Source organism: Lolium perenne, chromosome 3 (genome assembly GCF_019359855.2).
Source record: "Lolium perenne isolate Kyuss_39 chromosome 3, Kyuss_2.0, whole genome shotgun sequence".
Classification (NCBI taxonomy): domain Eukaryota; kingdom Viridiplantae; phylum Streptophyta; class Magnoliopsida; order Poales; family Poaceae; genus Lolium; species Lolium perenne.
Genome location: NC_067246.2, coordinates 196,009,979 through 196,070,926, shown reverse-complemented (window position 1 = coordinate 196,070,926; position 60,948 = coordinate 196,009,979). Strand labels below are relative to the sequence as shown.

Here is a 60,948-nt window from a genome sequence, read left to right as displayed (position 1 = left end):
TCCTTGTACCCAAAAAGAACACTGAAATACTAAGAATGTGCATCGATTACTCAGGCTTGAACAAGCATTGTCCGAAGGATCCGTTCCCCTTGCCGCGCATTGACCAAGTCATTGATTCGACGGCGGGGGCGGAACTTCTGTGTTTTCTTGATGCGTATTCCGGGTATCATCAGATCCGGATGAAGGAGTCCGACCAAAAGGCGACTTCATTCATTACCCCGTTTGGTACTTACTGCTATGTTACTATGCCTTTTGGCTTGAAAAACGCAGGTGCCACCTACCAACGTACGATGCAGCGGTGCCTGAAGGACCAAATTGGCCGGAACGTGCACGCTTACGTCGACGACATCGCGGTCATGACCCGGAAAGGATCCGACTTGATCAGCGACCTCACAGAAACCTTCGACAACCTCCGCAGGTACAAGATGATGTTGAATCCGCTGAAGTGCGTCTTTGGCGTGCCAGTAGGAAAACTCCTTGGCTTCATAGTCTCTCACGGAGGCATTGAGGTTAACCCGGAAAAAATCAAGGCAATCCTGTGTATCAAACGGCCAACTTGTCTTAAAGATGTGCAACGACTAACCGGTTGCGTCGCGGCAATCGATAGGTTTGTTAGCCGTCTTGGCGAGAAAGCGCTACCTTTGTACAAGCTGCTGAAGAAAACAGACAAATTCGTCTGGGACGACGCAGCCGACGCAGCTCTTCGGGGGTTAAAGGAAATACTCACCTCCCCACCTATCTTGGCAGCCCCAGCAGAGTCAGAGCCAATGCTCCTTTATCTAGCAGCCACCAACAAAGTCATCAGCCTCGTCATCGTGGTGGAGCGAAAGGAAGAAGGTCATGAATATGACGTCCAAAGACCTGTCTATTACATTAGCGAGGTACTGACGGAGTCAAAGCAAATATACCCTCACTTTCAGAAGCTAGCTTATGGAGTGTTCCTAGGCAGCCGGAAGCTGAGACATTACTTCCAAGAGCACCCAGTAACAGTTGTGAGCAAGGCTCCGCTGTCAACAATTCTCAACAACGCTGACGCAACAGGGCGTACGGCTAAATGGGGCATCGAATTATCCGCCTTCGACATCGCTTACAAGCCTAGGACTGCGGTTAAATCCCAAGTCTTGGCAGATTTCGTCGCAGATTGGACAGAAGCTCCGGATGCAAGTCTGGAGCCGGAACCAGAAACATGGGTCATGCACTTCGATGGATCCAAGCAGCATCAAGGCTCAGGAGCCGGAGTCACCCTGAAGTCCCCTACCGGAGAAGAACTGCAGTATGTTCTGCAGATCCACTTCGAAGCTACAAATAATATGGCGGAATACGAGGCTCTACTACACGGTCTGCGCATCGCTAAGGAAATCGGGATCAAGCACATTATATGCTGTGGAGATTCCGACCTGGTGGCACAACAAGTAGCCGGAACCTGGAACGCCAGAAACTCCGTCATGGCGGCCTACAGAGACGAAGTTGACGAGATCGCCAAATGCTTCCTCGGATACGAAGTCAAGTACGTCAGGAGAGACGATAACACAGTGGCAGACATGCTATCCAAGCTCGGATCCGGCAGGAAGCCAATTCCGCCGGGAATTTTCCTGGAGCACCTGCGGATACCCTCAGTTAAGGGCGCTAACTCGGAAAACCCAGAGGTGGCAGTATCTCCGGCAAAGGAAGTGATGGTTATCATTCCAGCTTGGACCCAGCCTTTCCTGGACTACCTCATCGATCAGAAGTTGCCTGAGGACGAGGTCTTTGCGCGACAGATCGTCAGACGAGCAAGATCCTACATAATTGTTGATGGACAACTCTACAAACGAAGTGCAACAGGGGTATTTCTCAAATGCGTCTCCAATCAAGATGGCATTGAAATCCTCAGAGAGATCCATGCAGGGGACTGCGGGCATCATGCCGCCTCCAGGTCACTCGTTGCAAAAGCTTTTCGGCTAGGTTTTTACTGGCTCATAGCTAAAGAAGATGCTGACAAAACAGTCAAGACCTGCCGAGGTTGTCAGTACTACGCTACTCAACCAAACGCTCCAGCCCAAGAGCTGAAGACCATACCTATCACCTGGCCATTTGCGGTCTAAGGCTCGATATGGTTGGTAAGTTAAAAAGATCATCTCCTGGCGGTCTTGAATACCTTCTGGTCGCTGTTGACAAATTCAGCAAGTGGATCGAGGCAAAGCCAGTGAGGAAAGCCGATGGTGCTACGGCACTAAAATTTGTCTGCAGCCTCGTGATGCGATTCGGCATCCCACACAGCATAATCACAGACAATGGCACAAACTTCGCACAGGGAGAATTGAAGGATTACTGTGAGACAGTAGGGATTCGACTGGACCTTGCATCTGTGGCTCATCCACAGTCAAATGGTCAGGTTGAAAGGGCTAACGGCCTAATATTATCAGGAATTAAACCGCGCCTTGAAGAACCGCTGCGACGAGCAGCTGGAGCTTGGGCTGACGAGTTGGAAGCTGTTTTGTGGAGTTTATGAACTACCCCTAACAGATCAACAGGGTTTACCCCATTTTTCCTGGTATACGGATCCGAAGCCGTGCTTCCCTCCGACATCATCCACGATTCACCGCGAGTTTCCGCCTACAATGAAGAAACAGTTGACGAGGCCAGACAGCTATCTGTGTACCTGATCGAGGAAGCTCGGAACTTAGCTGACCAGCGCTCCGCCATCTACCAGCAGAAGCTCCGACGCTATCACAGTCGTCGAGTTCGGAATCGCTCCTTCATGGCAGGAGACCTGGTCCTCCGCCTTCGACAGGTGAAAGACCATAAGCTGCAATCTCCGTGGGAAGGACCCTTCGTCGTTAGCAAAGTGCTTCATAACGGGTCGTACTACCTTGTTGATTTCCGTGAGCTGAAGGATAGACCTGCTAATTGGCACCGGAAACGCAAGCGTGAGGATCCGGATGACATCTACGACGAGACAGATCGCCCTTGGAACATCGCACAACTACGTCCTTTCTACACTTAGCATATTTTTTCCGAGTTACAAACTCTGTAATAGTTACACATGATCAATGAAATAAAGCTTATGGTTCACTCTTTGAGTCTTTTACCTCCTTTACTTGTTCATTTTAGATCGTGTATGTTTTTCCGACTAAAACCGCAGAGCTGGATGTTTCCGCCTAGGCGTGTATGAAAGTTGTGATTTTCAAAATCGTCCTTTAGGACGTAAGCATAAGTTTTCTGGTGGAAATTTTTTTCGTTGCGAACTCGTGGATTCCTGGTAGCGACTTCCGGCACCTAGGCTGGGGGCTTGTTTCCGCGGTTATGGACGGACGCCATTGGGTTTCGTCACCACAGGCGAGTGTTTCCGGCCAAAGGTTTTCCGGCTCGTGGAAGGTCAAACGAGCAAGCCGGAAAATTAACAAACCAGCACTTGCTTTTAACAAACGAAACATGCAAATAATTCTAACGGATAGCAGGATAAGTTTTCCACCCACGCATAATTGTTTCGTCCCTAGATACTTAAGAATTAAAGTTATATTACAAACCCTCGCTGGGGCCAAAATGATGCATTGTTTTTTCCGCAGGACTAAGTTTTTACTTCTCCTTAACCGGAGAAGTTTCCACGTTGGCCTCAGCTCCCCCTGCGTCAGTCGGAGCTTCTTTCTCTGCGTCCTTGGCGGGTGAAGAGACATCTTCATCTTCTTCCTCTCCAGCTGCAGTCGGAGAAGCAGCGCCACCTTGGTTCTTGGAGCTTGTCCACGTATACTGGCTTCCGGATTGGGCGGGCCTGTTTTCCGCTTCGCGATCCTCCAAAAGCTCAGCTTCGAGAGGTTCGTCAGCAGGAAGAACCACCTTCTCATAAAATTCATCATGGCAGATCCTCCGAGCAATGCGTGTATCATAGCCGCTAACCGCGTCAAGCAGCGCTTTGACATCACATTCCCGAGGAACGCCAGAAGTCACCCGGTCCAGGTTTAAACTCGGATTATGCGCTAAGCACATAGCCAAGGACATGGCAGCTGCACCCCGTGCTGAAGAGGATTGCAGGTCCACAACCAGCTCCGGAAGCAAATCCATCCTCTTGATGAGCTTGCGCACATCGCAGGTTCGGCTTTTCTTCATGTTGAGGTTGTGACAGATTTTCCTGGAGGCGGAGATGAGATCCTTGCAGTCTTCTCCGGCCAGCTGAAGCAGGTCATCGCGCGGGAACTGGCTCCGACGTTCCTCATCATATCCGAGTGGATCTAGAAAATGCAAACTTTGTTAAATACAACAAGTTACACATATGTTGTCGTATAAGTTTCGAGGACGTACCCATGACGTCGGAGTTGAGCAGGTCCCAGCAGCTCTCTGTTGTTTCCATATACTTGCGAAGACCTCCAATTTCTCTTTGCTGCTTCTGGATGATGTCGCTGTCAGTTTGTCTTTTCAGCTCAAACTCACCAGTTTTTCGAGCAAACTCCGAGTTCTTCTCAGAAATTTTCTGTTCTGCCTCTGCGAGTTTTGCTTCAAGATTCTTCTGTGAAGCACGTAGAGTCTCGAACTTGGAGGAAGCTGCAGCGAGAGAAGTGGAGGCACCTGTTCATAGTTATATAAAGCATCAAGGTCGGAAAGTGCGGGACATAACCCAGAATCGTCAGATGATCGGAAACCAACCTTGAGCTTCTGAAAGTTGTTTCTTCAGATCCGCATTCTCCTCCTGAAAGTGCTGGATTTTCTCCGCCTGGCTGATGGTCACACTACGCTGCAGCGCAATGTTTTTGTGCAACTCGTAATGCAGGGCTTTTTGTTCCTGCAAACACAGTCAGAAATGGAGTGAGTTCCGCCATCATGGTTTAAGTCTTTCTAAAGCATTGTCGCTGGAAATTTTTTCCGCCATCATGCTTGGGGGCTACCACGACATTTCAAACTTTCCTTTCAGATTAAGTTCTCTAAAAGTATTCAGACGCTAACTGATAAAGTTTCCGCCTAAATACTTGGGGGCTACTGGGGAGTTACCTTTTGCTTGCAAACAAGCTTGTCGAAGAATTCGCCAATGTTTTTCTTGACGTCCTGGATCTCCGATGTTTCAACGTCCAGTTTGCCCCAGGCATTGTTTAGCATAGCATTGAGCAAATCTTGCTCCAGCTCCCACTTCTCTGCCTCCGTTAGTTTGTTAAAAAACTTCGTGGCATAGGCTTTCGGGGTAGAAGTAAGATCAGCCGGATCTCCAAAGTTTTTGGGGAAAACGACCATATCACCTGTGGTGGCTTCAGCTTTGCCAGAGGAATTAACTTCTGCCTCCCCCTGATTACGTCTTTCAGTTTCGTCGTTGATGGGACCCTTGCCGCCGGAACCATCTCCGCTCACTCTGTCGCTGCTAACCGGAATTACTTCCGGTGGAGTGGGTGCGGCAGGAGTTGGAGACTGGTCCGCGGGAGGAGGAGAAGGCTGCAGGGGGGCTTGTGGAGCGCTCGGCGGAGCTGGCGTCGAAGGACCAACGGCGGGAGATTTCTTCTGCATATACTTAGTGATATGCTCCTGAACATTGGTCCGCGCGGTGGTAGGGTTCGGATTCCTGTGAGCAAGTAAAAGGAAAGTATACATAACACAGCTTACCAAGATAAACAACGCATGTTACTCGGAAGCTTACGCTGCGCCCGGAATGTTGGGACGTGAGGGTCTCCCTGCTGTCGAAAGCATCTTCAGGCGCTGGCGCTCCGCCTTCCTGGAGTCAAGCGGAGGTGGTTTGACCACCCTGGGTTTCTTGGCGGAAGCCTCGCCGCTGCCTCCGGCGTCGGAGCCAGAGACTTTGGCGCGGGGACGCGTTGAAGGTCGAGGAGCAGCCTTTCGGGGCACTCGTTCTTCTTCCTCCTCAGGGTCTTCCGGATCCTCTTCCACCGAGTCATCGCTAACGGGAACTCGGAGTATGGTGCGTAGGTTTTCTTCCGCCAAAGAGTCAAGCTGCGAAAAGGGTGAGCAGAACAAGTTAAACACTTAGAAAATTGTGAAGGGATAAAGGAATGCGAAGGATTAAGTGCTTACCGGAGGACATTTGTCGTGTGTGCTAATATCCTTAATCAGTTCCGGGACCTGTTGGCCCCTAGGAATTTTCACCAACGTCTTGAACCTTCTCTTGAGGGAGTCGGCCGGAAGATCGTGGCGAGTGACTCGGAGGAGATCGTCCGCCCCAGTGTAAGCGCACATCAGGCGTGCGTTGTAGCGCAGGGGCTGGATCCTCCGGGTAAACCAGCTGAGGGTGAGCTGGGCCCCGGTCAGTCCATCATGAACTAACCAGGAAATCCTCCGCGCGGCCTTCTCCAGTATGGGTGTTTGGGCAAGCGTGGGGATGAAGCTCCAGCTCGCCAATTCTTCCGGAGGCGTGTTGCTGAAGGGCGGGAGTCCATCGTGGACGTTCGGAACTGACGCGTTCTTCACATAAAACCATCCGGCGTTCCAAGTCACGGACGGATTCGTGGGAGTCGTGAGGAGGATACATCCGACCAGAGCGGAGCATGAACGTCATACTTCCGCAGTTTAACATGGCCTTGTCCTTCGTCTCTTTCTTCACCCGGAAAAAGAATTGCCATAGTTTGATGTCGGGTCGGATTCCGAGATGCCCCTCGCAAAGAGTTGCGAAGTTCGAGAGCAGGAGGTAGGAGTTGGGGCAGATGTTGTGGGGCTGGAGCCCGTACGTGTCGAGGACGGAGAGGAAGAACTCCGAGCAAGGGAGTGATAATCCGCGCTCGACCCACGCCTTTGTCATGACGCGTTCGTCCGCGTCGGGTTTGGGAATGTCGGAGTCGCGCGTGAAACTCCAATGCTCGGAGATCATGCCTTCGTTTTGAAGCTCCCGGAGCTCCGCGTCAGTTGTCTCGCAGGGCCACCATTGACCCCGCACCCCCTCACGGCTCCGGACCTTGGAAGCTTTCTTGTTTTCCACCTCTTGTACCTTGGCTGCCATTCTAGCTTGGCCTTGTAGCTCCTCTTCGAGCTCTTGGGCTGTTGGGATCCGGCCTAGTAAAGTACTGGAAGAGGCGGAGAACGGTTGAGCAAGCCTAACGTCGGAAACATATGGTGGTAGATACGCAATGGGATCCGGGCAAAATGGTTCCACGGCACTGGGATCCGGGCTACTCGGAGAACTACCAGTGCAGTGAGGAGAACCGTGAGACATGCTTCCGGCTGCACCCATGCGAGCTAAGTTGAGTATCCGGATCTACACTAAGTTTATCTTCTACGAGGCCGGCGCACGTACCGTTAATGGCGCGGTGGCTCGACGGAGCTCCGGTGGAGTCGAGGTCACCGGACTTGCAGGGAATCGCTTCGCGAGACCACAAATCGGCGGCGGGAAGGATTTCCCGTTCAACCGAGGGAATCTTGGCGCGAGGAGAGGCTTGAGCCGGCAGCGCGTGAAGCTCACCGTGGCAAAGTTCGCCGGAGATGAGATCTGTCGGGCGGCGCGGCGCGAGGAAGAAGACGACGTGGGTGAGAAGGTGAAAGAATGAGAAATTACCGCGGGCGAGGGTTATATATAGGCCACGCGCGGAGATTCGGGATTTGGATCCAATGGTGGAAACGGAACGGTCACACCGTTGGATGGATGACACGTGTCTTAGGTCAAGTGCGGTAAAACGACGTGGAGGTAACTTAACCATGCACTCCCGAGATTTCCGGCTAAAGATTTGCATCTGCGAAAATTTAGCGCGGGAAAAAAGGAAGGTGTGCGCGGGAAAAACGGAGTCTCCGTTGCAATACCTAATCTGAAGACGAAGGATTTCCGAATAGATGATACCGGAAACAAGTAAAGGTTTTCGAAGTTCTCCAAGATTCTCTTCGGATCCAAGCTGAATGATGAATCTCGGAAAACTTCGGGGGCTACTGTTGTGGGTATACTTTATGGGTATATCAACGACATGGCCTGGATCCGGCAAGCCCGGGTGGCCCACCGACGGTGATGGTGGCATGTGGCCATCGGGCGGCCCAGTTGCTGTTGATCGTGAAGGATGAAGTCCAGTCCAGGAACGAGGAGCCGGATCTTAACCGACCTACGAAGGAGGCCGGATCCGTAGAGGCCCATAAAGTATCCGGATCCAGCACGGCCTAGAAGGAAGGCGGATCCTTGACGTACACGGCAAGATATTGTACCGTAGTTAGGTAACTTGTATTCCGGCTAGGACTCTCCATGTAAACCCTAGATCCGTGCGCCTATATAAGCCGGATCCTGGGAGCCCTAGAGGCACAACCACAACTCATTGTAACGACGCGAAAGCGCCCAGATAATTCCAGACAAGCAGCAGTAGGCCCTGTCATCGTGCAGGTGTTCCGAAGCTGGGTAAATCGCGTACCACCGTCCCGTGTGCACTCCGCCCTATGGCCCCTACTTCTTCTCCCCCTCGTGAGGATCCCTCCTCCGAGGTACCGTCGATTAGGCAACGACAGGCGGTCCATGGAGGGTTGCCCGCTGTTCCTGGCCGCCGCGGTGGTCGGTCGGCTGGTCGCGGCTGACTTACCCCTCGATTGCCGCCGCGTACGGGCCGCCGTGCTGCGCCGCCCACCTCCCGGTGGTTCAGGTCAGCGGCCGGACCTGCGACCCACGGCCGAGATCCAGCAAGCAATCGGCGACGGCGAACTCGGGGCGGAGCATGAGTAGGCTGGCGACCTCGGGGCGGGGTAGACGCCGGCCGGGGACGGCGACCTCGAGGCGGAGCAAGTGTGGGCCGCGACGACCTCAAGGATCCGGCGAGCGACCGGCGACAACTACCTCGGGACGGACCAAGAGGGGGCCGGTGACCGTGGGAGGCGCCTGCCGGGGACGGCGACCTCAGGGCAGAGCAGGCACGGCCCGGTGGCGGTGACCTCAGGGCAGAGAAGGCACGGGCCGCCAGCGGCGTCCTCGGGCCGGAGCAGGCAGGGGCCGGCAGCTGAGAAGCGTTTGTGGACCAGCAAGCAAGGGAGGACCACGATCCGGAGGAAATCAGTGGCGGCCAGATCAAGAAGAAGCAAGAAATTCGTGGCCGAATCGATAAGCAACAAGCAAGGGACCTGCTCGAGAGATCGGGCAGGAGAGAGCAGCGGTCACCATCTAGCTACTCTCGCTTCTAGCACAGGCTATTGTCCTTCTCTTCTCACCACCAAAAGTCCAAGTCTGTAGCTTCATATTGATGTCTTCTTGGTCAGAAGGAGAAAAGGTTTGGCGGATCCCGGCTGCCTCCTGGCGGTTAAGCTGCGAACAAATCGACGCGAGTCGCAACTTCTCAAGGATCCGCCTCCCCTGTGTGGGTGAGTTCTCTGTCTGCTCATTCTCTTTCTCGAGCCATATGTGATAGAAGATCTCTGTTAGCTTTATTTTTTAGTTACATCTCATATCCTCTAGATATGTTCCCAGGTGATGATTATCTAGAGGAACATGTCAGGTAGAATCTTGAGATTGCCACCACCTACTTGTGGTTTCTTTCTACAAATTGGTCTACAAGTTATTGCTGAAAATCAATGCGGCATGTATGTAAAAATATCTATTGAGGATATTGTTTTCTACCCTACAAATGCACCAACATGTATGCTTATTTGCAAATCTTTTATGCAATTGAGCATATTCAAAGACCACCACCTATTGTATATGTTAACATTTTTCATAGGCATGCAAATCTTTTGAAAATCCTTCATATCAGTAGATCTCTTCGAATATGCTGAGTTTATTTCTCATTCAGATTTACGAGCTTTTACAACATGACTAGCTTTTATATGACTTCCTCAAGCGCCAGGAGCTAAAGTATTGTATGTAGTACAGATATGAGTCGATTCTCATATTACCACTTCATTATTGACACCTAATTTAATGACTTCCTTACATCTTTGGGCTATATTAGGGGTGAACAAGGAACATTATTATTTGGTCCACGTGCTTTTCGACATATCTTCCCAAATTCTCCCGTCTTCCCAGATTACTTAGTTTGCTCATTGCAGTAGAAAAGCTAACACAAAGAAAGACGATACTTGATGCTAAGAAGGTTGGTGTTGATTCTTGGTGAGGTAAGGAAGAATGCCTCCTTTTTTGTGGCAGACACATTTGACTCATGTTATTTCTATGGCAAAGATTCTTCAATCTGGCAATTCTTTGTTTTCTTATCTTCTAGGTTTAGAGTTGTACTTGTTTCTTGCACACAAACTATAGCATGTGAGGTGAGCTACCTTCTGGTAAATACATCATGATGTCTATCTGTCATTCTGGAGGTAGTATGATTTACTTTAAAAGTCAGTCTTCAAATATCGTTATGTTTGATCACACACATCACTATTTTGTCATGCACCTAAATCTTATATTCAACTAGATAACCGTTACTCTATAGTGAACTAACCTTTTGTTTCGTAAGTTTAATATGTCTGCCAGTTTGATTTAATGGAGATTGAGGACTGTGAAAATTATTTAGTTCTACTGTAACTTTGTGTTATCTAATTTTTTTTAAAATATATTTGGAGGATGTGTTTAAATCTCTGCCACTATGACATAGATGGAGTTTCAGGAATATGCTAATTCAGTTTTGTCGTAGTTGCATGTTATTCCTTTCAGCTGATCTCTTTGATGAGGGCAACAAAGAATTGATAAGGTTTTCTTGGAGCTTCGTTGTACTGGAATTTGTTCAATGCATGTGGATTTTTCTCAATTCTACAACCAAGGAAATCTCTGAAACATCAACCTAGCTATCCAGGCTGTGGGTTGGGTTCAAGTAGGCCACTGTGTTCAGCCGGCACTGCCCATCTTCTCCAGCTACTTTTTCCAAGGTTTTGCTTTCACTGAGCAGGAGTGCAGGGCAGGTGTTCTCTTGAAAGTTTCAAATATTCATTAAATCTGATGTTGTTTGCACTGCGCTGGTCGAGCTTGCATCAGATTGGGACACATCAACTACACCCACGAAAGGGGAAGAAAAGAGGGATCCACGCAATCTGATGTTGTTTGCACTGCGCTGGTCGAGCTTGCATCAGATTGGGACGGCCGGTCAAGGTCACTTCAGCTCAGGACCTCGTCGGACGCCACCACTGGCTCAATCACATACGTGCGCGTGCTAGCTAGCGGTCTTGATTGTCGATGCAGCCCGCAACCTCCGGCGAGCCGCACGGAGATGGCCGATGCGACGCAGGCGCTCGATCGGCGGCGCAGAGCCGCAAGGAGAATGCCGCTACCAGGACGGCGAGGGTGGGTGCCCGACGACCATGACGCCCGGGGTAGTTGGCCGGAATAGCGGCTGGGGTAGATCGGGGTGGGGAGGGATTCAGACGAGGAAGACGACGTGGGGGGCTCGGATGGGTCTGTTCGGATCGAACGGAACAACAGCAGGTGCGGGGTGGATTTTTCGCGGAGCGGGTGCGCACAGTTGTTAGAGCATCTCCACTGGTTGGCGCTCCTCACATCCAAATTCGGCGAAAGTTTTGTTTCGATTGGAGGAAAATTTGGTCCGGAAGCCCATTTTTCCAGCGGCGAGCCCAGAACGGATGTAAAGTTTTTGACAAAATACGACGAATTCGAACAGAAGTAGGCGAAACTCATGCAAACTTAATCGAAATTTAGTGATATTTAACTTATATAGGCGAGTTCGTACATATATAGGCCGAATTCGTATATATATTTGAATTCGGCGACAGGGAAACATTAACTTAAACTAAAAGCGGCCTCCTGATGGGATTCGTAGCATAGCAAACAAAAAGTTTCCTACCGCAAGAACGAAACACAAGTCAAGATCTAATCTAGAAGACGGTAGCAACGAGGGGATCACGAGACTAACCCTTGAAGATTTCCAAAGCCTACAAGATTAGATCTCGTTGTTGCAGAAGATGATCACTTGCCGCTTTCAAAAGCGCGTAGAAGATCTTGACGGTGCCACAATCGGGCAGCACCTCCATAGTCGGTCACACGTACGGTGTTGATGAAGACGATGTCCTCCTCCCCGTTCCAGCGAGCAGCGAAAGTAGTAGATTCTCCTCGGAATCCCGGTAGCACGACGGCGTGGTGGCGGTGGTGGTGGAGAACTCTGGCAGGGCTTCGTCTATGCGCTGCGGGAGTATTATGTGGAGGAGGAGAGGCTAGGGTTTGGGGAGAGGGGAGGGGCACTTGGGCGCCGGGCCTTGGATTCCCTAGGTGGTGCGGCCAAGCCATGGGCAGCCCCCTCCCTCTCCTCCTCATTATATAGGTGGAACCCCAACGGTTTGCCCAAAGTCTTCGAATAAGACTCCAACAGAAAAACTGCCGTATGGACGAAACCTAGAGGGACAGGGACTCTCCCCTTCCCCCTTTACTTGGCTGGCCAAGGAGGTGGAGTCCACCATGGACTCCACCCTCCCACTTGGTTGGTTGGTTAGGGTTTGTGGAGTCCCTCCGGGACTCCTCCTTCCATAGTGATTTATTCCGGATAATTCTAGAAACCACCTTCCATAAATTCACCGGATCATTTCCAAACTGGGAAAGTGACTTCCTATATATGAATCTTATTCTCTGGACCATTCCGGAACTCCTCGTGATGTTCTGGATCCCATCCGAGAGTCCGAACAAAACTTTGAACTCCATTCCGTATCTACTTAAACGACATCAAACCTTAAGTGTGTCACCCTACGGTTTGCAAACTATGCAGACATGGTTGAGACTTCTCTCCGACCAATAACCAATAGCGGGATCTGGAGATCCATAATGGCTCCCACATATTCAACGATGACTTAGTGATCGATTGAACCATTCACATACGATATCGATTCCCTTTGTCACGCGATATTTTACTTGTCCGAGGTTTGATCATCGGTATCTCTATACCTTGTTCAACCTCGTCTCAGACAAGTACTCTTTACTCGTACCGTGGTATATCATCTCTTGTGAACCATACACATGCTTGCAAGCTAATCAGACGACATTCCACCGAGAGGGCCCAGAGTATATCTATCCGTCATCGGGATGGACAAATCCCACTGTTGATCCATATGCCTCAACTCATACTTTCCGAATACCTAATCCCACCTTTATAACCACCCATTTACGCAGTGGTGTTTGATGTAATCAAATTACCCTTCCGGTATAAGTGATTTATATGATCTCATGGTCGAAAGGACTAGGTAACTATGTATCGAAAGCTTATAGCAAATGAACTTAATGACATGATCTTATGCTACGCTTAATTGGGTGTGTCCATTACATCATTCACATAATGACATAACCTTGTTATTAATAACATCCAATGTTCATGATCATGAAACTATGATCACCTATTAATCAATAAGCTAGTTATACAAGAGACTTACTAGGGACTCCTTGTTGTTTACATAACACACATGTATCAATGTTTCGGTTAATACAATTATAGCATGGTATGTAAACACTATCATAAACACAAAGATATATTATAATAACCATTTATTATTGCCTCTTGGGCATATCTCCAACAGTCTCCCACTTGCACTAGAGTCAATAATCTAGTTTACATTTGTAAAGATATAACACCTTGGCCTTCCGGTGTTTTATCATGTTTTACTCACGGGAGAGGTTTTAGTCAACGGATCTGACATGCTCAGAAACGTATGTATTTTGTAATTCATTTGCGTCTCAACGCATCACTCATTTCCAAATGAGTCGGTATTAAATATGTTTGGTCTTCTGGTGGAACCTTAATTCCGCGGTCTGAAATATGTCACTAATATTGTCACACACAATATAGCTTCAAAGTTCTGACACTATCGGAACTACACCAAATTATCAAAGGACTTCTTGACTTAACATCCTCAGTCATTGTCAAAACAATGACATACTCTGCCTTCGTTTGTAGAATCCGTCACAGTATTTAGAACTCATCTAAATCTAGCATAGACAACTTCTAGCTCATTGTGCTACCTTTAAAACAACACTTAGTCCAATTTGAGATTGAAATTTTATTTTTATATGTGACAAAACCAATATCGGTGCAACATCTTACAGCAATTTGTTTGTTATTTCTCCATACAAAACTATATATATATATATCCTTGGTTCTTCTTAAGTACTCAAGAATATTCTTACTGTTTTTCAATGATCATCACATGAATCATATGGTACATGCTCATAACACTTTTAAGAGCACAGGACATCTGATTGTGTACATATTATTCGTGATCTATAATCACTCATGTGTTTTTACTCATTGAGTGTAAGATACACTCAAGCCTTGTTAAACCTTCACATGACAAGAACATTTTCTTAATATTTCTATATTGAACTACTTCAATATCCATTCTATGTACTTTGACTTAAACTTATTATGTGTTTCAATCTATCTTCATAGATCTTGACACTAAATTTGTTTCAGTCCATATCCTTTCATTGAAGTTAATTTCTCAATGAAACATTTTAATCAAGTATATAATTACATCATTTATAACCAACTATATGTCATCTACATAAAGTATTATAAATATATCTCAGCGCTCCCACTTAATTTCATCCGGTGAAGATTCCAACTCCGCGATACTCACTTCATCCAATTGAAGTTTGTATACCTATCTAGTATTCCACGGACTAGCAAAACTCTTGGTTGTATCTTGTATACACCTTTAATACACACTTCTGATAAGAAATGTATTTTGTCATCCTACTAGCATAATCCACATAGACTATAAGCATTGCTACGAAAGATCTAATCTTATCGTATTCAACTCTTTGAACTTTGTCGTAAACAACTTTTCGACAAGTCGAGCTTCTTCAAGGATATTTCATCCAAGTATATCAATTTTATAGATCCATTTACTTTCAAAAAGTATTCATCTATCTTGGATTTCATGGCGCATAGTCATTTTAACGAAGTCAGGGCCCATCATAACTTCTTTGTATGTAGTTGATTTATCATTGTTCAAAAACAATCCTTTGTCCATAAATCATTTCTTTGATCAAAAAGTAAATCATACCTACAAGGTTCAATAGTTACTTTGATCTCCATGGCTAAAACATTTTTTAGTCATGGGAGCTGATACGTCTCAAACGTATCTATAATTTCTTATGTTCCATGCTAGTTTTATGACAATACTCACATGTTTTATATACACTTTATATCATTTATATGCATTTTCCGGCACTAACCTATTAACGAGATGCCGAAGCGCCAGTTCCTGTTTTCTGCTGTTTTTGGTTTCAGAAATCCTACACAGGAAATATTCTCGGAATTGAACGAAACAAAAGCCCAGGGTCTTATTTTCCATGGAGCTTTCCAGAAGACCGAAGGGGATACGGAGTGGGGCCACGAGGTGGCGACCCCACCAGGCGGCGCGGCCAGGAAGGGGCCCGTACCGCCCTATGGTGTGGGGCCCTCGTGAGCCTCCCGACTCTGCCTCTTCGCCTATTTATTCCCTCCGTCGCGAAAACCCTATTACCGAGAGCCACGATACGAGAAAATTTCCAGAGACGCCGCCGCCAATCCCATCTCGGGGGATTCAGGAGATCGCCTCCGGCACCCTGCCTAAGAGGGGAATCATCACCCGGAGGACTTTACATCACCATGATCGCCTCCGGAATGATGTGTGAGTAGCTCATCCTTGGACTATGGGTCCATAGCAGTAGCTAGATGGTTATCTTCTCCTCTTGTGCTATCATGTTTAGATCTTGTGAGCTGCCTATCATGATCAAGATCGTCTATTTGTAATGCTACATGTTGTGTTTGTTGGGATCCGATGAATATGGAATACTATGTCAAGTTGATTATTGATCTATCATATATATGTTGTTTATGATCTTGCATGCTCTCCGTTGCTAGTAGAGGCTCTGGTCAAGTTGATACTTGTAACTCCAAGAGGAAGTATTTATGCTCGATAGTGGGTTCATGCCTCCATTGAATCTGGGACAGTGACAGAAAGTTCTAAGGTTATGGATGTGTTGTTGCCACTAGGGATAAAACATCAATGCTTTGTCTAAGGATATTTGTGTTGATTACATTACGCACAATACTTAATGCAATTATCTGTTGTTTGCAACTTAATACTGGAAGGGGTGCAGATGCTAACCCGAAGGTGGACTTTTTAGGCATAGATGCATGCTGGATAGCGGTCTATGTTCTTTGTCGTAATGCCCTAAGTAAATCTCATATTAGTCATCATGATATGTATGTGCATTGTTATGCCCTCTCTATTTGTCAATTGCCCAACTGTAATTTGTTCACCCAACATGCTATTTCTTATTGGAGAGACACCACTAGTGAACTGTGGACCCCGGTCCATTCTTTTACATCTGAATACAATCTACTGCAATCATTGTTCTCTGCTGTTCTTTGCAAACAAACATCATTCTCCACACCATACGTTTAATCCTTTATTTACAGCAAGCCGGTGAGATTGACAACCTCATTTTTAAGTTGGGGCAAAGTATTTTGATTGTGTTGTGCAGGTTCCACGTTGGCGCCGGAATCCCTGGTGTTGCGCCGCACTACACTCCTTCACCAACAACCTTCACGTGGCCTTCATCTCCTACTGGTTCGATAACCTTGGTTTCTTACTAAGGGAAAACTTGTTGCTGTAGGCATCACACCTTCCTCTTGGGGTTCCCAACGGACGTGTGCTTCACGCGTTATCAGGAGCCATGATCGTCGTGGCCGCTTCCAGAACCAATTCCGATGCTGCGCTACTCTGATCATTATGCTCAGGTTCATAAACCTTATCAAGTTCTATTATCCTCCCACTCAAATACTTCACTAGAAACAAATTCTCGGAAATAAGAAACATTGACAAACACTTTTGTCTTTGTCTCGTGGGAAGAATTCCCAATCATATCTCTGGGATAACCAACAAAGACATTCATCCGATTTTGGTTGTAAACTTATTTACTTATGCTATGCATACCAAAATTTAAGAAAGGACTATCAAGGTTCATACCCATGCCATAACTCGTATGGTGTCATTTCAACGGATCATGATGATGCTCTATTCAGTGTAAAAGCGGTAGTCACTAAAGCATAATCCACAAAAATATAATGGTGTCATAATATTTTATCTCATCATTAATCCAACAAGGTTTGGATACATCTCTCGGATACTATATCATCATTATGATACTCCAAGAAATGTGAGTTGTAGAACAATTTCATGACTCTCTTAGATGTTCGTTAAAATTCGTAATTCAAATATTTCCACCATGATCCAATCATAGATATTTGACTTTTCTATTACGATGATTTCCACTTCATGCCGAAATTTATTTGAATCTATTCAAATGTTTCAAACTTCTTTCTTATCGAATATATCCACATATATATACTCAATTCATTGTTGGAAGTTTTCATGAAGTAGAAGAATCTCCCGCACACAACTATGCCCAGTGAACCACATACATCATCATGTATGTTTTCACTAAGTTAGTTGCCCGTTCAACTCTTGGCCTATGAACGGTATTTTAGTCATTCTCTTTTAGAAAAGATTTGCAAGCGCCAAACGATTCAAAAATCAAATGACTCCAAAAATCCATTTGCATGGAGTTCCTTCATGCGTTCTTCTCTAAAATGACCTAAATGGCGGTTCCACAAATAAGTGGAATTCAAATCATTTGCCTTATGGCATTTTAGCGTCAGTGTTATGTATTTGTGTTTCACCATTAAGATTTATAATAACTTATCCATCGTACATGGAGTAATGTCATAATTTGAACAACTCATTGTTTTTTTATTTGACCAAAACAAAATAACAATTATTAAGTTCTTTATTATCTAAAGGTATAAACGATGCCCCCCATAGGGGGTCTCACATCGCTTTGAGATGCTGACCGTCGGATCGTGCCTCGCGACGAATCTCAGTCGTGGATATTTTGCACTGTCCTATATAAATTCGTGGCTCACAGTGAAAAAACCCTAGCCCTCCACCAATCCCTCAGGCGCCTCCTCCTCCTCCAATCCCCTCCTGCTCCTCCTCGTCCAATCCCCTGCAGTGCCTTCCCGTCTCCACCCCTCTCTCTCCCTTGCGCGCGCGGCGGCCGCTAGCTCCTTCCCCGCCGCTAGCCCCTTCGCCTCCACCGCGTCTCTCTCTGGAACCGTCGGCGCGGCCGACAGGAGGCACGTCCGACCTCCGGCAGGAGCCGCCGGCGCGGGCAAGGGGTGGCGCGGCCGGCCTCCGCAGGGACGGCGCAGGAGGGCAGCGCGGGCGACCTCCATAGGGGCCGACGGGACAGGGCGGCGCGGGCGGCCTTCGCCAGGGGCCGGGCGAGAGAGCCCCGGCAGGGCACCGCGGCGACCTTCGTCACTCCAGCGAGGAGATCTAATCTGGAGGTATGGTGGCCTGGTCGATCCACTCTTCCCTATTTTCCTTATTTGTTCCTGATATTGGACATATCTTGTTGCATGCGACCTGTTTGTTGTTATGTCTACACCATTTACACAGTTGGTTCCCATGGGATTGGAGTGGAGGACAAGATGGAGTGTGGCCAAAGGGAGTAAACTCTTGCAGGTTGAGGCTCGAATCTTCACTTTTATCTTGCTTAATTGTACTTCAGTTATTTGAGATATTGGATTATACCCGTAAATAACAATACCATTGAGCACCTTATATCTGACCAACGAAATAGTCTGTACACCCAAAAAATTTAGGTAGTCTGTACCATTAAAAAAATGATCAGTATATACTGGGCACATAATTTCTAAAAAGAAAATGGATATATGTTGATGCAAGGAAACTGAAGATGCTTTTAGAGACTACATTCTTGTGGGACCTCGAGAACAACGCATCAAACCTTTTTTGGTACATGTTGATGTGAACCATATTAATCAATGATCTCTATGGAATAAGCACTGTTCTGCTTGGACGATGGGTTGTCGATCCAGTCATAACATAGAACCATATGTTTTTTTTCATGTCTCCAAATTATTTAGAAGCACACGCTGACACCATTACCATTTGATTGCAGAGGAACTGAATATACCTCAGTGGAACTATCAGCAAGGAGCTCCTCACAAGCAATCAATTTGTTCATCTCTCCAAGGCGTAGTGCATCAGTAAACTATATGTATGGTCCCAAGGTATAGCAGTATGTACTTTGCTTGCATCGCCCCACAAACTTGAATCACATCTCTCTCTAAATCCACCCCTGATTTGAACACCTTGTTTTCTGCCGTATTATATGGTTCCATCTGTTATGTAAATGTCTAAGGGGAAGCCAATATTTGTCTGCTATGTTTGAAACGGTGGCTTGCTTTTTCTGCAATTTTATGACAATGTGCATCTCTAAATATTGTGTCTTTGTGTTTACTGGTCAAAATTAGTTCCCTACGAGATGTTGGAATGTTGTTCCCATCAAATGCATTGTGTTCGACACATGCATAGATCATAATACTTTTGCCATTGATTTATTTATGTATCTGGATATACTAAAATGTTCCATTACCATTGTTTAACTGAACACACAAAGATGCAGTTTGGTCATTTCAAATTTTTGATTGACCATGGCGAGTATTTCATGAATCGCTTAGGACATAAAGCTATGCAGAAAAATTTGTTGCACAAATGTAACACATACAAGCTTTGTGTTTTACCATTTCCAGTTCTTATTTGTTTATAGGTTGGCTGAATATGCAGGAAGACCTACTCCTTTTCATATCAGGAGCATAATGTTATTTTTTTCTGCTTATTCTTGATAATTATAAATATTTCTTTAATCATCTATATTTTTCTGGAATGGCAGGTGGCGTGCGACAGGCCGCACCACAGTCTAAAATCCGTTTTTGAGTAATTTGATTTCCATGCTATCCTCTCTTTCTCTGTGGAACTGCTATTGGTTCCATTCTATTTCCAACATGATATTTTCATCTGTGGAACTCATATTGGTTATCGGACGGAGCTAAGTTGGAAGTACATTCCCTGCTTGGTATTGGTTCATTTAATTTATAAGAACAATTGTATATATATTTGCTGTAGGCACTTTTTGATATCCCATAGTGCTTACAAATGTATAATTTCTGTATCTACAATAATGCATGCGTTCATGAAATGAGCATATGTGCGCAAAGTGATGACCCGTTTCCCAGCAGAATCTAATGGACATCTTCATATTGGTCATGCCAATATTTGGAGGGTGCAAAGTTAATACGAAAAGGATTAGCGCCTATGTGGAGTATCAGGTATTTTTCTTTTCTCCTTTGTCATGTTATGTACATCGAGTGCTTGAGAAATAAAATTTGCAAATTCTGGCTGCACAAGGCTGCTCCTCTGGCTGGTCAGGTCTCGGTCCATTGTCATCTTGGTGCTGCGTTCGGTTGGAGGCTATAGGCATCATTTTTGGAATCAGAAAACAACTGTGCCTATTTTTGGCAATTCCTGTCTTCCATCATATAATAGTATGTGAGTTCTTGTTCCTTTCCTTGACCATTTAGTTTGGCAAGACGAATGTCCCATGTTATGTGTTCATGGATTCATATAATTTGATTCATCATATAGGCGTGTATTTAGGAATTCCCTTCTCTTGCAGAATAGGGTGTTCATGCAGCAGTATACATCGCTATGCAAGTTTTTGTTCGCTACAAGATGATGTTGCAGTATGTTACTGGACATCAAGTATCCCCCCTTTTTTCTTGTTAGCTCCAGCTGACAGTTATACTATTATCTTTGTGCATAGTTGGTCGTATTATTTGAATATAACATACTATGCTCAACATGCGGCATTCTGATTTCAGTTAAGAAACAAATTTAGAGGATTAATAATATATTACTTAAACCTTCTTGATTAATGAACCAACCATGCATACAGCTATACTAAATAGGATGGCATAAGATAAGCCACATATTTAGATTTTAAGTGGAAAGGCTTCATCTCTTGTAAGTATATCAGATGATGCAAGGCGTGTCAGTGTTCTTTTTGGATAATATTTCTGGTTTTTGTGTAGGTTTGTGCAGATTTATGCGATGAATTCTGGTAATGGAACATCAATTATGTCCTTCCCGGTGGCGTAAATGAACCGAGAAAATGCAGTAGGTATGGATTTAGTATTTGTAATCCAGTTGACATAGTATTCATTGTTGCTCTAAGATGTGATTTGTTCTTATGGTCATGTGGCAATGAAGTAAGGTCTCCATTTTAGTGTCAAGATACTGGCCTTGAAGGTGAACTTTAGTTCCTCTGAGGAGGCCAAGATGCTAGCTATCATCTTCAAATGCTTTCCCAATGTTGATACCCTGCATACCAAGGTTACGTTCTGCTACCAGTCTTCTGCACAGTCGTTCAGTCTTCATATTTTCTTTTCACTCAGATGACTGTATTAACTGCTATATTTTGCAGTCATCGCTGCCGATGGACCCACTGGATGGCACAATTCCAAGTTTTCGTGATAGGTCAGTACCGTCAAATGTCTGTAGTTGCAAGTAAAGAGCATGTTCATCAATGAATTTTGCAGGGAATCCTTTCTATTTCACTTGTTGCGTGTCAAACAGGTGGACTCCGTTGTCCGCCCCTCCTGCCTGACGACATCTAGCTCCCACTTGACTTGCATCTGCACTGTCACAATTTATCTTTGCGACACGGTCGGCATCGTCATTGAGCCTGGATTTGCCCTCTTCATTGCCTAGAGTCGCCTTTGCCGCAGTGCCCGTCGCCAATGTCCAGCAAGGTGCTCTCCTAAATCCTGATTCGATCTCTTCCCATGGTTGCTTGTTGCGCGGTGCCGTGCTTGCTTGCTGAATCGTGGAGGAGTGGGCATCCCCTCATCCCATCCTCCTTATTGGCCTCTTAATTCACCTTTTGACCATGCAGGAGGACGTCGCCGTGCTCGACAAAGCAGCACAAGATGGATCAGAAGTGCAGTGTCGCGCGTTGGTGGCCTCTGTCAGGGAGGACGCCTTGCTGTGCTACAGGTGAACCACACATCCTAGGTCTGTCTCTCCCTCATGTGTGATCTGTCCTCACATGTACACCCTCATGTGTGATCTGTCTTCACATGTACAATGAAATTTCTTTACTTCTCCCATACAAGTAGTAGACTGTAATTTGTCTACTTTGTGATCATGTGAGATATTATTAGAGATTCAGTACAATACTCCATTTTATTTTAAATTTGACAACTCAAGTGATCTGGCTTTATTTAGTGCATGCTACAGCAGGTTTCATCAGGAACCATCGGTCCCTGTAAATTGGTTTGGCCTTTGGTCATATTTATTCAAACACTTGGAAGAGTTCTCATGTCGAATTCCATGTTAGATATAGCTGAGAAGCTACTGCAAATGAGTTCTTTAATTTAGTAAATATATTGGCTGCTCCTTCTCCCCCATTTTATTATTATGAACCTCTTAGCCACTTTACTGAATATGTGCCAAATTGTCTTCGCTATCAGTTAGGATAAGTTCTCTATCCACCTTGTGTAACTTCGTTCATGGAAGTAAGATAAAAAAAACTGATCATGTTCCTTAATTGCTATTGTTCTTTGGGTATGTTTGGAATATAAGACCTCTCTATCCAACTTTAATGTACCTTCGGTCATGTAAGTAGGATAAAAAAACTGATCATGTTCCTTAACTACTCTTGTTCTTTTGGCGTGTTTAATATAAGATCCTTCTGTTTGGTTTCTCTGAAATCTTCAGCCGTCCCTTTTTCTTTTAGTCATCGTGGTGTCTTTGATGCATCTTTTCGTTATTTCTAGCCAGGTGGTCACTGCAAAAAGATTTTCTGAGCTCAAGCCCAAAACAAATGTCAACGGAAAATCTCATACAATTTCTGAAAAACTAAGTTTGATTTATTTTTTAAATGTCTATTCGAATTTTGGGTGGATTGTTGTGCTCATACAACCGCAATAACATCATGTTTTCATGTGCAACAATTCCTTATGAATCAATCTATTTTTTCCTTTTGGTGGTGGTTCTCTGGATTTCAAGTTTCAACAAGGCTTCGACCTCATCCACGAAAAAGTGAGAAATTAGGAATTGTACCCTAGGTTGGACGAACTGACCTACGCTTAAGATACATGGTGTGGCCGGTTAAGTTGGCACAGAGCACCTAATAAAAATGTTCCTAGACCATGTTTGGTCACTGTGCTGGACCTTTGCGTTTGGACTCCCAAGATATATATGCACTGTTAAGAAACAAGGTTCACATACCAAAGGCTAAGATATTGTTTTGTCTAGACAGTGTCCCTCCTTAGTATTCATGTGACCTGGTAGCTATACAATTTGTCATTTTGTACAAGCCATGGATACCTGCATGATGAGTTCATTTGTATGTTGTCTGTACTCAACCTGCTTATTTCTTACTGCTTTCTTAACTGTCATATCAACTTGCTTCAGCTGTGATGATGATTTTAACTTTTTAAGGAACCACCGACATCATCTGCCACGACTCAGCTAAGGTAAATTACTTGTGTGCTAGGTACATCCCTGATGATTATTTGTACCAGGTCTGCTTATTTTTAATGGTTAGCTTAACTGCTCGATTCACTTGTGATTGATGATCCAAATGAACCATGCCATCAACTACCACTGTATTGGGTGGGATGAATGCGTAAGATGGAGATATCGCCCTCCACTAGGTGATGCAAGCTTACATTAGTATCACAAAATGTTCATTCTTACTACTCACTTTGTTTCCTCGACAATGTTCCTTTATAACCGGAGGGCTTTCGTTTTCTTAAGAAAATAAGAAGTTGTTCTTTGGCTCAATGTACTTTTCAGAATCTGGCTTCAGCGAGGTTGATCGATTCCTCGAGTACCTTGGTCAAGAACCCGACCGAATATTATGGAAAGTGTGCTTGATGATGAATTCATGTATGTTACAAATGGCTGTCTTGCAATCTATTATGTTAGTCTGAAAATGAGAACCATCATGTCGAGCATTCCCTCCATCACCAATGTATATATAAATGTATGAATGGCAGGCTTCTTTGTGGTTTGTCCATGTTGCTTGCTGGAACTGTCTACCCTAAAAGACTTCATGAATGTAAATCTATCTATGTGGGAGCAATTTGCTTTGCTCTAGACCTAAAATAGGCACTACTGTGTAATTTATTTTGAGGGACAACTATATGTAATATGTTTCCATTCTCTACATCTATTCAGAAGATAACTAATTATCTGATGTATTTTTTTAGATAAGCTTTCATTTTCTTTAGTTCGTATTGTAAATAATTGTCAATCTATAGTGATTTTCTTTTATCCTTGGCTATCATGTGTGCAATTGCTTATCATCCTTAGCCGGTACTTCTTTTATCTATCAAGTAGTATGTATAGTAGTTTGTTTTTCTCCTATGATTAATTTGTATAGTTTGATATTGCGTTCAATAAGTTATTTATTTCCCACCTATACAAGAGTTCCACGGGATCGTGCGCCAAGGCGCACATCAAAATCTAGTAAATTCTAAGGGCTAGGTAGAATGCCAACGACAAACATAATAACACTTTATTATGTTCTAGACGTGCATTATTATCATATTCCTTATCAGTCACTTAGGCCATCGTATTCTTGTATTGCGTTGTATTGTATGACATCTCATACCAACCAATCTGGTACAAATACCCAAGAATTTCATTATGTGACCAAACAAGGAATACATCCATAACATGTATATCATTTATATACACCTGAGCTAGACTTTCTAGTCTTTTCTTTCTTTCTGCCAATAATCTTTTGTAGTTTCTCTTTTAGCTTTTCTCATTATTCAGAAAAACACTTCAACATCAATAACTTCTAGGTTTGTTGGTCAAATACCAATAACCTTGAGGTTCTTACTTTGAAGTTGATCATCATATGACAAGTGTTCCGGATTTCACTATTAGTAACCTTTTAATATGATGAACAACTTCACTCATAATTTTATCCATCATATCATGACGACTTTTCGAGACCATGTCTGTACATGCTAGGCTCGTAAAGTTTAACCTCAGTATTCGTATGTGCAAATCTGGCTTGCACCCGTTGTATGCACATGTAGAATCTATAACACCCGATCATCACGTGATGCTTCGAAACGACGAGTCTTAGCAACGGTGCATACTAAGGACGATCACTTCATGGATATGCGAATATCGTTAGTGCCCCAATAGTTGGAGGATTGGGACGCCTGACGTCTTCAACCTTCGTACATTCCCATAAAACTTATGAGTTTATGTAGTCTCACCAAATTATATTCTATCACCTTGCAATAAGGTCTTAGATATCACATATATCTCATACCTTGCTTATTTCTGAAAACAAAATTTTCAGCTCCTTACTTTTCAACAGATTTGAACTTCAAGTTTTATGGAGACAAGATAACTTTAGGTACTAATTGAAACCATAGCTCTTTGAATCAACAATGTGAGGTTTACTAAAAGTTTGCAATAGGACTTAATCATTTCTTGATTCTTTAACAATACGATACCAGTCCGTAAAGTTTCTTGTCAGATTTTAACAGTATTTCTATCTCAATTACAAGACTAGCGCATGGTAGAAAACGGGTGCCAATACTACAAAATTAATTCAAAATACTACTCAGACTATGTTTATGATAATTAGTTCATGTTTTAATCTAATTACTAATGAACTCCCACTTAATACAACATCCCTCATAGTTGTTAAGTGGCACAAGATCCATATCCACTACACCAAAACCGATCATCACGTGAGATGATGTAGCTTCAACGGTGAACATCAACATGTTGATCATATCATCCATATGACTCGTGTTCAACCTTTCGGTTTCCGTTGTCCCGAGGCCATGTCTGTACATGCTAGGCTCGTCAAGCAAACCCAAGTATTCCGCGTGTGCAAACATGGCTTACACCCGTTGTATGTGAACGTAGAGTCTATCACATCCGATCATCACGAGATGCTTCGAAACGACGAACTTTAGCAATGGTGCATACGAGGGGAGAACACTTTATTATCTTGATATTAATGTGAGGGATCATCTTATAATGCTACCGTCGCGTTCTAAGCAAAATAAGATGCATAAAGGATTAACATCACATGCAATTCATATGTGATATGATATGGCCCTTTAGTCTTTGCGCCTTTGACCTTCATCTCCAAAGCACGGACATGATCTCCATCATCAACGGGCATGATCTCCATTATCGTCGGTGTAGCGTCAAGGTCCATGGCGCCGTCTTCATGGTTGTTCACCTCATGTAGCAACTATTACAACTATTTTGAAATACTACTCAACATGAAATTTAAAGACAACCATAAGGCTCCTGCCGGTTGCCACAATACAATAATGATCATCTCATACATATTCATCATCACATCATGGCCATATCACATCACCAAACCCTGCAAAAACAAGTTAGACGCCTCTAATTTGGTTTGCATATTTTACGTGGTTTAGGGTTTTCGAGTAAGATCCAATCTACCTACGAACATGAACCACAATGGTGATACTAATGTTGTCAATAGAAAGAGTAAATTGGATCTTCACTATAGTGGGAGAGACAGACACCCGCAAAGCCACTTATGCAATACAAGTTGCATGTCGAGCGTGGAGAAAATCTCATGAACGCGGTCATGTAAAGTTAGCCCGCGCCGCTTCATCCCACTATGCCACAAAGATGCAAAGTACACGAACTAAAGACAACAAAGCATCAACGCCCACAAAACAATTGTGTTCAACTCGTGCAACCAATCTATGCATAGACACGGCTCTGATACCACTGATGGGATTCGTAGCATAGAAAATAAAAAATTTCCTACCGCAAGAATGAAACACAAGCCAAGATCTAATCTAGAAGACGGTAGCAACGAGGGGATCACGAGACTAACCCTTGAAGATTTCCAAAACCTACGAGATTAGATCTCGTTGTTGCAGAAGATGATCACTTGCCGCTTTCAAAAGCGCGTAGAAGATCTTGACGGTGCCACAATCGGGCAGCACCTCCATACTCTCATCACATACGTGCGCGTGCTAGCTAGCGGTCTTGATTGTCGATGCAGCCCGCAACCTCCGGCGAGCCGCACGGAGATGGCCGCTGCGACACAGGCGCTCAATCTGCGGCGTAGAGCCGCAAGGAGAATGCCGCTACCAGGACGGCGAGGGTGGGTGCCCGACGACCATGACGCCCGGGGTAGTTGGCCGGAATAGCGGCTGGGGTAGATCGGGGTGGGGAGGGATTCAAACGAGGAAGACGACGTGGGGGGGCTCGGATGGGTCTGTTCGGATCGAACGGAACAACAGCATGTGCGGGGTGGATTTTTCGCGGAGCGGGTGCGTGATGTCTACGCACACTCCTTTTCCTGTAGACAGTGTTGGGCCTCCAAGAGCAGAGGTTTGTAGAACAGCAGCAAGTTTTCCCTTAAGTGGATCACCCAAGGTTTATCGAACTCAGGGAGGAAGAGGTCAAAGATATCCCTCTCAAGCAACCCTGCAACCACAAAGCAAGAAGTCTCTTGTGTCCCCAACACACCTAATACACTTGTCAGATGTATAGGTGCACTAGTTCGGCGAAGAGATAGTGAAATACAGGTGGTATGAATATATGAGCAGCAGTAACAGCGCCAGAAAATACTTGATGCTACAACCGGCGTGTGGTTGATGGTGGTAATATTGCAGGCAGTAGAGATGCAGTAAAACAGTAAACAAGCGATGATTGCAGTATTTAGGAACAAGGCCTAGGGATTATACTTTCACTAGTGTACACTCTCAACATTGATCACATAACAGAATAAATAGATATATGCTATACTCTACACTCTCTTGTTGGATGATGAACACCACTAATTGTGTAGGATTACACGAACCCTCAATGCCGGTGTTAACAAGCTCCACAATATTCGATATTCATGTTTAAATAACCTTAGAGTGCATGATAGATCAACACAACTACACCAAGTACTAACATAGCATGCACACTGTCACCATCACACTATGAAGGAGGCATAGATCACATCAATACTATCATAGCAATAATTAACTTCATAATCTACAGGAGATTACAATCATAACCTACGCCAAGTACTACACGATGCACACACTGTCATCATTACACCGTGCAGGAGGAATAGAGTATTTTAATAACATCACTAGAGTAGCACATAGAATAGTAGTGATACAAAGCACATTGCAATCATAAAGGGATATAAATAAGCACTTCACTATGCTATTCATAACAGTGAATAAGTATTCTGTGAAATATAGCCTAAGAGACCCACACGGTGCACACACTGTCACCTTTACACACGTGGGACAAGGAGTCTCCGGAGATCACATAAGTAAAATTCACTTGACTAGCATAACGACATCTAGATTACAAGCTCATCATATGAATCTCAATCATGTAAGGCAGCTCATGAGATTATTGTATTGAAGTACATAGGAGAGAGATTAACCACATAGCTACCGGTACAGCCCCTTAGCCTCGATGGAGAACTACTCCCTCCTCATGGGAGACAGCAGCGGTGATGAAGATGGCGGTGGAGATGGCAGCGGTGTCGATGGAGAAGCCTTTCGGGGGCACTTTTCCGTCCCGGCGGCGTGCCGGAACAGAGACTCCTGTCCCCCAGATCTTGGCTTCGCGATGGCGGCGGCTCTGGAAGGTTTCTCGTCCCGTGGCTTTTCCGTATCGAAGATTTAGGTCAGGGACCTTTAAATAGGCGAAGAGGCGGAGTCGGAAGGTCGACGAGGCGGCGACACAATAGGGGGGCGCGGCCCCCCTCTGGCCGCGCCAGGCTGTCGTCTGGGGCCCACAGGGCCCTCCTCTGGTGTCTCTCGGGTGTTCTGGAAGCTTCGTGCAATTATAAGATGCTGGGCGTTGATTTCGTCCAATTCCGAGAATATTTCCTTAGTAGGATTTCTGAAACCAAAAACAGCAGAAAACAGGAACTGGCACTTCGGCATCTCGTCAATAGGTTAGTTCCAGAAAACGCATAAAATCATCATAAAGTGTGAACAAAACATGTAGGTATTGTCATAAAACAAGCATGGAACATAAGAAATTATCGATACGTCGGAGACGTATCAGTGCGCTCAGTTGTTAGAGCATCTCCACTCGTTGGCGCTCCTCACGTTCAAATCCGGCGAAAGTTTTGTTTGGATTGGAGGAAAATTTGGTCCGGGGAGCCCATTTTTCCCAGCGGCGAGCCCAGGACGGATGTAAAGGTTTTGACAAAATACGACGAATTCGAACAGAAGTAGGCAAAACTCATGCAAACATAAGCGAAATTTAGTGATATTTAACTTACATAGGCGAGTTCGTACATATATAGGCCGAATTCGTACATATATTTGAATTCGGCGACAGGGAAACATTAACTTAAACTAAAAGCGGCCTCCTGATGGGATTCGTAGCATAGAAAACAAAAAATTTCCTACCGCAAGAACGAAACACAAGCCAAGATCTAATCTAGAAGACGGTAGCAACGAGGGGATCACGAGACTAACCCTTGAAGATTTCCAAAGCCTACGAGATTAGATCTCGTTGTTGCAGAAGATGATAACTTGCCGCTTTCAAAAGCGCGTAGAAGATCTTGACGGTGCCACAATCGGGCAGCACCTCCATACTCGGTCACACGTACGGTGTTGATGAAGACGACGTACTCCTCCTCGTTCCAGCGGGCAGCGGAAGTAGTAGATCCTCCTCGGAATCCCGGCAGCACGACGGCGTGGTGGCGGTGGTGGTGGAGAACTCCGGCAGGGCTTCGCCTATGCGCTGCGGGAGTATTATGCGGAGGAGGAGAGGCTAGGGTTTGGGGAGAGGGGAGGGGCACTTGGGCTCCGGCCCTTGGATTCCCTAGGTGGTGCGGCCAAGCCATGAGCAGCCCCTCCCTCTCCTCATTATATAGGTGGAACCCCAAGGGTTTGCGCAAAGTCTTCGAATAAGACCCCAACAGAAAAACTGCCTTATGGACGAAACCTAGAGGGACAGGGACTCTCCCCTTCCCCCTTTACTTGGCCGGCCAAGGAGGTGGAGTCCACCATGGACTCCACCCTCCCACTTGGTTGGCTGGTTAGGGTTTTGTGGAGTGATACGTGTCCAACGTATCGATAATTTCTTATGTTCCATGCTTGTTTTATGACAATACCTACATGTTTTATACATACTTTATGTCATATTTATGCATTTTCCGGCACTAACCTATTAACAAGATGCCGAAGAGCCGATTCTTTGTTTCTGCTGTTTTTGGTTTCAGAAATCCTAGTAAGGAAATATTCTCGGAATTGGACGAAATCAACGCCCAGGATCTTATTTTTCCATGAAGCTTCCAGAAGTCCGGGAGGGAAACGAAGTGGGGCGACGAGGCGCGGACACAACAGGGCGGCGCGGCCCAGGCCTTGGTCGCGCGGCCCTGGCGTGTGGGGCCCTCGCGTCGCCCCTAAACCTACCTCTTCGCCTATAAGAAGCCTTCGTCGATAATAACTCCAGTACCGAGAGCCACGATACGGAAAACCTTACAGAGACGCCGCCACCAATCCCATCTCGGGGGATTCAGGAGATCGCCTCCGGCACCCTGCCGGAGAGGGGAATCATCTCCCGGAGGACTCTTCACCGCCATGGTCGCCTCCGGAGTGATGTGTGAGTAGTTCACCCCTGGACTATGGGTCCATAGCAGTAGCTAGATGGTCGTCTTCTCCTAATTGTGCTATCATTGTTGGATCTTGTGAGCTGCCTAACATGATCAAGATCATCTATTTGTAATGCTACATGTTGCGTTTGTTGGGATCCGATGAATATTGAATGCTATGTTATGTTGATTATCAATCTATCATCTATGTGTTGTTTATGATCTTGCATGCTCTCCGTTATTAGTAGAGGCTCTGGCCAAGTCGTTAGTTGTAACTCCAAGAGGGAGTATTTATGCTCGATAGTGGGTTCATGCCTCCATTAAATCTGGGACAGTGACAGAAAGTTCTAAGGTTGTGGATGTGCTGTTGCCACTAGGGATAAAACATCAATGCTATGTCTAAGGATGTATGTGTTGATTACATTACGCACCATACTTAATGCAATTGTCTGTTGTTTGCAACTTAATACTGGAAGGGGTTCGGATGATAACCTGAAGGTGGACTTTTTAGGCATAGATGCATGCTGGATAGCGGTCTATGTACTTTGTCGTAATGCCCAATTGAATTTCACAATACTCATCATAACATGTATGTGCATTGTCATGCCATCTTTATTTGTCAATTGCCCAACTGTAATTTGTTCACCCAACATGCTATTTATCTTACGGAGAGACACCACTAGTGAACTGTGGACCCCGGTCCATTCTTTTACATCGAATACAATCTACTGCAATACTTGTTCTACTGTTTTCTGCAAACATCATCATCCACACTATACATCTAATCCTTTGTTACAACAAGCCGGTGAGATTGACAACCTCACTGTCACGTTGGGGCAAAGTAATTTGGTTGTGTTGTGCAGGTTCCACGTTGGCGCCGGAATCCATGGTGTTGCGCCGCACTACACTTCGCCGCCATCAACCTTCAACGTGCTTCTTGGCTCCTACTGGTTCGATAAACCTTGGTTTCTTACTGAGGGAAACTTACAGCTGTATGCATCACACCTTCCACTTGGGGTTCCCAACGGACGCGTGTTGTACGCGTATCAAGCTAAATTTCTGGCGCCGTTGCCGGGGAGATCAAGACACGCTGCAAGGGGAGTCTCCACTTCCAATCTCTTTACTTTGTTTTTGTCTTGCTTTATTTTATTTACTATTTTGTTTGCTGCACTATATTAAAATACAAAAAAATTAGTTACTTGCATTTACTTTATCTAGTTTTCTTTATTTACTATTGCTAAAATGAGTAATCCTGAAATTGAAGTTCGTTCGTTTAAGCAACAAGGGGGAGAATGTTTAAAAGATGCTTGGTATAGAATTAGTGATGCTCATAATAGGTGCACTAAGAAACACTCCACCACTATCCTACTCAGGAATTTTTATGTTGGTATCTCTAGCTGGAATAGGTATGTTCTTGATTGTCTTGCGGGAGGTAATTTCCTAGGCACTCCCGCCTTAGAAGCTAGTTGCATTATCGAGAGTCTATTTGGAATACCACCTGTTAATAAAGTTAAAACTGAAATCTCTCTTGAAGATGTCATGAAAAAGTTGGAGACCATAGAGCAAAATCTTCCAAGTGTTGAGACTAAACTGGGAGAATTACTTAATAGCACTGATAAACTTGACAGATCTCTAGGTGGAATTAATGAGAGAATTGCCATCTTAGAAGCTTGTGCTATTCATGATAATCAAACCCAAAGGATTAGTGAACTTGAAGAAGCTATGGGAACCTTGGGTTCAACTTTTTCTTCTCTTAAGTTTAAGGAGAAAGCTTATGTGGGTAAGGAGCAAAAGTTCATGTATGTCTCTAAGGTGCCTAAACCAAAAAACTATTATAGGCCTAAAATTGACAAAGCCCTCAATACCACTTTAGATAATGGCGCATCTAAGATACCTAATGTGACAAGTTGTGAAAATTATCGCTGTTGATGCATCATCTCTTGATAATACTTGATTCACACTTTCTGCGCCTAGCTGAAAGGCGTTAAAGAAAAGCGCTTATGGAAGACAACCCATGATTTTACTTCTGCACTTTTGTTTTATATTTGAGTCTTGGAAGTTGTTACTATTGTAGCAACCTCTCCTTATCTTTATTTTATTGCATTGTTGTGCCAAGTAAAGTCTTTGATAGTAAGGTTCATACTAGATTTGGATTACTGCGCAGAAACAGATTTCTTGCTGTCACGAATTTTAGCAGTAGTCTCTGTAGGTAACTCAGAAAAATCTGCCAATTTACGTGAGTGATCCTCAGATATATACGCAACTTTCATTCAATTTGAGCATTTTCATTTGAGCAAGTCTGGTGCACCTAAAAAATTCGTCTTTACGGACTGTTCTGTTTTGATAGATTCTGCCTTTTATTTCGCATTGCCTGTTTTGCTATGCTTGATGGATTTCTTTATTCCATTAACTTTCAGTAGCTTTGTGCAATGTCCAGAAGTGTTAAGAATGATTATGTCACCTCTGAACATGTGAATTTTGATTATGCACTAACCCTCTAATGAGTTGTTTTGAGTTTGGTGTGAAGGAAATTTTCAAGGATCAGGAGAGGAGGATGATACAATATGATCAAGGAGAGTGAAAGCTCTAAGCTTGGGGATGCCTCCGGTGGTTCATCCCTGCATATTTCAAGAAGACTCAGGCATCTAAGCTTGGGGATGCCCAAGGCATCCCCTTCTTCATCGACAACATTATCAGGTTCCTCTAGTGAAACTATATTTTTATCCCATCACATCTTATGATGCAGCCCGACCTTCGGTCTTCACCGCATCATGTGCTTCATCGCCAAGACGGCACGCTAAGGTGAATCTTCTCCTTTACGCGTGCCTCGAATCGCCTATTTGGGACGATATACTACTTCATACTCCGTCATATCTTGATGATAGGAACTCGACGACAAGTACGGGGAGAAGAGAGGATGCCATGGAGACCCGAGGACGCAAGGCCGATGTCACGGAAGCATGGAAGAGAAGGAGAAAGAGGAGCTGGACGCTCCAGGCCGGAACTTCCGCCCAACACCGCCGGAACTTCCGCCCAGATTCCATCCAAGACTGAAGATGCTTGCACTGAAGAACTGCGATCGGAACTTCCGCCCCTCATGGCCGGAACTTCCGCTCATGGCCGGAACTTCCGCCCTCATGGACCGGAACTTCCGCCCTGTCGAGCCTCAGCCAGATCTCAGCCCCTTTTGGCTTGTAACTTACCCCTTCATCCCCTTGCCTATAAATAGACACCTACCCCCACCTTCATGAGAGAGAGATGATGTTTAGATGAATTGGCTTATGCCTCTATTATCCCCTAGTGGATTTGGGAAACCCCCACCTTAGATTAACCATCTATTGTATCCCTCCTTATCCGGATCTTTTCCCATTCTAGGAATTCTATCAATTGAGAATCTCTTGCTTTGCAACTCTATTCTTAGTTGGTCTTTTACTCTTTGGGAATTCTATTTGGATTTGTCGATCTTTTGCAAGAGATTCTACCTTTGGTCTTTCTCTCGCGATTCTATCGGTTGGTGGTTCGGGCCAACGAGGATAACCGATTTGTGTTTGTGCGTGTGTTTGTATCGAGTTCTTCGCGTTCATACACTTCCCCGCGAATCCCCCTCCGCAATCACACTCACCCGGGTCAAACCGTGAAGATTGGGCACACCCTCGGGCTTAGCCTGCATCATATGGTATCAGAGCAAAGGTTGCCACGGATTTGACCCTCCGATTCCACCAATTTCGCCCAAAAAATTCCCCAAAACAAAATTTCCCCAAAAAATAGCTCGAATTTGGATCTCAGGATTTGTTGCGTTATTTGTGGTTTTGGTCCACCGATCTGTTGTCTTTGGTGTTGATCTATGTTTCCCCAAATTTTCTCCGCCCAATTCCATCAAATCCCTTCGAAATCCAGCGATTTTCGCCTCAGTTTCCGCCCCGTGTTCATCCGTTCGTCGCGCACAGATCTCAGATCCAAAACAGTTTGCCATTTCCGGTACTACCGGCCCCTACAACCGGAAGTTCCGGCCCCACCATCTTCCACCTCCGCCTGAGCGCACCACCTCTGTAACACCCCAAATTTCAAAACAAAGAGAAAATAAATTTCCTATTTCCAAAAATGAGAACCAACAAAAACTTTTCTTATATAGGGTGCTATGCTTAGTGCTCCGACCTATTACTTGTGTTTTTGCCATGATGAGTGTTATTATGCTTATGTGATAAACCCTAAAACCCTAAAGTGATCAAGTGAAGATCACAAACCAAATGAAATTAAAAGAGAAATAAATCAAATAAGAAAAACCCTAAACCCTAACCTTCTCAAAAAATCATTTGGATCTATTTTGAGAAACCTAAATTAAAGAAAAAGCCATATGTGGGCCTATAGCCTTAATATGTAAATCTTGAACCCTACCTTTTCTTACTTTGCTAAATAATGGTGAACCATTGCAAAACTTATTAAACCTCACCCCTCTTGTCATCAATCTTTGAGAAATAAAATAAAAAGGAAAGATCTTATTTAAGAAAAAGGCATATGCAAGCCTATGGATACTTGTTGAAAATGATGAGCTTTGCCTTGTCTACCTTGAGTAGATGAATTGAAATACCTCAACACACTCAACAAAGCACTTACCAACCAATTCAAGTGTGAAACAAAATAAAATCAAACATATGCATAGAGGCATATGTGCCTATGGCTATTTTTGTAAAACTTTACCCTAGGCCTTTCTACTTTATTTAGAGGATTGGAAAACCTTCATAAACCTTATCTAGTACTTCTCCAACCCAATCCAAAATGAAACAAAAGATTTTAAAAAGAAAGTAATAATGCCATAGAGGCATATGAGAGCAAAATACCAAATTTGTGAAATTGAGGATCTTGACCCTAAGACTTGTAGTGAATGGTTGGATCACTCCTATATACCATTTCAACACTCAACAACATCAATTGGGTCAAGCCTAGTCAAATTAAAAATCAAATGCCACATATGCATAGAGGCATATGTGACACATAGCCATTTTCACCAATTCTTGTCCTATGCACTTCTACTTTGACCAAATGGTGTGAACCTTTCACCTAACTCAATCTAACACCAAATAAACCTCACTCTTGTCAAAATTAAGCAAATAAAAATAAAAGAATAAAAGTTAGAAATTCACAAAAACCTCACATATGGCTTATGCCATTTTTATAAATTTTGACCCTAGACCATTTTGATCTTCACCATTAGTTGAATAATGTTACTAAACACTTATTACAACTTTTGGAATCAAAGAAACACAATTCAAATCAAATTCAAACTCAAAATTGGCTCACATACAATAATGGTCAAATCTGCCATTAATAGCCTGATCACTACTTTGAGCCTCTCTATTTCAAGTTTTTCAAACTAAACTTTCCCAATTCTTTGCATGTCATCCGAGAGCACATCAAGGTGAACAACTTTGGTAAAGACCACCATGCCAAATTCATCTTGGATCAAAAACTATGCTCATGCAAAGTTGAGACTTTTTATTATGATCAACAATCTCACTTTGTCACTTTTGGCTATTCATTGATTTTTAAAATTCCACCAACACACATGGTTGTCTCTGGTCATTTACAACTTATACAAATACACCAAATTCAAAATTGGAAACCTTTGGAGCTCAACCAAATTTGAGCCAAATTTGCAATTTTGCAAATAGAACTAAATGCAAACCCTATTCCAAATAGTGCTCTACCCAACCCTACACCCCCATCTCACTCTAAACCTGTCCCCTGGTCCCCTCTCACCCTTACGCCAGTACATGAACCCTAGGAGGGCAAGCTAGCAAGCAAGGACATGGCCATGCCGGCCATGTCACAACCATGCCGGCCATGTTCTTCTCCCTCTCCTCTCCTTCCTCTCCCAACCTGGCCCTGGTGCCATAGCTCACCATCTTGCCTCCCTACAGCACATAGCATCTCCAGCTGTTGAGGAGGAAGCTGACAGCCGCCAGGGATCGCGCGCCCAGAACGGCATCGGCATGCCAGGGACGTCGCACGTGCACGCCGTGGACATGCCCTGGCCACGAGGCGCCTCGCCAGCACAACCTCGCCCTGGACCCTCTAGCTACCAGTTGAGCTTCGCCGTCGCCACAACAACCTGCCAGACACGCTCCCTTGTCCTCACGCCGCCTGTCGCCTGATGACGCGTAAAGCACACGCTCGTTGGGAACCCCAAGTGGAAGGTGTGATGCGTACAGCAGCAAGTTTCCCTCAGTAAGAAACCAAGGTTTATCGAACCAGTAGGAGTCAAGAAGCACGTTGAAGGTTGATGGCGGCGGGATGTAGTGCGGCGCAACACCAGGGATTCCGGCGCCAACGTGGAACCTGCACAACACAACCAAAGTACTTTGCCCCAACGAAACAGTGAGGTTGTCAATCTCACCGGCTTGCTGTAACAAAGGATTAACCGTATTGTGTGGAAGATGATTGTTTGCAGAAAACAGTAGAACAAGTATTGCAGTAGATTGTATTTCAGTAAAGAGAATTGGACCGGGGTCCACAGTTCACTAGAGGTGTCTCTCCCATAAGACAAACAACATGTTGGGTGAACAAATTACAGTTGGGCAATTGACAAATAAAGAGAGCATGACCATGCACATACATATCATGATGAGTATAGTGAGATTTAATTGGGCATTACGACAAAGTACATAGACCACCATCCAACTGCATCTATGCCTAAAAAGTCCACCTTCGAGTTATCATCCGAACCCCTCCGTATTAAGTTGCTAACAACAGATAATTGCATTAAGTATTGCGCGTAATGTAACTAGTGACTACATCCTTGAACATAGCACTAATGTTTTATCCCTAGTGGCAACAGCACATCCATAACCTTAGAGGTTCTTGTCACCCCTCCAGATTCACGGAGACATGAACCCACTATCGAGCATAAATACTCCCTCTTGGAGTTACTAGCATCAACTTGGCCAGAGCATCTACTAATAACGGAGAGCATGCAAGATCATAAACAACACGTAGATATAACTTTGATAATCAACATAACAAGTATTCTCTATTCATCGGATCCCAACAAACGCAACATATAGAATTACAGATAGATGATCTTGATCATGTTAGGCAGCTCACAAGATCCGACAATGATAGCGCAATGGGGAGAAGACAACCATCTAGCTACTGCTATGGACCCATAGTCCAGGGGTAGACTACTCACACATCACACCGGAGGCGACCATGGCGGCGTAGAGTCCTCCGGGAGATGATTCCCCTCTCCCGGCAGGGTGCCGGAGGCGATCTCTGGATCCCCGAGATGGGATCGGCGTTGGCGGCGTCTCTCGGAAGGTTTTCCGTATCGTGGCTCTCGGTGCGGGGGTTTCGTCACGGAGGCTTTAAGTAGGCGGAAGGGCAAGTCAAGAGGCGGCACGGGGGCCCAAACCACGGGCCGGCGCGGCCGGGGGTGGGGCCGCGCCGCCCTAGGGTTTGGCCACCCCGTGGCCCCTCTTCGTTTCGTCTTCGGACTTCGGAAGCTTCGTGGAAAAATAGGCCCCTGGGCTTTGATTTCGCTCCAATTCCGAGAATATTTCCTTACTAGGATTTCTGAAACCAAAAACAGCAGAACAAAGAATCGGCACTTCGGCATCTTGTTAATAGGTTAGTTCCGTAAAATGCACGAATATGACATCAAGTGTGCATAAAACATGTAGATAACATCAATAATGTGGCCTGGAACATAAGAAATTATCGATACGTCGGAGACGTATCAGCATCCCCAAGCTTAGTTCTGCTCGTCCCGAGCAGGTAAAACGATAACACAGATAATTTCTGGAGTGACATGCCATCATAATCTTGATCATACTATTTGTAAAGAATATGTAGTGAATGCAGCGATCAAAACAATGTATATGACATGAGTAAACAAGTGAATCATAAAGCAAAGACTTTTCATGAATAGCACTTCAAGACAAGCATCAATAAGTCTTGCATAAGAGTTAACTCATAAAGCAATAATTCAAAGTAAAAGCATTGAAGCAACACAAAAGAAGATTAAGTTTCAGCGGTTGCTTTCAACTTGTAACATGTATATCTCATGGATATTGTCAACAAAGAGTAATATAATAAGTGCAATAAGCAAATATGTAGGAATCAATGCACAGTTCACACAAGTGTTTGCTTCTTGAGGTGGAGAGAAATAGGTGAACTGACTCAACATTGAAAGTAAAAGAAAGGTCCTCCATAGAGGAAAAGCATCGATTGCTATATTTGTGCTAGAGCTTTGATTTTGAAAACATGAAACAATTTTGTCAACGGTAGTAATAAAGCATATGCATCATGTAAATTATATCTTATAAGTTGCAAGCCTCATGCATAGTGTACTAATAGTGCCTGCACCTTGTCCTAATTAGCTTGGACTACCTGGATTATCACCGCAATACATATGCTTTAACCAAGTATCACAAAGGGGTACCTCTATGCCGCCTGTACAAAGGTCTAAGGAGAAAGCTCGCATTTGGATTTCTCGCTTTTGATTATTCTCAACTTAGACATCCATACCGGGACAACATAGACAACAGATAATGGACTCCTCTTTTAATGCTTAAGCATTCAACAACAATTAATTCTTTTCTCATTAGAGATTTGAGGATGTTTGTCCAAAACTGAAACTTCCACCATGGATCATGGCTTTAGTTAGCGGCCCAATGTTCTTCTCTAACAATATGCATGCTCAAACCATTCAACTCAGTGTAGATCGCCCTTACTTCAGACAAGACGAACATGCATAGCAACTCACATGAAATTCAACAATGAAAAGTTGATGGCGTCCCCAGTGAACATGGTTATCGCACAACAAGCAACTTAATAAGAGATAAAGTGCATAATTACATATTCAATACCACAATAGTTTTTAAGCTATTTGTCCCATGAGCTATATATTGCAAAGGTGAATGATGGAATTTTAAAGGTAGCACTCAAGCAATTTACTTTGGAATGGCGGAAAATACCATGTAGTAGGTAGGTATGGTGGACACAAATGGCATAGTGGTTGGCTCAAGTATTTTGGATGCATGAGAAGTATTCCCTCTCGATACAAGGTTTAGGCTAGCAAGGCTTATTTGAAACAAACACAAGGATGAACCGGTGCAGCAAAACTCACATAAAAGACATATTGAAAACATTATAAGACTCTACACCGTCTTCCTTGTTGTTCAAACTCAATACTAGAAATTATCTAGACCTTAGAGAAACCAAATATGCAAACCAAATTTTAGCATGCTCTATGTATTTCTTCATTAATGGGTGCAAAGCATATGATGCAAGAGCTTAATCATGAGCACAACAATTGCCAAGTATCACATTACCCAAGACATTAATAGCAATTACTACATGTATCATTTTCCAATTCCAACCATATAACAATTTAACGAAGGAGAAACTTCGCCATGAATACTATGAGTAGAAACCAAGGACATACTTGTCCATATGCTACAGCGGAGCGTGTCTCTCTCCCATAAAGTGAATGCTAGGATCCATTTTATTCAAACAAAACAAAAAACAAAAACAAACCGACGCTCCAAGAAAAAGCACATAAGATGTGATGGAATAAAAATATAGTTTCAGGGGAGGAACCTGATAATGTTGTCGATGAAGAAGGGGATGCCTTGGGCATCCCCAGGCTTAGACGCTTGAGTCTTCTTGATATATGCAGGGGTGAACCACCGGGGCATCCCCAAGCTTAGAGCTTTCACTCTCCTTGATCATGTTGCATCATACTCCTCTCTTGATCCTTGAAAACTTCCTCCACACCAAACTCGAAACAACTCATTAGAGGGTTAGTGCACAATAAAAATTAACATATTCAGAGGTGACACAATCATTCTTAACACTTCTGTACATTGCATAATGCTACTGGACATTAGTGGATCAAAGAAATTCATCCAACATAGCAAAAGAGGCAATGCGAAATAAAAGACAGAATCTGTCAAAACAGAACAGTTCGTATTGACGAATTTTAAAATGGCACTAGACTTGCTCAAATGAAAATGCTAAAATTAAATGAAAGTTGCGTACATATCTGAGGATCATGCACGTAAATTGGCTTAATTTTCTGAGCTACCTACAGGGAGGTGGACCCAGATTTGTGACAGCAAAGAAATCTGGAACTGTGCAGTAATCCAAATCTAGTACTTACTTTTCTATCAACGGCTTAACTTGGCACAACAAAACACAAAACTAAGATAAGGAGAGGTTGCTACAGTAGTAAACAACTTCCAAGACACAAAATAAAAACAAAATACTGTAGGTAAAAAACACATGGGTTATCTCCCAAGAAGTTCTTTCTTTATAGCCATTAAGATGGGCTCAGCAGTTTTAATGATGCACTCGCAAGAAATAGTATTTGAAGCAAAAGAGAGCATCAAGAGGCAAATTCAAAACAAATTTAAGCCTAACATGCTTCCTATGAAAAGGAATCTTGTACACAAATAAATTCATGAAAAGCAAAGTGACAAGATCAGGAAGATAAAACAAGTGTAGTTTCAAAAATTTCAGCACATAGAGAGGTGTTTTAGTAACATGAAAATTTCTACAACCATATTTTCCTCTCTCATAATAACTTTCAGTAGCATCATGGGCAAACTCAACAATATAACTATCACATAAAGCATTCTTATCATGAGTCTCATGCATAAAATTATTACTCTCCACATAGGCATAATCAATTTTATTAGTTGTAGTGGGAGCAAATTCAACAAAGTAGCTATCATTATTATTCTCATCATCAAATATAGGAGGCATATTGTAATCATAATCAAATTTATCCTCCATAACAGGCGGTACTAAAAGACCAATATCATTATCATAAGTAGGAGGCAAAGTATCATCAAAGTAAATTTTCTCCTCAATGCTTGGGGAAATAAAAAGATCATGAAAACCAGCTTCCCCAAGCTTAGAACTTTCTATATTATTATCAACAATGGTGTTCAAAGCGTTCATACTAATATTACTACCAGCATGCAAATAAGATTCCATAGGTTTTTTAATTTTCGCATCAAACAATCCATGTTTTAAATCAGGAAATAGAAATAGAAGCTCATTCTTGTCCATTATGCCAAACTAGTGAAATAAAAACATGCATGATATTAAGTAAAGTAAAACAAGTAACTAATTTTTTTGTGTTTTTGATATAGCAAACAAGATAGCAAATAAAGTAAAACTAGCAACTAATTTTTTTGTATTTTGATTTAGTGCAGCAAACAAAGTAGTAAATAAAACTAAGCAAGACAAAAACAAAGTAAAGAGATTGAGAAGTGGAGACTCCCCTTGCAGCGTGTCTTGATCTCCCCGGCAACGGCGCCAGAAATTTAGCTTGATGACGCGTAAAGCACACGCTCGTTGGGAACCCCAAGTGGAAGGTGTGATGCGTACAACAGCAAGTTTCCCTCAGTAAGAAACCAAGGTTTATCGAACCAGTAGGAGTCAAGAAGCACGTTGAAGGTTGATGGCGGCGGGATGTAGTGCGGCGCAACACCAGGGATTCCGGCGCCAACGTGGAACCTGCACAACACAATCAAAGTACTTTGCCCCAACGAAACAGTGAGGTTGTCAATCTCACCGGCTTGCTGTAACAAAGGATTAACCGTATTGTGTGGAAGATGATTGTTTGCAGAAAACAGTAGAACAAGTATTGCAAAGATTGTATTTCAAGAAAGAGAATTGGACCGGGGTCCACAGTTCACTAGAGGTGTCTCTCCCATAAGACAAACAGCATGTTGGGTGAACAAATTACAGTTGGGCAATTGACAAATAAAGAGAGCATGACCATGCACATACATATCATGATGAGTATAGTGAGATTTAATTGGGCATTACGACAAAGTACATAGACCGCCATCCAACTGCATCTATGCCTAAAAAGTCCACCTTCAAAGTTATCATCCGAACCCCCTCCAGTATTAAGTTGCTAACAACAGACAATTGCATTAAGTATTGCGCGTAATGTAACTAGTGACTACATCCTTGAACATAGCACTAATGTTTTATCCCTAGTGGCAACAGCACATCCATAACCTTAGAGGTTCTTGTCACCCCTCCAGATTCACGGAGACATGAACCCACTATCGAGCATAAATACTCCCTCTTGGAGTTACTAGCATCAACTTGGCCAGAGCATCTACTAATAACGGAGAGCATGCAAGATCATAAACAACACGTAGATATAACTTTGATAATCAACATAGCAAGTATTCTCTATTCATCGGATCCCAACAAACGCAACATATAGAATTACAGATAGATGATCTTGATCATGTTAGGCAGCTCACAAGATCCGACAATGATAGCACAATGGGGAGAAGACAACCATCTAGCTACTGCTATGGACCCATAGTCCAGGGGTAGACTACTCACACATCACACCGGAGGCGACCATGGCGGCGTAGAGTCCTCCGGGAGATGATTCCCCTCTCCGGCAGGGTGCCGGAGGCGATCTCCTGGATCCCCCGAGATGGGATCGGCGTTGGCGGCGTCTCTGGAAGGTTTTCCGTATCGTGGCTCTCGGTACTGGGGGTTTCGTCACGGAGGCTTTAAGTAGGCGGAAGGGCAAGTCAAGAGGCGGCACGGGGGGCCCAAACCACAGGCCGGCGCGGCCAGGGGTGGGACCGCGCCGCCCTAGGGTTTGGCCACCCTGTGGCCCCTCTTCGTTTCGTCTTCGGACTTCTGGAAGCTTCGTGGAAAAATAGGCCCCTGGGCTTTGATTTCGTCCAATTCCGAGAATATTTCCTTACTAGGATTTCTGAAACCAAAAACAGCAGAAACAAAGAATCGGCACTTCGGCATCTTGTTAATAGGTTAGTTCCAGAAAATGCACGAATATGACATAAAGTGTGCATAAAACATGTAGATAACATCAATAATGTGGCATGGAACATAAGAAATTATCGATACGTCGGAGACGTATCATCGCCGCCGACACCATCGCCATTTTCCCGCGCCCGTGCCGCCAGATCACCGACCTCGCTCGCGCTCAACTAGCCGTCCCCCACCTCGCCATCACGCGCGCTAGCTCCGCCTAGCCGTCGCCTACACGATGCGCCCCCTAGATTGCCCCTTCGAGCACCGGAGACGCCACGCCGTCGACGACCTCTCACGGGCACCCGCAGCACCTCGACCCCCTATAAAAGGAAGCATCCCCTGGACAAAATCCTCACCCCATCTTCTTCCCCTCTTCCTCCTGAGCACCCTCCACTCCTTCCCCATCCACATTGGCCGCCGGAGCAGGCCAATTCGTCGCCGGAGCCCCGCCAGAACACCTGCACGCCGCCGTTGATTGCGACCACCCCAGACGCTCCCACGACCACCACTGGAACCGCCGTCGTCGACAACTTCGCCTAGCCTCGACGCCTAGCCTCGCCGGAGCTTCCTCACGCCGCCGACCCCCTACCGCCGCCTCTCCAGCAAGGTCTTCTCCTCGACGAAGACGACGCCTCCACACCGTCCGATCCCCCTCTGATCCAATGCTCCTCAGCGCCCCGTACCGATTCGATAAGTCTCACCCGCTGACGAGTGGGGCCTGCTGTCAGCTGGCCCGCAGCGTTAGCTGGGCCGGCCCAACTCTACTTTGCCACATTTCAAACAGATTCGGCCCATTTTCTTTCCCGCCATCCCGTCTAGTCAAATTGGAATTAATTCAATTCAAACAATTTTCAATACTGAACCCCACTTTGAAATTCAATAGAATCTGTTTGTCTTGGCCAAATGTAGCAAATTTTATATTGATAGAAAGCTATGAAAAAGATCTACAATATGCCACTGGTCCCATCTCAAAATTAATTGTAGAATTAATCTGACAAAAAGAACAAGTCAGGGTCTTTTGCACATTCAAATAATTCTTAAAAATCAACCAAAATAGATATTAAGTTAATTCCAACTCCAATAGCTCACATTTGACTTACACTAATTTTTTTTATGCAAAAAATGATGTGGTCACTTTGCATGATCATGCCTTAGTTCAATTAATGGACTATATGGCTATTCTAGTTAGTTGATATTGTCCAAAACTATTATGTAAATTCTATGAAGTGTTCACCTCATTTAAATCTTGTCCCAAATACTTTCATATGAAGTATTGACCTCTGGTCCAATACTCCCAAATGAAATGCTTGGTGAATTTAAATCATAATGGGCATTATTAAATGGTATGAGGTATTCTACCTCATTTAAATCAATTCCTCAAATGATGATGATGAATGGTTGACTTATGTCAACATGATTTCATGTAGAATTGTTGAGGAAATTAAATCTTAAGAAGATTCAATGAGAGGAAATTATTTCTCAAAAACTATATGGAAACTATCATACGGAGAGAAGTTATCCTCTAACACTAAGTAAGAAACCCTAGATTGATTCTAAGTAGCAATGTTAAGTAATGATGCTAGGTCATTTGGAGTGAGCCATTAAGGCTAATTTAGGTTACTTAAGTGTTGTTTGGTGATTGTATCCTCGTATTCGTTTATAGACGCTAGTACCGGAGAATACCAGGAAGAAGAGGTCTTCCACCAAGAGGAAGAGCAAGAAAACTTTGATCACATCACCAACCAAGGCAAGCTATTACCAATGCAAGCTAGACTATTGCAAGTTATAATGTTGCAGGTTAACACTAATGCAAGATAATAGTTGCAAAGTGCAAAGCTCACCATGAGCAAGGCATCACCCCATTCTACTTTATGCTTATGATCCTATTTCCCAGTTTTACCTTACAAGCTTTATTTACTTTTGTTTTATCAAAGTACTTTTTGATTCATGATTCACTTGGTTAGTATTGGATTAGTACAAGAGTATTAAAGTTAGCCTAGAAGCAAAGCAAAATACTTAGCACTCCTCATACCTAGATGCTAGTGCTAAATTAAAAGTGACTACTCTAGTTGGGAACTTGTGAAAAGAAATGACTTTGAAAACCTTGGAATGATGAGTCATTCTATTGAAAGATTTTGAAGGTGAATATGATCTGTGAATGACTCGGTGAACTTTACAAAAACTGATGGTTGGGTTCAGATGCGATACCATTCCAATTTTACAAGTACCCCCACAATACCTGAATCTGGGTAAGGCTTAGCTGGAAATTTATGTGTCATAGTATGGGTTCCCTCTGAACAAGCGTCATAGGGGTTATGCCGAGGCTGCCTCCGTTGAAAGTGAAATGACGTGAATTGAGGTGAATTGTACGGCCAAGCCCTGTGCAGTTCCCGGGTTGGCGGTTTGCTTTCACCGGGAGGCCAAGCTCATGGGGAGAGGTGCCTATACTAGGGTATGTAAATGAAAGGTTAGGATTGGTAGTTCGCGTACTGCGTACGATAAATCAGGGCCAGTTACCCCTGATGAGCTATTGCAATTGTTGTGGCACAAGTGTACCACCTCTGCAGAGTTAAACCTATTCGAATAGCCGCGTCCGCGGTCATGGACAGTTAGAAAGGCCATACTGTTCCGTCATCAGAACTTTTCAAAAACTATGAATGGTGAATGGTGACTTGTGAATTTGAATTTGAAAGGTGACATTGACTTTGAATCACAACGGAGTTGTGGGAATGACACTAATGTTCCCACTTGAGTTAGTTAGCACATGAAGAGTTGTTTACTAAAATGTTTGTGAACTAAAATTGGCTTTATGCAAAATAAACTAGAGCTTAGCACCCCCTTACTAGAATTGTTAGCACTTACATTAGTATTAGTTTGCGAGTACTTTAAAGTACTCACGGCTGTGTCCCTGGCTATTCAAATGGCCAGACTATGAAGAGGAGCAGAACTATCAAGATGACGACCAGCAGGACGCCTACGACAACTAGGGAATCTTCTAACGTCAGACGTTGGCCTGTGGACTAGAGAGTCCCTTCTATTTACGCTTCCGCTATGAAACTATGAACTTTGTGTCTGTTGATCAATAGATCAACTATTGGTGTAATATTGGATCATGTGATCTCTATTTGTAAGACGACTATGGTATGTAATGAATGATGACTTATGATATTCAACTGTTATGTCTCGCAACAACAATATTCCTGGGATTGCGATGTATGGCATAACAGGCATCTGGACTTAAAAATCCGGGTGTTGACAAGTTGGTATCAGAGCCATTGTTTGACCTTAGGAGACCCTAGTTAGAATGGACGTCTGAAAAACTTAGTTTCAAAACAAATGAAGTGAATATTTATGAAAAACTTATTCTCACCCTTATCCTTGAGATCTTTTCAAAAACAACATTCATACTCTACCTTTCTTACTACATAAAAACTTGGCACACTTGGGCACTTCTCTAACTAACTCCTCCTCATTGTTCATAGATGGAGTACAAATGGGAGTTTTATCAGCTTGGTCACGGAGGAAACATGATGTTCGAGAAAGACTTGAAGCAACTAGCGGAATATCTAGGACACCCGTATCCCGAGTTCTTCGGAATACCCCTCAACAACCACTCCGGAGAAACACCTCGGTGGGAAGTTTCTACTGATCTACGAAGGAAGCTTGGAGCCCCGGTATGGGAAACCATCTGGATTTCTGTAACGGGAAACACTTGGAAGGAAGGACTAGTCAGAGCTATGCAAGAAGCAATTTCCCGTCTGTATGGACAAAATGAGAACAAGATCAAGAACACTCGCTTCATCTACTACCCAAGACATGACTCCATGGGACGATCGATGACCATGCCCCCACACACGGAGATGAACCCCTATGTAGCACACCAGGACTTCAGGCTGTACAAAACCCGCAGGGATTTGGACAACGCCCTCGCCTCTCGCCAAGCACATCACCCGTGAAGACAAAGAATCCACCCGGAAGAGTAGTATCATCCCAGCACTTAAGTAGGTGTGAGTTGTATCAGGATCCCCTTGTATCGTAGAGCGAATGAATGGTTCTTCAAACCAACGGTGTGTTAGATTTGTAATGTGTGATGTTTGGTATGAATGAAAAAGTGTTGTTGGTTTTTACCCCCTCAACACTACTCAAATTTCAAGTTTTGAACTTGTGAACTTTAATGCAAACAAATCGTAGAAATTTCCCTCTTATCTTATCATCTACTCCGATACTCAGATGGCCCCTCCAAATCGCACCAACGACGCGATGATGCAACTACTGCAAACCCTGCTTGCCGACCGAGAGGCCGAGAGAGCTGAACGCCAAGCCAACATTGCTGCACTGCAACAGCTCGCTCAGAACAACAACAGCCATGGGAACCACGACTACCCTGGGTCAAAACTGAAGAACTTTCAGAACACCAACCCACCTATCTTCAACAAGACCGAAGAGCCCCTCGATGCCGATGACTGGCTCCAGACGATGGAGAATAACTTGGAAGTAGCTGGAGTGGAAGCCAATGAGAAGGTCTTGTTTGCAACCCACTATCTTGCCGGACCAGCCCGCGCTTGGTGGACAAGCACCCGTGCCATGAACGGAGGTCAGTTCATGACTTGGGAGGATTTCAAACTCAAGTTTAGCAAGTACCATGTGCCCCAAGGACTGATCAAGATGATGAGAGACGAGTTCCGTGAACTCAAACAAGGCAGGATGTCCGTGGTAGAATACCGCGACAGATTTCTTACTCTGTCAAGGTACGCCCCGGACGAAACCGACACCAATGAGAAGCGGAAGGAAAGATTTCTAAACGGACTCCATGACGAGATGCAGACCGTACTGGTCAACATTTCCTTTGCTGACCTAGAAGCTCTGGTGGACTCCGCCATCCAGATGGAAGGGAAGCTTCACCAAGCCAATGAGAACCGCAAGCGCCGGATGATGAATCAGCATGGGTCCAGCAATACCCAGAAGTACCGCAACAACTCATCTGGAGGATATACTCCAAAGTACAACAAGCCCCCTGCTCAGAACTACCGCCCAAACTACACCAACAACCACGGAGGACCCCCGAAGCCCGGAGGCAACAACAACAACAATCACACCAACAACAACAACAACGGAAACAACAACAACAACAACAACACTGGCCCTAGGACTGGAAGCAACGCCATCCCCGTCGCCAACAAGGACAAGGCCACCATCACTTGTTATGAGTGTGGAGTGGTTGGGCACTACTCCAACGAGTGTCCCAAGAGGCTCGCCAAGCTCGCCGGCAACACCGCTGCACCTGCTCAGAACCAACGCCGCTTTTCCGCAAGAAAGAACCCGAACGACAACGGCCGCTACTACAACATGACGGCCACCGAAGCTCAAGAAGCACCTCAGAACATGCCAAGTATGTTCCCTGCTAAATCATATCGCCCAATCTCTCTTAGGAACCTAACTTTTCTTAAAATCTCGGGACGAGATTTGTTTAAGGGGGAAGGGTTTGTAACACCCCAAATTTCAAAACAAAGAGAAAATAAATTTCCTTTTTCCAAAAATGAGAACCAACAAAAACTTTTCTTATATAGGGTGCTATGCTTAGTGCTCCGACCTATTACTTGTGTTTTTGCCATGATGAGTGTTATTATGCTTATGTGATAAACCCTAAAACCCTAAAGTGATCAAGTGAAGATCACAAACCAAATGAAATTAAAAGAGAAATAAATTAAATAAGAAAAACCCTAAACCCTAACCTTCTCAAAAATCATTTGGATCTATTTTGAGAAACCTAAATTAAAGAAAAAGCCATATGTGGGCCTATAGCCTTAATATGTAAATCTTGAACCCTACCTTTTCTTACTTTGCTAAATAATGGTGAACCATTGCAAAACTTATTAAACCTCATCCCTCTTGTCATCAATCTTTGAGAAATAAAATAAAAAGGAAAGATCTTATTTAAGAAAAAGCCATATGCAAGCCTATGGATACTTGTTGAAAATGATGAGCTTTGCCTTGTTTACCTTGAGTAGATGAATTGAAATACCTCAACACACTCAACAAAGCACTTACCAACCAATTCAAGTGTGAAACAAAATAAAATCAAACATATGCATAGAGGCATATGTGCCTATGGCTATTTTTGTAAAACTTTACCCTAGGCCTTTCTACTTTATTTAGAGGATTGGAAAACCTTCATAAACCTTATCTAGTACTTCTCCAACCCAATCCAAAATGAAACAAAAGATTTTAAAAAGAAAGTAATAATGCCATAGAGGCATATGAGAGCAAAATACCAAATTTGTGAAATTGAGGATCTTGACCCTAAGACTTGTAGTGAATGGTTGGATCACTCCTATATACCATTTCAACACTCAACAACATCAATTGGGTCAAGCCTAGTCAAATTAAAAATCAAATGCCACATATGCATAGAGGCATATGTGACACATAGCCATTTTCACCAATTCTTGTCCTATGCACTTCTACTTTGACCAAATGGTGTGAACCTTTCACCTAACTCAATCTAACACCAAATAAACCTCACTCTTGTCAAAATTAAGCAAATAAAAATAAAAGAATAAAAGTTAGAAATTCACAAAAACCTCACATATGGCTTATGCCATTTTTATAAATTTTGACCCTAGACCATTTTGATCTTCACCATTAGTTGAATAATATTACTAAACACTTATTACAACTTTTGGAATCAAAGAAACACAATTCAAATCAAATTCAAACTCAAAATTGGCTCACATACAATAATGGTCAAATCTGCCATTAATAGCCTGATCACTACTTTGAGCCTCTCTATTTCAAGTTTTTCAAACTAAACTTTCCCAATTCTTTGCATGTCATCCGAGAGCACATCAAGGTGAACAACTTTGGTAAAGACCACCATGCAAAATTCATCTTGGATCAAAAACTATGCTCATGCAAAGTTGAGACTTTTTATTATGATCAACAATCTCACTTTGTCACTTTTGGCTATTCATTGATTTTTAAAATTCCACCAACACACATGGTTGTCTCTGGTCATTTACAACTTATACAAATACACCAAATTCAAAATTGGAAACCTTTGGAGCTCAACCAAATTTGAGCCAAATTTGCAATTTTGCAAATAGAACTAAATGCAAACCCTATTCCAAATAGTGCTCTACCCAACCCTACACCCCCATCTCACTCTAAACCTGTCCCCTGGTCCCCTCTCACCCTTACACCAGTACAGGAACCCTAGGAGGGCAAGCTAGCAAGCAAGGACATGGCCATGCCAGCCATGTTCTTCTCCCTCTCCTCTCCTTCCTCTCCCAACCTGGCCCTGGTGCCATAGCTCACCATCTTGCCTCCCTACAGCACATAGCATCTCCAGCTGTCGAGGAGGAAGCTGACAGCTGCCAGGGATCGCGCGCCCAGAACGGCATCGGCATGCCAGGGACGTCGCACGTGCACGCCGTGGACATGCCCTGGCCACGAGGCGCCTCGCCAGCACAACCTCGCCCTGGACCCTCTAGCTACCAGTTGAGCTTCGCCGTCGCCACAACAACCCGCCAGACACGCTCCCTTGTCCTCATGCCGCCTGTCGCCGCCGACACCATCGCCATTTACCCGCGCCCGTGCCGCCAGATCATCGACCTCGCTCGCGCTCAACTGGCCGTCCCCCACCTCGCCATCACGCGCGCTAGCTCCGCCTAGCCGTCGCCTACACGATGCGCCCCCTAGATTGCCCCTTCGAGCACCGGAGACGCCACGCCATCGACGACCTCTCACGGGCACCCGCAGCACCTCGACCCCCTATAAAAGGAAGCGTCCCCTGGACAAAATCCTCACCCCATCTGCTTCCCCTCTTCCTCCTGAGCACCCTCCACTCCTTCCCCATCCACATTGGCCGCCGGAGCAGGCCAATTCATCGCCGGAGCCCCGCCAGAACACCTGCACGCCGCCGTCGATTGCGACCACCCCAGACGCTCCCACGACCACCACTGGAACCGCCGTCATCGACAACTTCGCCTAGCCTCGACGCCTAGCCTCGCCGGAGCTTCCTCACGCCGCAGACCCCCTACCGCCGCCTCTCCAGCAAGGTCTTCTCCTCGACGAAGATGACGCCTCCACACCGTCCAATCCCCCTCTGATCCAACGCTCCTCAGCGCCCCGTACCGATTCGGTAAGTCTCACCCGCTGACGAGTGGGGCCTGCTGTCAGCTGGCTCGCAGCGTTAGCTGGGCCGGCCCAACTCTACTTTGCCACATTTCAAACAGATTCGGCCCATTTTCTTTCCCGCCAGCCCGTCTAGTCAAATTGGAATTAATTCAATTCAAACAATTTTCAATACTGAACCCCACTTTGAAATTCAATAGAATCTGTTTGGCTTGGCCAAATGCAGCAAATTTTATATTGATAGAAAGCTATGAAAAAGATCTACAATATGCCACTGGTCCCATCTCAAAATTAATTGTAGAATTAATCTGACAAAAAGAACAAGTCAGGGACTTTTGCACATTCAAATAATTCTTAGAAATCAAGCAAAATAGATATTAAGTTAATTCCAACTCCAATAGCTCACATTTGACTTACACTAATTTTTTATGCAAGAAAATGATGTGGTCACTTTGCATGATCATGCCTTAGTTCAATTAATGGACTATATGGCTATTCTAGTTAGTTGATATTGTCCAAAACTATTATGTAAATTCTATGAAGTGTTCACCTCATTTAAATCTTGTCCCAAATACTTTCATATGAAGTATTGACCTCTGGTCCAATACTCCCAAATGAAATGCTTGGTGAATTTAAATCATAATGGGCATTATTAAATGGTATGAGGTATTCTACCTCATTTAAATCAATTCCTCAAATGATGATGATGAATGGTTGACTTATGTCAACATGATTTCATGTAGAATTGTTGAGGAAATTAAATCTTAAGAAGATTCAATGAGAGGAAATTATTTCTCAAAAACTATATGGAAACTATCATAAGGAGAGAAGTTATCCTCTAACACTAAGTAAGAAACCCTAGATTGATTCTAAGTAGCAATGTTAAGTAATGATGCTAGGTCATTTGGAGTGAGCCATTAAGGCTAATTTAGGTTACTTAAGTGTTGTTTGGTGATTGTATCCTCGTATTCGTTTATAGACGCTAGTACCGGAGAATACCAGGAAGAAGAGGTCTTCCACCAAGAGGAAGAGCAAGAAAACTTTGATCACATCACCAACCAAGGCAAGCTATTACCAATGCAAGCTAGACTATTGCAAGTTATAATGTTGCAGGTTAACACTAATGCAAGATAATAGTTGCAAAGTGCAAAGCTCACCATGAGCAAGGCATCACCCCATTCTACTTTATGCTTATGATCCTATTTCCCAATTTTACCTTACAAGCTTTATTTACTTTTGTTTTATCAAAGTACTTTTTGATTCATGATTCACTTGGTTAGTATTGGATTAGTACAAGAGTATTAAAGTTAGCCTAGAAGCAAAGCAAAATACTTAGCACTCCTCATACCTAGATGCTAGTGCTAAATTAAAAGTGACTACTCTAGTTGGGAACTTGTGAAAAGAAATGACTTTGAAAACCTTGGAATGATGAGTCATTCTATTGAAAGATTTTGAAGGTGAATATGATCTGTGAATGACTCGGTGAACTTTACAAAAACTGATGGTTGGGTTCGGATGCGATACCATTCCAATTTTACAAGTACCCCCACAATACCTGAATCTGGGTAAGGCTTAGCTGGAAATTTATGTGTCATAGTATGGGTTCCCTCTGAACAAGCGTCATAGGGGTTATGCCGAGGCTGCCTCCGTTGAAAGTGAAATGACGTGAATTGAGGTGAATTGTACGGCCAAGCCCTGTGCAGTTCCCGGGTTGGCGGTTTGCTTTCACCGGGAGGCCAAGCTCATGGGGAGAGGTGCCTATACTAGGGTATGTAAATGAAAGGTTAGGATTGGTAGTTCGCGTACTGCGTACGATAAATCAGGGCCAGTTACCCCTGACGAGCTATTGCAATTGTTGTGGCACAAGTGTACCACCTCTGCAGAGTTAAACCTATTCGAATAGCCGCGTCCGCGGTCATGGACAGTTGGAAAGGCCATACTGTTCCGTCATCAGAACTTTTCAAAAACTATGAATGGTGAATGGTGACTTGTGAATTTGAATTTGAAAGGTGACATTGACTTTGAATCACAACGGAGTTGTGGGAATGACACTAATGTTCCCACTTGAGTTAGTTAGCACATGAAGAGTTGTTTACTAAAATGTTTGTGAACTAAAATTGGCTTTATGCAAAATAAACTAGAGCTTAGCACCCCCTTACTAGAATTGTTAGCACTTACATTAGTATTAGTTTGCGAGTACTTTAAAGTACTCACGGCTGTGTCCCTGGCTATTCAAATGGCCAGACTATGAAGAGGAGCAGAACTATCAAGATGACGACCAGCAGGACACCTACGACAACTATGGAATCTTCTGACGTCAGACGTTGGCCTGTGGACTAGAGAGTCCCTTTATTTACGCTTCCGCTATGAAACTATGAACTTTGTGTCTGTTGATCAATAGATCAACTATTGGTGTAATATTGGATCACGTGATCTCTATTTGTAAGACGACTATGGTATGTAATGAATGATGACTTATGATATTCAACTGTTATGTCTCGCAACAACAATATTCCTGGGATTGCGATGTATGGCATAACAGGCATCTGAACTTAAAAATCCGGGTGTTAACAACCTCGCCGCCAGCACCCGCATCCGCACAGCACCACGTCCTTCCGCTCGCCCAGCGCCAAGCCTTCTTCCTCGCTGCAGCTCCCAGCCGCGCCTCCGTTTGGCTTGCGCCCGCCCCGCTCGCATCGCCTCCCGCCCGCACACGTTCGCCCGCAGCGCGCGCAGCTCCACCTCCGCTCAGGCCCGCAGCAGGCCCAAGACCACCTCACGCAGCCGCAACCAGCAGCCCACCATCGCGCACGCCACAGCGCCCGCTACCACCGCCTCGATTCCGCCGTGCTCCACGCGCTGCCGCTCCACGTACAAGCCGAGCCGCCGCGCTGCAACCGCCCGCCCCCCTCGCGCGCTCGGCCACTCCCTGCGCCGCCGCATCTCCCGCGTTTTTCCCTGGCCGCTCGCCGTATCCGCTCGCTCACAGCGCCTGGCCTCCGCTTCGATCGCCACCAGCTACCACCTACGCCGCTGCACGCCCAAGCCATCTGGCCCAAGCACCCAGACCACGCTACGCCTCCAATTCGAGCTGCCCACGCAGGCCGAGCCGCTCCACGCACGATTGCCTCGCTCAGGCACACCCGCACCTGCCAGGCGTCTACTCAAGCCGCCCGACGCGCATCGCCTTGACTCCGCTTCCATCGCCCCACGCGCGCGCTCAATCTCCCCTGCAACCAGGCTCACTGCTCCAACCACGCGCGCAGCACAGCACATCAGTTCGCTCCGCAGATTTTCCCCAAATTTCCGCGCAGAAATTTCCCAGACCGGCCGAGCGGAAGTTCCGCCCAACTTCCGCCCAACTTCAGGAATTGCGCGTTTTAGCCCCTGGATACTAGCAGTGTATTTCCGGAAGTTGGCCCGAAGTAGGCCGGAACTTCCGCCCCAACGCGCAGTTTTGACCCAAAATTCGTCCAGTTTTGACTCCTCTTTTTGCCCCAACTTTTGACAACTTTCCGGAGCCCGTTTGACTCCAAACTTTAACAACACTAGTTGAATGCCCGTGCGTTGCTACGACTCCTATAAATAGACGGATTGTTTTATCGGTGAAGCAAATAGCAGAATTACCAAGAGATGATAAAGGAGAGAGCGGGTTTTTTGAAAGGCTATAAGAATGAGCTGGACCTTACAAGTTGGATCCTTCAAGAGGGACAGCTAGTATTTATTTTGTTCGTATTACTATGGGATTAATAATCGAAGGGAGTCTGTCCCTCAAAAAAAATGAAGGGAGTCTGTAACTTGCATGGTAATAGTTAGATATAATCCAAATGTGAATATATTCTGCTAAGTTAAAAAATAAGAAATATTATTGCTACAACATGACCAGAATGTTTCAGTTTGGTGTACTCGTTGAATGAACTTTAAAACTACATACAATGCAAATTACTTGTCATCATTTAACGTATGTAAATCAGTAAATATCAAGCTGTAAGAATTTTAAATTGAACACCTCTATGGAAGTGTTTGAAAGTACTTTCAGAAAAATCTGCCTGCACATGAACATAGAACACTTAGTTTACAATCTAAATAAATATGAACTTTTACTTTTCAGAAACCAAATAGGGTTTAAAGCGAAATTGTTCTTGCAAAAAGACAACTGGTAACTATGAGCACTATTTCACAGTTCACACAAGCTTGAGTTACCTTTCCTTCTCAAAATTCAACATCGTATCTTCAAGCATTGTCTGAATATCTGCTGCAACACTGTAAGGTTGAGAAGAGTGGAAAATAAGCAGCAAGGTTATGCACTTGAAACTTCACAACTTCTGTAGTATATAACACAAAAAAAACAAAGAGTTTCTTGATTTAACAAGTTTTGTATAGCATGAACACATTCAACACCAGCAGTTGTTGCACAGGATGACATGAGTAACTTAGTTCAGTATGAACTGGTGAAGTTATATAGCATGCCAAATGGAAAATCTGGTCACTGCAGACAAAGCCTGTACCTCACAGATCCGAATTTTTTTTATACGCTAGCACATACGGAGGTTAGAACAAATTCATAAGTGGACATCAAGAAAATATTTCCCAGCTCCTCGCGATAACCTGCTTGCACATCTTCTATCCATCTTTGTCGGCATCGCCCTTGATCAGCCGCCTGTAGCAGGCCCACACTAACCGTGAAGAAATTAAAAATTAGATGAGGATTGCTTCGGTATAGATGAACTCATCAAAATCATCTTAATAAAAGAAATGAACTCATACATTCACTCATGCAGATAAACTGATATACCATGGCATGGATAAAAAGGGGGAGCCATGAGAATACAACCAAAGTTAGCACAACTGGCCCATTCAACATGTCAATAAGAAAGTTTAGGATAGGTTCACAGGAAATCAGCAGACAAGAATTCTAGGATTAGAAACAACCTATCCCATTCGAGGTGTGAAAAGCCTACGTTTGGTGTTGGATTGGGTAGACCCGACAACACTTATGCACCCCTTCCAAATGTACATCACAAATTCCAATTTGAGCTAGTTAGCATCAAGAAACTATTCATGTACTATCAATAGGAGAAATAAGTAAAGTGAGGAGTGAGGCCCTACTTGTAGAGGTACATTATTTATACATGTGTAGAATAGCTAAGTCAGAAGCACTAAACATGGGATGTATTGAAATAGTTTGTGACAAATATATGTCTCTCACTCGAACATAAGGCATGCACACCTGAATCAATGCAGACATCAAGGCGAGCATCAATGAAAATGTAGAGGGACATAGACACATCTGAGTTGCTTGCATATTGCGGCAGTAGTTCCACTCAGACCAGGCAGGCACAGTCGACCAGCACCCACCACTCTCATCTTCACCACCTCACCCCTTCCTCCGTGCTCGCAATCATCACCACACTGAACAACCTACCTTCAAAAAATAACAACCTTTTATTTAAAATAGGAAAAAAAAATCAAGAAATTGATTTTTTAATTAAGACCATTTTTTCTTTCAGAATTTTGTTAGTAAAACGTACATGATATGCACAACACATCTCGAATATCACCCATTAGGTTTGGACATGATCTACAAGATAAACTATAAGAATATATAATAAGAAAGCTAACATAGGACCCCAAGAGCCAAAGAAGCAGATGGTTATCAAAATATATGTGGCAATTTCTAGTACAAGTTCATGGCCAGCTTCTAAAATAATATGTTAGCCTTGTGATCGTTAGCATCTTCATCTTTTGCACTATAATCATGGCGGGCATGGAGCCGAGAGTCGTCGGGCTGCAGGCCGGAAGCACCCAGATATGACCATCGTGTTGCTCGCGCAGCCACGACAGCCGCCTCCTCCGCCGTGAAATCCCGGGGTCGCCGCCCCAGCGCCCAGCACAACCCGACGCCTCGCCGGCCGACCCGGCGACAAGCGCCTCCGACCAGGCCAGCACGACAACCTCCTCGACGCCTCCAGGGCAGCTCGCTCCCAGAGCCTTTGGCAGCAGGAGGTGGCTCAAAACAGGGGAGCCCGTCGGCGGCGGCTAGTGTTTCCCCGAGTCGCCCCGTGCGTAAGCGACCCGGGGCCAGTGTGTCTCCAAACCTCTTTAACAGAAGATATATCTGCACAAAGTTAATGGGAGAAGTCGAGTTACAAATCTTAACGGAATTGATAAACTACGTTAGTCAAAGATTTGTACAGGATGATCCGGTTAATAACCAGACAAGCTTAATTAGGATGAAATTATATGATGTCAAAACTATAGATTAAATGATATGTACACCCTCTTGCATGATAAATTAAACTACATAAATACATGAAAATAGTATTCTTCACTGACCGAAGATCGTACAATATATATAATGATTTTCAAAATGCAGCAACGTTTAGAAAGATATACACACCTTCATTGCAGAACCGTGAAATTATAATGATCTAAAGTGATCTTGATTCAGTGTCATGGAGGATATATTACTGAACAATTCTAATGTCAACTCTATCTTGTAGAGGCATTTTATCAAACCCCATGACAATTTGCGGACATCAATGATCTCGATATATCACTGAACAACTCTAATATCAACTCTAGCTTGTAGAGGCAGTTTATCAAACTCACACTGACAATATTTCCACGAAGGCTTGGTTAAAAAAACCGCACTGCATTACTTGCACTAAGAAATGAATTGAGTTACTGGAGACCATTATGGATATATTTTTTACCGCTGCTAATACTGAAGAAACTTTGATAGATATAAATTATCTGATAAAAAATTAATCAACTTCCATCTGCAGGAGCAACACTTTATCTACTGTAGTAGGCTAGTTCATAATCATGGTGTAATTTGTAGCTAAGATATGATTTACACAATGAAAGCAAGGAAGGTTACAAGATGATCTTCAACAACACTGCGCACTTCTTGGTCACGAGGTGGAGGCGGCATAGCTGCTTGGACAGGGCGCGCTGGAGCCCTGGTTGCCGCTGAACATGGCCAAGAGGGCCTCGGATGAAGACACACACCTCATAATGGTTGCCCACATACTGGTGCTGGAGCGCCAGGCAGGCCATGTGCATGCCTTATATTCTTGTGCATGAAAGACATAAACATATGTACTATGCCAGTAATTATCAGCAGTCTCTTGTAGACAATCATTAGAAGCCACGATCTATTTTAAAACGCAAAATTCACCTATTGTAATGTGCGCGAATGCAGAGTATTAATCAAGCAGTCGCCAAATATCAAACCATCAGAGTGGGCGCATAGGGTTTGTACCTCCGTACCGGGGAGATTGGCGATGGCGGTTGAGAATGTTGAGCACGGTGTAGGGGCCCTTGCCGATCACGGACATGTCCTCACTCAGGAGGCACTTCGCGACCTCCAGCTGCCAGAAAAAGAGGCGACGTGGAGGGAGAAGGCCAGGCGGACTCCATTCCATCTCGATTTCATCCGGCATCCAGAGAGAGATGTAGGACTGGTGGTGATCTCCTTGGATCTCGATGCCGAGGACGGGAATGAGAAGGAAGCACCGGGTCTGGGGAGGAGATGTGATGGGGAAGACCCCAGAGGAGGTGGCAGGAGGCGGTGGCGTGCTGGGCGGAGTGGCGGCGGCAGGGCTGCTGTGGCGCGGTGAGAGACAGGAGGGGTGGCGGCTGCACCCTGTGCTTAGGGTTCCATGGGAGGAGGTCAACGTGAGGAGGTTGGGGAATTCTTCCCCTTGTGTTGTGCGGTGTGTTCTCAACCGGTATTTGTGACTTATCGGTGGCATGGAAGGGTAATTAGCTAAGAAACCGTTGAGACGATGTACCATCAGCCGTTATATATCATCGGATTTGGATTAAACGGTCCAGATGCTCCGAATCTCCTTCACCAAACGTGTTGTATGACATACGACCAACGGGCTGCAGGCCGGAAGCACCCAGATATGACCATCGTGTTGCTCGCGCAGCCACGACAGCCGCCTCCTCCGCCGTGAAATCCCGGGGTCGCCGCCCCAGCGCCCAGCACAACCCGACGCCTCGCCGGCCGACCCGGCGACAAGCGCCTCCGACCAGGCCAGCACGACAACCTCCTCGACGCCTCCAGGGCAGCTCGCTCCCAGAGCCTTTGGCAGCAGGAGGTGGCTCAAAACAGGGGAGCCCGTCGGCGGCGGCTAGTGTTTCCCCGAGTCGCCCCGTGCGTAAGCGACCCGGGGCCAGTGTGTCTCCAAACCTCTTTAACAGAAGATATATCTGCACAAAGTTAATGGGAGAAGTCGAGTTACAAATCTTAACGGAATTGATAAACTACGTTAGTCAAAGATTTGTACAGGATGATCCGGTTAATAACCAGACAAGCTTAATTAGGATGAAATTATATGATGTCAAAACTATAGATTAAATGATATGTACACCCTCTTGCATGATAAATTAAACTACATAAATACATGAAAATAGTATTCTTCACTGACCGAAGATCGTACAATATATATAATGATTTTCAAAATGCAGCAACGTTTAGAAAGATATACACACCTTCATTGCAGAACCGTGAAATTATAATGATCTAAAGTGATCTTGATTCAGTGTCATGGAGGATATATTACTGAACAATTCTAATGTCAACTCTATCTTGTAGAGGCATTTTATCAAACCCCATGACAATTTGCGGACATCAATGATCTCGATATATCACTGAACAACTCTAATATCAACTCTAGCTTGTAGAGGCAGTTTATCAAACTCACACTGACAATATTTCCACGAAGGCTTGGTTAAAAAAACCGCACTGCATTACTTGCACTAAGAAATGAATTGAGTTACTGGAGACCATTATGGATATATTTTTTACCGCTGCTAATACTGAAGAAACTTTGATAGATATAAATTATCTGATAAAAAATTAATCAACTTCCATCTGCAGGAGCAACACTTTATCTACTGTAGTAGGCTAGTTCATAATCATGGTGTAATTTGTAGCTAAGATATGATTTACACAATGAAAGCAAGGAAGGTTACAAGATGATCTTCAACAACACTGCGCACTTCTTGGTCACGAGGTGGAGGCGGCATAGCTGCTTGGACAGGGCGCGCTGGAGCCCTGGTTGCCGCTGAACATGGCCAAGAGGGCCTCGGATGAAGACACACACCTCATAATGGTTGCCCACATACTGGTGCTGGAGCGCCAGGCAGGCCATGTGCATGCCTTATATTCTTGTGCATGAAAGACATAAACATATGTACTATGCCAGTAATTATCAGCAGTCTCTTGTAGACAATCATTAGAAGCCACGATCTATTTTAAAACGCAAAATTCACCTATTGTAATGTGCGCGAATGCAGAGTATTAATCAAGCAGTCGCCAAATATCAAACCATCAGAGTGGGCGCATAGGGTTTGTACCTCCGTACCGGGGAGATTGGCGATGGCGGTTGAGAATGTTGAGCACGGTGTAGGGGCCCTTGCCGATCACGGACATGTCCTCACTCAGGAGGCACTTCGCGACCTCCAGCTGCCAGAAAAAGAGGCGACGTGGAGGGAGAAGGCCAGGCGGACTCCATTCCATCTCGATTTCATCCGGCATCCAGAGAGAGATGTAGGACTGGTGGTGATCTCCTTGGATCTCGATGCCGAGGACGGGAATGAGAAGGAAGCACCGG

The 60,948-nt window shown here is 44.4% G+C and overlaps 2 long non-coding RNA genes across 3 annotated transcripts; one reads left to right on the top strand and one right to left on the bottom strand.

The window, feature by feature from the left end:
• The first annotated feature begins 20,124 nt into the window (after positions 1–20,124).
• LOC127342998 (uncharacterized) lies at positions 20,125–23,791 on the top strand. Of its 2 annotated transcripts, XR_011755648.1 has the most exons (5): positions 20,125–20,252; positions 20,384–21,099; positions 21,191–21,243; positions 21,343–23,426; positions 23,569–23,791. It is a non-coding gene; the product is annotated as an uncharacterized lncRNA (long non-coding RNA). The 2 variants fall into 2 exon arrangements; XR_011755647.1 differs by having other exon boundaries at positions 21,343–23,791.
• Positions 23,792–54,906: 31,115 nt separating this feature from the next.
• On the bottom strand, positions 54,907–59,197 carry LOC127342996 (uncharacterized). The gene is made up of 3 exons (XR_007876999.2): positions 58,587–59,197; positions 56,550–57,437; positions 54,907–55,995 (listed from the first exon to the last, which is right to left on the bottom strand). It is a non-coding gene; the product is annotated as an uncharacterized lncRNA (long non-coding RNA).
• Positions 59,198–60,948: the final 1,751 nt, after the last annotated feature.